The sequence below is a fragment of the Vitis vinifera genome, chromosome 7 (genome assembly GCF_030704535.1).
Source record: "Vitis vinifera cultivar Pinot Noir 40024 chromosome 7, ASM3070453v1".
Classification (NCBI taxonomy): Eukaryota; Viridiplantae; Streptophyta; class Magnoliopsida; order Vitales; family Vitaceae; genus Vitis; species Vitis vinifera.
Genome location: NC_081811.1, coordinates 24,844,711 through 24,905,658, shown reverse-complemented (window position 1 = coordinate 24,905,658; position 60,948 = coordinate 24,844,711). Strand labels below are relative to the sequence as shown.

The following is a 60,948-nucleotide window of genomic DNA, read 5'->3' as shown; positions in this document are numbered from 1 at the left end:
TTCATAGCACCATTAAAAGGGACAATTGTGTTTTCAACTCATTTAGGGTTCATAATTAATATAAGGTCTTCCAATCACTCATAATTGATGATAAGCATATGAGATAGTAATTGATAAAAATACCCACTTGACTCATTTTTGTCTTTATTTTACTACTTGCCACTATTTTTTCTTATTTAACCATTTTTTAATTTTTCATTATTTTTTAAACTCTTTTATAAATAAAACATTATTTTTTATTTTTAAATTATAAATAAACAAAAATTATATTAATGATTCAAAGACTATTTTAAAAAATATTTTCTAAAAAAAATATTAATTTAAATAAATAAAAATTATCTTTTACATTTATTTTTATCTTTTACATTTTAGAAGTAAAAAATTTAATGATTAAAATACCATTTAAAATAAATATATTCACTATTTAAAAATTTTTTATACTAAAAAGTATTTTAAAGTTTTTTTTATTATTATAAAATAAAAAGTTTAATTTTTTTTAATATTTTTCCTTCCTTATTTTAATAACTTTTTTAACATGACTTTTAGTAATAAGTTATATGAAATATTACAAATTTGTTTATTAATGATTTTTTTTAATGATTTGAATTAATTGAAAATTTATTAAAATAAGAAAAAGAAAAAAAAAATAAACAGTATGGATGAAGAGTTTTTATTTTAAATACTCCATTAAAATGTTTTCATATGATCTAATTTTAGAAGTGGATTATATCAATACATAGTAGAGATTGAATTTTTCTTATATAAAATGGTTGAAAGGTATATTTACTTATTTTTTATTTTTTTTTATTTTTAAAAAAATTATTTATTCATTTATTACATTAACTGTACAAGGAAAATGTACTAAGTGTACAAAGGCTTATAATGCTACCATTTGTTAAAGATTATAATAGATTATGAGTCATTCCTTTATTTTTCTTATCACTCACGAATTATGCATATATGTCATGCCCTCATGGAAATTCCAATACTTTCTCCAATAATTATATTTGGGGAAAATTTTTTTTTGACATTAAGTCATCCACCATCTTCTCAACCAAATAATTGGAAATATGGTTAAACACTCCTATGTGAACATGGACATATAATTTAGGAGGGATATGAAATTTATGTCATTGTATAAGAGTATTACACTAACTGTACAAGAGAAATGTACTAATTATAAAAAAGTGTATAAGATTATTCTTTGTGAATTATTTTAATAAATTTTAAATCACTTTTTTATTTTCCTTATCATCCAAGGATTGTATGTCTATGTCATGCATTTTATTTAATTCTCACATGGAAATTATAATATTTTCCCTAATAATGATATTTGGAGAAAAAAAATTGATCCTAAGTCATCCATCATTTTCTTAACCAAATCATTGAAAATATGATTAATACACCTACATGAACATATAACTTATGAGAAATATGAAATTTGTGTCATTGTACAAGGGTATTACACTAACCGTACAAAGGAAATGTGCTAAGTGTATAAGGGTGTACAAGGCTCCTAATAGGTTTTGTACAATTTTTAAACAACTTGAATTTGACATTAAGACATTATTGATAGTTTTTTTTTCTTTTTTTACCAAACTATGTCATTAAAACATTCTCTATAAAAATTAACACATAGAAAATAAAATTAAAATTAATCATGTTTGAATTGTTCATTGTAAGTAAACTAAATGAAATATATATTTTTACTATTTTGCCTTTATAAGCATAATTTCATTGTTGTTAATAGAGATTAAAAAAAATTACATTTAAATGGAATTAAAAATAAAAAAAAGTTATTTTTATAACATTTTTATTTTTTTAAATCATTAATTTAAATTATGAAATTAGTTTTAAAATTAAAAATATTTTTTGTAATTATAGTTTTGAAGATTTCACGATTTTTATCTTATTACTTCGAAAAAATTGTTTTAATAAGAAAATATTTATTTTAATGATTTTAAATATTTAAATCTTTATTAAAAAATATTTAGGATTAGTGTGGAGAGCAATTAGGTAATTTTGGAATGGAGAAATTTTGAATATTTTGAAGACTTTAATTCGGCCAAAAAGTTGGTAAATTAGTATTAAAAATATTGTCTTCTTGATTATTATATATATATATATATATATATATATATATATGCATATGAGTGTTTACATTATTTTCGAAATAATAAACACCATGTGTCTAATTTGCAAGTTAGAAAAAAAAAATTAATACTATTTTATGAGGTATTTAAAAAGTATTCATTATATGTTCTATAAATTTGAAAAAATATAATATTTGATGATACCTAATTTACAAGTTAGAACAAACAAATAATACTAATATTTTATGAGGTGTTTAAAAAATTATTTAATATATATGAGAAATAATATAAGTTTGAAATAAAGAATCATATTTAAAATTATAATCATATTTATCAAATTTTTTACTAAGATTATATTTGATTCTTTTAATATATTTATACTCATTTATTTAAAAAATGAAAAACTATTTTTTGTAAACATGTTCTATTACCTTTCAAGTAAAAAATTAGATAAGTTTGAAAGTCAATAAAAAAAATTAAATACCACTTTCAATAATTTTTAGATAAAATTTTATATAATATATTTTATTTGAAATTTTATTTCTAAAGTTTAACTAAAAAATTGTATTGACAATTTTCTTATTGTGAGTCAAAATACTTTGCATTAGTCTATCTAGATAAAAAAAAATTATTAATATAATATTAGAACTTCATATCTTAGTTATTTTTTTCAATAAATTTATCTTTTTAAAAATTTTAAAATAAAAACATTAAAAATTAAAAAGTTAAAAGGATATATATATATATATATATATATATATATATATATATATATATAATAAAGTGAAGTGATAGTCAATTTAAATTTTTTTCAAAATATGGTTAATGTAGAAAATATAAAAAATAATTAAAAATAATAGAAAAATATAAATGAAAGGGTAATATAAATTTAAAATAAAAAATGAAAATTAAACTAAAAGATGAATATAAAAAGATAAAAAATAATTGGATGAAAAATCTCAAAATTTTTATCATGGCTTATAATAAGAGCAACAAGATTCAATATCTTTAAAAATGAAAAACAAAAAAGCAAAAAGATTCAATATCTTTAAAAATGAAAAACAAAAAAACATTATTGCTTTTTATTTGACATAAAATATAAATATAGATTGGAAGAAAAAGAAAAAGAAAGTTAGAAATGAGTAATACTTAATAGGGAATAGAAAAGGGATAAAAAAACAAAAAAAAAAATTGAAATTTACACTCACTTGTACCTATATAAGGGTTAAGGGTATTTTAGGGATTAATAAAAGACAACATCCTTCATATTAATTTTCATATTTTATTTGGATCTTGAGCTTAAATATGTATGATATATGAACCAAATGTTAATTTTTGGGCCTAACGGATCCCAAAACACAATTCTCCCTTTAATCATTGCATTTAATGTTGTTACACTGAAGATTCTTTTAGAACATTTCTTGGTTTTTGTCTTCCACTGTGGGTCCACATGTTGTCTCCTAATTGCTCGAGAGAATAACTGTTCCTAACAAAAGAATATTCTTTGAAACTGTCTTATCATAGTATCAAGAACATGGTTACGTAGCCGTGTTCATGAGGTGAATACGACCTAATGGTCGTGTTCTCAAGAATACGACCTAATGGTCGTGTTCTCAAGAACACGACCTCCATAAGGTTAACTCGTGTTTGTGCCCCAAGATGACTTCCTTATGGTTCCTTAAGGTTAACTCTCACACCATACACAGGTACTTTTTTGTTTGTATATACATATAAAGCAAAAATTAACACACTGGTTTATCGACCTCATGAGGCTATTAATTACAATCTGTCTCCATGTAAGATACGTTTGAAGAAACTCCATTGATGCACAGCATATGATCCATGCACAAAATGACGGGGGATACCTTAACTCCTTATGAGGGAAGAATCCTTTCCATTTTGTGGTGTATATGGAAAAGAAGAAAGAGGCAATGAGGGATACTGTTTTGCTGGAAAGACAATTTGGAAGTGAGTTAATGGTAAATATTTCACCAAAGAGAAGTTTCAAATTAACTATAACTCAACACAGCAACCTGCATTTTGAGATAACAAAACAACAAAGTAGGATGACTGGACTGGAAAGGCTCTGCTTCCGCTTTGAAAACAAGCCACTAAACGTGCATAGCGGCTATATTACGTTGGTAATAAGGCATGGTATGTGTGAGATGTTAGAGACAATATCAAATTAGAATTCATTAAAGGAAAAGTTACTCAAGATGTACCCAAATTCGTATTCCAATAAAATTCTCTTATAATAATAAGATAAAGACTATATGAATCAGAAAAAGATAAGGATTAGAAAAAGCCTAATCAAGGAACATGGATGCGCCCTCCAGAAAATACACCCTCTTAGCCACAAAGTTGATCAGCCTTCTAAGGGATTGTTTGTGTGAGATGTGATCAGAACTTTAAGGAAAATGGGTCTCTACCCTCCCACATCCCTACTTAGTTTTCTTCCACAGACAACTATTGTACATGCGTATTCTAAAGCCAAAAGATTTAACCTGGCACGCCTCTGGTAGAACTTGGTCGTCTTCTTGAAAATAGAACTGCAACTCATATCACCGACAATAGATGAGGTTATAATGTGTAGATGGACATATACAGTTCGGCAAATTGGGATAAAATAAATAGCAAATAACAAACTTCACTACCTGTACTCATCACTGAATCCATATGAGAATACTATGTCTGAATATTCCTCTAACATGGTCACCTGCACATGAGTTCATCGAATTCAAAGCCCTCTCATCATCCGGTTTCTCAAACTCGTGGGCTTCAAAAAATCTACCAAAAATTGAAAACAAAGAAATAAAAATAAAAGACATGAGAGTTCCAAATGCAACCATGTCCCACTCTACAATGATCTCCTCCTTCTGCTCTTGGCTTCTCATGGACCAATCATCGAATGCTTGGTGGATGAAATACAGTGGGAACTCAATACACCTGTTGCATGCCCGATTTCAACTCCTGAAAATCAACAGATCTTCCCCCATAGACCAAGGATTTGAATACTGATATTATGATCGGAAAAACTGAACTGTTACAACATGCATAAATGGGACCGTTGTCCTTCTCAATCGAAACCGTTGTTCCCCTTATGGTTCCCTCAACCTCAGCGCACACAGTTCGTAAATAAGCTTAACCACACGGTTCAGATATGCATTCTCATCCGAAACTGACGGCAACATAGGCCGACCTATATTTTCATCAATGTAATTCTCAAGAACTCGAGTAGATAGATGCCGGGGCAGAGCAATTCGCGATCCGGACTGGGCTCAGAATCTCAAATCCAAACGTTCGATTTCTGGCCGAGGTGGGAGCACCATACGGTAGGTCGGTAGGGCCGAGAGTGTCTATGTTGTCTGACAGTGACTGGGCTACGTGCTGCATGTTAACTGTATTAAGGTTGGAGACTAGAATCATTAGGAGTTACGAAAACCATGCACGTCTTTTTAAATTATAACTTATTAGTGTTTGAAAAGGATTTAAATTGGACAAAGAGACGTGAAATTCTAAGTTTTTATCGTTGGTTAGAGAATTTTAAGTTTTGTAAATTTCAACTTCTTATTAGAATCGAACTTCCCAAGTTTTTACCTCTTATGAATTCCTAATTCTGATAAGAATCAAACTTTGTGGTTATAAAAGGTGTTGAAATTGTTTCAAATCATTCCATTCAAAGGGTTTGAGTGAGTTCTCCATCTTCTCTTTTTGTTTTTCCCTTTCTTTTTTCTTTACGATTTTTGTTAAGTCATGCTAAATTTTTTTTTTTATATATATATTGTATCTCTTCTTCTATATTGTTTATTTTCTTTAACATTATTTATTTTTTTAATTCAAAATAACATTTTTATTTATTTTATCCATTTAATTTTACTCTTCTATAAAAAAAATTAAAAAAAAATCAGTGCATTTAGATACATTTTTTTGTTTTAATATTAGGTTTTAATTTTTCTAACTCGGTTCGACTTTTATTTAAACAGTAATTAAACTTGTAATATCTAATGCAAGCAGGTTATTTATTCACTCTACGGTTGTATTTTGACTATTTATAGCTTATAATAAAATTAATCAAAGCATAATTTTGTAACTGTTTGACTGCACTTAAAGAATCAAGGAGAATCTACATATAGAAGTATTCTTGACATTCAATAGCAATGTCCTTAAAAAGGAAGATTGATTTTCTTATACATAATGTTTTCTTCAATCAATATACGAGTTCACTAGAATGTTTTGTCTTGCAGAGTACATCATTTGAAAATGGAGGTGGCATGGACGAGGCACTGGACTTCTATTTTTGGGCTGTTAATAATTATTCAATTCTTCTTCTGTAATCACTCTTTCGCGGAGGACCCAGAAAGGTTTTTTTTTTTTTTTTTTTCCATCACTTAAAATTTTTATTTTTAATTTTTTATTATATACTCATATTTATAAAAATCTCAATAAAAATTTATTTATTTATTTAAATTGCAGGAGTATTATAGGCGAAAACAACAATGATGAATCGACACATGGGGTACAGCTACAAATAGATGGTGACAAAGTAAGATTTTCGATCCTTAACAATTAAATACAATTTTAGAAAGGAAAAAAGATGGCATCATGTAAAACATATTAAACTAGAATTTTCATACTTTTTATGGAAGCATTTTAATTGATATGCAACTAATTTTTCTATAAATTTAAATCGATTTTTTTTTTTTGGGTATAGCTTCAACAAAAAAAGGAAAATTCTGGCAATATTAACGAAAATATATGTTTCAGGTGGTGATGGATAATGGCATCATACAACTCACCTTGGCGAAACCAGAGGGCTCTGTGGTGGGAATAAAATACAAAGGAGTTGAAAATTTACTTAGTCACCGTTACAAAGAAAGTAGTAGAGGGTATATATGTTTCCTTATTTTGTTTTAGCATAATCAAATATTTTTATTTTGTTATACAAATTTCTCATAGTTGATTAATCCAATGGGTTTAGGTATTGGGATTGCGTTTGGCAAGAAAATGGACAATGGGTGTAAGTTTATTTCTTTCTCATCTAACCTTAACGTTTACTCTTTCGTTGTTGCATAGATTTTAATTTAGAAAATGTGCAGTTTTTTAGGGAATAGTTTTCGAGTCATAAACCAAAATGAAAGCCAAGTGGAGGTCTCATTCAAAAGACCATGGGATCCTTCCGACGATTCAGGGCCTCGTTTAAGCGTCGACAAGAGGTGCAACTGCAGCCTAACTTTATATTACCCTTTTTGAGACTTAGAAACAAGCTTCTGAGTTTTTGTTATTATACATGGAGGAATGGCTTTGCAGGTTCATAATGTTGCGTGGCTCCTCAGGGTTCTATGCATATGCCATATATGAACGCTTACAAGGATGGCATGGCACATCTCTATGGCAAACCAGACTTGTTTTCAAGCTTCAAGAAGACCTGTAATTGTTATTATACCTTTTCTTTTTTAACTTTCATAGAAAAAGCTTAGCAAGAGCACTTCTTGAGGTTGAAGAAATTTTTTTTAATGTTGATATGGTGTCAATGATTAGGTTTGACTACATGGCCATCTCGGACACCAGACAAAGGGTGATGCCAACGGCTGAAGATCGTGCAAGGGGTAAGCCCCTTGCCTACCCGGAAGCTGTTCTGCTAACGAACCCATCCAATCCTGACCTCAAAGGAGAGGTGGACGACAAATACCAATACGCTTCTGATAGCAAAGACAATAAGGTACATGGGTGGATCAGCCAGAAATCTGGAGTAGGGTTCTGGATTATCACGCCCAGTGATGAATTCCGAATTTCTGGACCTCTCAAGCAAGAGCTCACCTCTCATGCTGGCCCTGTCTCCCTTTCTGTAAGTATAACAACAATTAACAATGGTTTCCTCTCATTAGTCTCTCTGAGACGTTGTTATATGCCTACTGAACTTAGAAAGGAGATGATAACATTCATGTTGAGACTTGAGAACTCCTCAAGACTTGTTTTATGTTGCTATCCTTTATTTTTCTCCTTTTTTGGTTATAGTTTTTATCTTCCTAGCTTCTTAACGCATCAATTTACATCCAGGTGTTTACGAGTTCTCATTACGTTGGGAAGCCTGAAGAAGAAATATTTAAAGACGGGGAAGCATGGAAAAAGGTTTTTGGTCCTATTTTCATTTATCTGAACTCGGTTTCAAACAAAAAAGAGGCCCTTTCACTCTGGAACGACGCCAAACAACAGGTACTACCATTTCATCTATGTACTCTTGCTTCTCTAAGGAGCCTCGCATAAATTAATCCATCAACTGATCATTCTTTGTATATGTTAATTAGATGTTGAAAGAAGTTGACAGCTGGCCATATAGCTTCCCACTCTCACAGGACTTCCCCAAGTCTCATCAACGCGGATCTGTCCAGGGTCGTTTACTAGTCCTGGACAAGTATGTCTCTCACCTCCCTCAACTGGATTTACATTGTACAATTCATACAAAACCAATAAATGTTAATTAATATTCATGTTGTTTCAGATACATCAACCAAGCACCTACACCGGCAAGCCTTGCTTACGTGGGATTGAGTCTACCTGGTGAAGCAGGATCATGGCAAACAGAGACCAAGGTTGTTCTTTGGTACCTGAAACAGTTGTCTTAATAACCCATGGATGAAGTGTGTTGGGGGCACTAATTTACGTAATATTGTTGCATGTGTGTTTTCAGGGTTATCAGTTTTGGACACAAGCTGACAAGGAGGGGACTTTCTCCATTAGAGCTGTCCGAGCCGGAACCTACAATTTGTTCGCCTGGGTTCCTGGTATCATGGGGGATTACAAATATGATGCCATTATTACCATCAAACCAGGTTTTAAACTTCTCAATTCATTGCTTCTGTTACTTATGAGAGAGCAAAGTGTTACAGACCCGCTTGCCGCTCCTTAGAATAGATACAGTGGTCATTCAATTGTTTATACTGCATTTCAACGATTCACAATTTTAAGAAATTAATCGAAAAAATGCAGGAAATAAAATCAAACTGGGGAATATTGTATTTGAGCCTCCAAGACATGGACCTACACTCTGGGAAATCGGCATCCCAGACCGGACGGCTGCTGAATTCTTCGTGCCCGACGTCGACCCAAAATTTATTAACAAACTATATGTCAAACAAGACAAGTAAATACTAAATAGCTCTCACCCAGACAATTGTTACTTGCTTTTAAGTTCTAACAGTGATAATATAAATTGGCAAATTGAACCACTCCCCTAATCTCCTTTTTTTAACTGCAGGTTCCGGCAATACGGATTATGGGACCGGTATGCAGATATATATCCAAACCAGGATCTCGTGTACACTGTGGGTAAAAGCGATTACCGAAAAGATTGGTTCTTTGCTCATGTGAACAGGTGTGTTTTCATCATTCAACCTTGTCTGCTTTATTGTGTTCTTGCTTCTAATATTGTATTGCACTGCAGGCACGTGACCGATGACACATTCCTAGGAACCACATGGCAGATTGTATTTGATCTTCCAGTTGTGGACATGGCCGCCACTTACAAATTTCGATTGGTGTTGGCAGGAGCAAGTCTGGCTCAATTGCAGGTAACAGAAAATTTCTTTTCTTTTCTCTAGTTCGTTGTAGAGTATAAACTCATTCTTGCCAATATAATTTTGAGAATTGTGTTGTTAAAGGTTCGGCTCAACGACCCGAATGCGACACGGCCACTTCTATCAACAGAACTAATAGGGAGGGAGAACCTGATAGCTAGACATGGGATTCATGGGCTACTACGGTCGTATACGGCAGATATACCCGGGTTCCTCTTTGTTGAAGGTTGCAATACAATCTATTTGACTCAGACGCGAGCCTCAAACTCTTTCCAGGGAGTCATGTATGACTACATCCGTTTGGAGGGTCCTCCCCAGTAGGAGATTAATCACCTTTTTTTTTTTTTTTCAGTCCAGTTTCCCCATCGTGGCTTGGAACGGTTGCTTTGTATAATGTGGATTGGATAATTTTTTAATAGGTGGATATATCATATGGTGTGTGGTCTATATATCTGGACAGTCCAACTTTCAATATAAGTCATTCAACTGTGGTGCAAACTAATGGGACCACAATGTTTATAAAATAGTCTTAATTAGATAAAAGTGCAAAATAATACACAAATTTTAATAAATCCGTTAATATTCACTAACTAATTGGTACGATACCAAAAAGTTATATCCTTCTCTTCTCTGTTTTTGTTTTCTACATCACTTGATTTGACTTTTTTAAAGCCTTATAAAAGCTTAAAAAGAAATTGTGATTTTCAAGGATGGGCATGTACTTGGAGACACTATTTTTTCTTTTTCATTTTTTACGATCTTTCCCTTCTTGGTTTTTCATACTTTCACTTTATTTTTCATCATTTGCATTCATCTATGGAATGTTTCCAAAATATGAAAAGTAAGGTATAGAAGATGAATTGAAAATTGGTAAGTGAGATTGAAGAAGAAGAATTATTTTGGAATAGACCAAAAATGGTGAATGTACCAAAGAATTATGTGCATTAGGTGAGTGGGAAAAGAGGATGGTGTAGAGAAACTTTAATATAGTGTATTTAATGATGGCATTGGCGTATATAGTCAATATCTATATATAATATAAATTTAAATTAGTTAATTTTTTTTTATGTTTCTATAAAACGTATGTTGTTTACATGAAACATGTTAGTTTTTAAATTTGGTTTGGTTAAAAAGAGAGTGTTAGACATTCGATCTTACTCATATTCAATTATATTTGAATCCAAGGTTGTGATCTAAGTGGGTCGTTGGAATTGTGTGGGATGTACGAAGTAGTCCATTTCATCAACTTTTTATCCACTAGAAAATCCAATCAATGGTGCAAATTTTGTTAGCACACCTTAGTCATTAGTCATTGTCTACTTCCTCTTCAACTAAATAAAGAAAACTTAAACCACACGTCCAAATAATAAAATAAATAAATAAATATATAATACAAAAAATCTTTTTGATGCTTTTCTTCATTAATAATTTTACATCAAACTAACAAACCCAAATAATTCAATACTTAAAATTCATACCAGATTTTAGGGAGAATTATACAATTACAATATTTTATACAAATATTGTTTTTTAAGAACCGAAACCTTTTCTATTTCATATCAAGTAAATGATACACGATTACTAGATGTCGATGAAGATCTTAGATGAAGACAGACCATGGAATAAAAATACATTTGGTGTTGTGGTTTTTAACGTCAATTCATGATTATATGAAGATAAGTTGACGGAGATAAAAGATAAGGTTGGAGAAATAAAAAAATAAAAATAAAAAGCCTTAAAATTCTCAAATAACTAATATAAAGTTTTGACACAAATATATCAATAGAAGGAAGAATACAATAATAAAGTAAATCATATATAAAAGATATATATGTGATTTTAATATAGTTCGACTAATTATATTTACTTTTATAGATGATAAGAGAGAACATTTTATTAAATGATGAAGAATATTATAAATGACAAAATAGATATAATTATTAAGTTTCAAAACATCTCAATTTTTTTCACTTTTCATATTTACACATTAATGAACTCTCTTATTCTATTTAAGTGTTCTGGTTCTTCCTTGCATGTCTATCTTATAAGCATATTTCTCTCAAATTTATCTCTTTGACAAATTTTTCCTCTTATAATTTAAAATATTTATTAAAATATTTCTAATAATTTTTCTTATTCTATAAAAAAATCTAATTATAATTTTATATATATTTCAAAAATACTTATATTAAGTGTGAAACCAAGGTTTGATTAATCTTGCTTTTTATGATAACAAAATAAGGTTTAGAACTAATGATTATATTTCAAGTGTGATTAGGCAAGACGATTTCCAAAGTAGCAATCATAAAGACAAATCAAGTCAAGGAGAAATCATGAAGAAGAAGACCACTTCAAAGAGAAGTGTTTTTCAATACCCAATTTTCATAAGATCTTTTTGTAAGGTTGTTGGTGCACTAGGATTTTCATACATTACATTCTTTACTTATGCACCAAAATCATTTAAAAGTTATTTTATTTTAAATTTTTTAAAATTGGATGATTTCATGTTTTCAACTAAAACCTTGTGTCAAATATTTTCCAAAACTTGTTTAAAAGGTTTTAAGTTGAAAAAGTTGGGTGTTGAGCTCAAAACGGCTTAACCGATTGAATCGGATGAGGAATCGATCGATTCCCCAACTCAACCGATCGAGGGGTACAAAAAACCTTCTCTCTCTTCCAGAACGGTTGTTCAATCGGTCAAGATGTGAACAGTAACCGATCGACCCCCACCTCAACCAGTCAAGGTGTGAACAGTACCTGATCGAGGTCCAACAGTCACCTTCCAAGCATTAAATGTTAATGACTAGTAAAACCAGTCAACCCCCAGCTCGACCTGTCGAACCCCAGCTCGACCTGTCGAACCCCCAACAGTTAGTTTAACTTTTTTTCCTCTATAAAAAGGCTTCAAATTTTTATTGTTTATAAACTTAACATTCCTAAACTTTTCTTCAATATATTTGAGCATTGGAAGAGTGTTTTTGAGTGCACCATTGTTCTAAAACTTGCATATCGTTAATGTACCATTTTATCTTAATTTTTCTTGTATCATTTGAGCCTAAAGTTTTGTATTAGGATTTTGTGAAATTATTTGTATATCTTTGAGAGGAAGAATCTAAGTGTGAGGTATCACTTAGGGATTCTCAAGTGTGAAGTATCACTTGAGGGGTTGTTCAAGAGTAAGGTATCTCTTAAGAAGTGTAAAGGGTGCTTGGAGCCAAAAGTCCAATAGGATGGATTGAAATCATAATCCAATTGTATTGTTTGAAGGCTTGGTTTGGAAATCTTGAATTAGTGGAACCTTAAGTTTATGATTGAAGCTAGATGAGAATGGATGTAGGTCGGGCTGCGCCGAACCACTATAAAATCTTGTGTTTGCATTCTCTCTTCCCTACCTTTTTACTTTATATGCAATTATCTTTATATTGTTTTTTTTATATACTTTCATCTAATTGCCTCTTGCATTCACATATTTTAAATTTACAAAAAGAGACTATCACCCTATTCTCCCCCTAGGGTGATTACCATAGATTGGATTAACATAATTTTTCTAACAATTGGTATCAGAGCTAGGCCTCTTGTTTAAGACTTAATCGTCTAAGGGGTAATGACTAATCCATCAAGCTCATCTCACATTGAAACTTTTTCAACCACCCAAACTCTATTCTTTACGAGAATCGATTATTCCTATTGGAAAGGAAAAATGTCTTGGTTTTTAAAATATATTAATCTTGATCTATGGGATGTCATTGAAGATGGTCCCAACATTCCTTCAAAATTAGAAAATGGAGTGATGGTTCCAAAACCTAAGCAAGAATGGGATGAGCTTGATAAAAAGAAAGTTCAATTAAATGTCAAAGTCATTTTTATCTTACATTGTGCTATTGATAGAAATGAATCTAATCGTGTTTGATAATGTAAGTCGGCTAAAGAAATTTGGAGACTATTAGAAATCACTCATGAGGGAACTAACCAAGTTAAAGAGTCTAGAATCAACATTCTTGTGCATGATTATGAATTATTTTCTATAAAAGATTTTGAATCTATTGTAAAGATGTTTTCTGGGTTCATGGTGATTGTGAATGAACTTGAAGCCTTGGGAAATACCTACACCGAAGTAGAGAAAGTCATAAAGATCTTAAGGTTTCTACCAAAGAAATGGGAAACAAAAGTGATGGTTATTCAAGAAGTAAAAGATCTCACCAAACTCTCACTTGAAGAACTCATTGGATCACTCATGACTTATGAGATAAATTTGAACAATCATTAAAGAGTTGAAGAAACTAATAAAATTATAGCTTTTATGGCTTCAACAAATGATGATGAAGAGGAAGAGAGTGAAAGTGAAGTAATAAAGACTCCATGGAAGAAGAATGCACAAATGAGGATGCCAACATGTGCTTCGTGGCTTTGGAGGAACATGAAGATGAGGTAAATTCCAACTCCAATTATAATGAGTTTCAAGATGTACTTCAATAATTATATTTTGATCTTGAAAAACTTGGGTTAAAAAATGTCTCTCTCAAGAAAAAGATTTATTGTCTTCAAAATGAGCTCAATGAGCTTAAGAAAAAATTTAAAAATATGGAGAAGACAAAAATCTCTTTTGAAAAGGAAAATGAGGAGTTGAAAAAGAAAAATAAATGGTTAATATCATCTCTACAAAAATTCTCAAATGGTAAAAAACAAACTTTTGATATGATTTTGGCAAGTTAAAAGTGCATTTTTGATAAAAAAAAAAAAAAGGGGGGGGGGGGGGGGCTAAACTACAAGCCTTTCAAAAATCAAAAATATTTTAAGAATTATTTTGTAAAGGAAGCCTTTAGTTTTTCACCTTCAACTATTTGCAATTTTTGTGGAAGAGGAGGTCACATTAGTGATATGTGTCCTTTAAGAAAATATCTTCATATTCTTCAAAACTCTAAATTATTTTGGATTCCAAAACGAGAAAAAGCTAACCCTCTAGGACCCAAAAAGATATAGATACTAAAAGTTACTTAATTTGTTTTGTAGGGATTCATAAAAAAATGAGGATATACTTACCTTGGAAAGAATTCATTGATAATATTGGTAATGGTATCTCTTTTAAAGCTTAATTTGCAATATCATTTTATTATTTTGCTAACACTTAGTATATTTTTTGTTAATAATATAACTTTTGATATCACATTGATAAAATTGGTATATTTTTAAACCAAGGTTTGGATTAAAAAGAAAATTTTTTTATACCTAGTAAAATTGAATGATCATATGTTTGTATGCTCTAATAGTGTTATTCAATGCATGTTGTATATCTTGTCAATTGTTAAATTGCTCTTTATGCTATTTATGTTTGATTATATCATTTTAAACGCCCTTAATATACTCCTTGAAGTTTCTAAACTTGAATATTTTTTAAATTCAAATGAGCATATATTAAGGGGTAGCTTTTTAGCAACCTTGGTTGTCATTATAAAAAAGGAGGAAATTATGAAACCAAAGTTTGATTAATCTCGGTTTTGATGATAACAAAACAAGATTTATAACTAATGATTATATTTCAAGTGTGATTATGCAAGATTATTTCCAAAGTGGTAATCATAAAGATAAATCAAACCAAGGAGAAATCATGAAGAAGAAAACCACCTCAAAGAGAAGTGTTTTTCAAGACCCAAGCTTCATAAGATCTCTTTGTAAGGTTGTTGGTGCACTAGGATTTTTATACATTACATTCTTTACTTATGAACCAAAATCATTTAAGAGTTATTTTGTTTTAAATTTTTAAAAATTGGATGATTTCATGTTTTCAACTAAAACCTTGTGTCAAATGTGTTTACAAAATTTGTTTAAAAGATTTTAAGTTGAAAAAGTTGGGTGTTGAGCCCAAAACGGCTCAACCGGTTGAACCGAATGAGGAATGGGTCGACCCCCCAGTTCAACCGGTCGAGGGGTGTAAAAAATATTTTTTCTCTTCTAGAACGGTTGTTCAACCGGTCAAGATGTGAATAGTAACTAGTCGAGGTCCAATGGTCACCTATCAAATATTAAATGTTAACAGCTAGTCAACCAGTCGATCCCTAACTTGATTGGTCAAACCCCCAACGACTAGTTTGACTTTTTTCGTCTATAAAAAAACTCAAAATCTTCATTGTTTATAAGTTTAACCTTCCCAAACATTTCTTAAATATATTTGAGCATTTGAAGAGTGTTTTTTAGTGCACAATTGTTCTAAAACTTGCATATCTTTAGTGCATCATTCAATCCTAGTTTTTCTTATATCATTTGAGTCTAAAGTTTTGTACTAGGATTTTGTAAAACTATTTGTATATCTTTGAGAGGAAGAATCTAAATGTGAGGTATCACTTAGGGATTTTCAAGTGTAGAGTATCACTTGAGGGGTTGTTTAAGAATAGGATATCTCTTAAAAAGTGTAAAGGGTGCTTGGAGCCAAAAGTCCAAGAAGGTAGATTAGAACCATAATTTAATTGTATTGATTGAAGACTTAGTTTGGAAACCTTGAATTAGTGGAACCTCAAGCTTGGGATTGAAGGTAGAGGAGAGTGGATGTAGGTTGGGTTGAACCGAACCACTATAAAATCTTGTATTTGCATTCTTTTTTTCCTACTTTTTTACTTTATATGCAATTGTCTTTATATTTTTTTATTATATACTTACATATAATTGTCTTTTATATTTACATATTTTAAATTTATAAAAAGAGACTATCGCCCTATTCAACCCCCTTTTAGGGTAATTATCATAAGTTGGATTAGCCTAATTTTTCTAACATTAATTAAGAATTTAAGAAAATTCCAACATAGTGAAGGTTGAACCAAGACCTAAACAATGAACCATGAAGAACGATCCTAAAATTTGAATAGTATACATTATTCATAATAGAGACCTTTATCCATTTAAAAACTATGTGTGATCTTTAATAATTGCTTCTACCATTAATTATTTCAAATAAAGCTTATAAAAAGGATGAGCCGTCGTGTTGCCGGCTAATCACATCTTATGGCCGCCTTGTGCTTTTAATAATTAAAATTTACATAAAAATAGACGACAAGTGATATAAAGTAGTAAAAAAATGATGTACACCCATTATGAATTCAAAATTTCAATAGTAAGATTAAAATTTGTTACAAAACAACAGAAAAATTATCGGTCCATTCGATACTCACAAGACCTCAAGATGTCATTTTCAATATAAAGTTTATAATCAAGTCAAAACAGACCCACCCACTTCTCCATTTTTTATGTTTTTCAACATCCAAGGAGCTAGGGTAGCCGGTATGAACATGATGTTTTTGGGTTTTCACCACTTTGGTCATTGTATCTTAATTTAATTTAATATTCTCTTACATTAATTATTAAAGAATGCATTATAAAAATCTATTTTCCTTAAAATAAACATAAAAAATAATCCTATGATAGTTTAGTTTAGATCACATTATTGTTTTCAACCCATTTGCTAGGTTCATAGTACTGGACGATCAACTAATCCATACAAAAAAAAAAAAATGTCAAGTCTTTAATCTTAATGCGGAATCTTCGCTTGCCTGCATTCTACATTATTGTTCATGACAAGACATCATGATCTAAAGATAAAGTATTTGAAATCTTTCCCGGTCGAATAATGCTTATATTTTTTTTCATATCCTCTAATTTTTGGGGCCCGGGGACCTCGTTCTTATCTTTATTAAATATCTAATGCTTGGATCATCAAAGATGTCAGCCAAGCTGTATGGTGTACAGTGTACTGCTTTGCCAGGTATTTATAGAGACCAATAAGCCTTCAGAGAAGTTCGTACTCGCACTCACCATAAGTCATAAGCCCATCTGAGAGTCGCTGCAAAATGGCAAAATCCCCAGAAGAGGAACACCCGGTGAAAGCTTTTGGATGGGCGGCTAGAGATCACTCTGGGCATCTGTCTCCCTTTAACTTCTCTAGAAGGTATATGTTTTTAAGGCGTTAAAATCTTGCTCTTATCCTTTCTGAATCAGATTATTTTCCTGAAATTGTTTGGTTCGTGGTTACTGAAATATGGGGACTGAACTGAACTTCGTTCACTAAAGACAGGTTTGCGGTCAAATCGCCCTTCAGGGCTGTTTAGACCGCCTGCTTTGGCAGCTTTTGAAACCCAAACCCCGTTCTTTTGGCCAAAAATATAATCTGTTTAGACCTATTTTGAAATCATGCCACAGAGAGTTGATAGACCTCTCCGGCTAACTTATTTTGACATAAATACCCTTTAATGTTTCGATTATTTAGTATTTTTTTATCAAAACGTATATTTATTTTGGGTTGAAAAAACGGAGGGTTAGCTGTACGGATATTTTAATATTTAATATAAATTTTGGAAATATTTAAAAATTGTGGTTGTTGAAAATTGAAATGACGGACTTGACCTTAACAACGAAGATATTTATAGGTTTTATTATTTTTATATTTGTATTTTAATATTATTTTTTTCTTTTATATATTCATCTCATTATTTATATGTTTACGTAATGTCTTGAATTTTTTTTGTATATTTTAAAGGAAGGTGGCAAATTTTACCTTTTGGGTTAGTTTTTTTTTTAATGATAATAAAGAACATGTGTGTGGTGGATGGTGTTGCAGGGCAACAGGAGAGGAGGACGTGAGGTTTAAAGTGTTGTATTGTGGTATATGTCACTCTGATCTTCACAGCATCAAGAATGAATGGGGCAACGCCGCCTACCCTATGGTGCCTGGGTATGCATTTTTATTTTTCTTTGTTTTTTCCTAGGGAAATATAAAATGAACAAACCAAACATGACCTTAGTTCTCGGGATAGTGAGTGAGTTTGAAGTTCGGCTCACGTGTTGTCATTTTTGTTGTAGCCTTGTGTTGATGATATTAATTTTGTGATTATAAAAGACAGTCACATCCACACAACTTGTACCAAGAATTATTATGTTTATTTAACTGTGAAATGTACCATATATCTTGAATATTGCAGGCATGAAATTGTAGGAGTTGTAACAGAAGTTGGAAGCAAGGTAGAAAAATTCAAAGTTGGAGATAAAGTGGGTGTGGGATGCCTGGTTGGGGCATGCCACTCCTGTGAGAGCTGTTCTGACGACCTTGAGAATTATTGTTCCAAACTGATACTTACTTACAACATGCCATACCATGATGGAACTAGAACTTATGGAGGCTATTCTGATACGATGGTGGCTCCTGAGCGTTATGTAGTTCGAATCCCTGATAACATGCCCCTTGCTGCAGGAGCACCACTCCTCTGTGCCGGGATCACAGTCTATAGTCCCCTAAAATATTTTGGATTCACCCAACCTGGTATGCACATAGGTATAGTTGGCCTAGGTGGGCTTGGTCATGTCGCCGCCAAATTCGCCAAGGCCTTTGGAGTTAAAGTCACATTAATCAGTACCTCTCCTAGCAAGAAGAAAGAAGCTATTGAACATCTTGGAGCTGACTCATTTTTGGTTAGTCGCGACCCAGAACAGATGCAGGTAACATATGCTATTCGCTTCCCAAATTTTGAATTGGCTGTGCTTTTAAAATCGGTTATTAAGTGTGTTCCATTTTGAGATTTAAATGGAAAAGCATGGTGTAGGCTGCAATGGGCACAATGGATGGCATTCTTGACACGGTCTCAGCTACTCATCCCCTCCTACCATTGCTTGGTCTTTTAAAGAATAATGGAAAGCTTATTCTGCTTGGAGTACCAGAGAAGCCACTTGAGCTGCCAGCATTTTCTTTGATTATGGGTGAGTAGTTACTACAACATTTAACCATAGTACCAAAAAATGGTCAAGCTTTTGATTAGAATTTCTGTTCGATTTTTGAGGCTGACAAGAAATGTGAATCACAGGAAGGAAGACTGTGGCTGGCAGTGGCATTGGAGGAATGAAGGAGACACAAGAGATGCTTGATTTTGCTGCAAAACACAACGTGACTGCAGATATTGAGGTTGTTCCAATGGATTATGTGAACACTGCAATGGAGCGTCTTGCTAAAGCTGATGTTAGATATCGATTTGTCATTGATATTGGAAACTCCTTGTCTGCCACCAAGCCTTAAGTCTATTAAAGATGAGTGTAAGGAGCTTGGAGATTTAGGCGTTTGAGTGCAAACAGTCTGATTTCATCTAGAGTTATGTATTGAATAAATGACTCCTTGGTACCCTCAATGGATGGGCCAAAGCTCCTATTTCTTTGTGCATTGAAAGTTGTTTGGCGGCTTATTTAGCAATTACCTCAAGATTAAGGAGGATGCAAAACCTATATGGATTTACTACAAGTGTGAGAAAAGTATTTTCCTTTTTCTTATTGGTGGAAACTTTTATTTCAAGATCAATTTCATTCCCACAGCCTCCTTCACCCTTCACTTACGATTGCTAAACATTTAGAAAATATGATAAAAAGGAAAGAGAAATAGAATGTTTACTTCATTCCATGGAATTGAATCAGTGGGAGTGATTCCCATTCCCTTTATGACACTTGTTTACTTTGGGAATCAAAACTTAGAATATGAGTTCATAAGAAGGTAAGAAACCCATTCTCCAAATGGGGAGAATGGATTCATGGAGTGAATTTGAGGAATTCCACGTGATGCTCATATTTATTATATAATTAAATATTTAAATTATAATTACATTTAAATATAGATATTTGAGTATTTAGATATTTAAAGTAATCAAATTATTTAATATATTTAAAATTTTTTAAAATCATTAAAAATATCTAAGAATTTAATAAATTTAAATGTTATTAAATTCATTAAAATGATCTAACAAAGAAAAATAAATTATTAAAAACAATCTCCAAATTTATATAAAAAAATAAAAATAAAAATAAAAATAAAAATCATATGAATATCACATGAAAAGGAGTTACTTAAAAAAGAATAACAATAAAAATAGATTTTTTATTATATAATCATACTTACATTTTATTTCGATTTCTTATTATTAGTAAATAGCTCAAAATGAACAAGTTTTATTCTCACTCCCTTTTTTTAATAATTACATAAATGTTTCAATAAATTTCTCAATTCTATTTATATTACTTTTCATTATGCTTCATTAATCTTATTTTGATTTTTTATTTTATTTTTGAAAACAAATTGAAAAAAGTAATAAAATAATAATAATAAATTATTTATATATTAATATGATTTTTTTATTTAATTTCAAATACAATTTTAATGTTTAATAGTACGGAGTATTAGATGGTTTGTTTTTTTAATATTTTATTTTTATTAAATATTTAAAATAAAAAAATCAATATATTATTTTTTATTTAAAAAAATTAAATATTTTAATTTTTTATTCAATAAAAAAACTATAATAAATCATAGTAAAAATAAACAAGCAAATTGCTTTGCAAAAAGCTTTAAAAAAAAGAAAAAAAAGAAAAAAAAAGAAAATTATCTTTTGAGAGTGGGTAGCAGACGAGAAATCAGTTCACATCCCGAGGCCCCAACCATGTCTCCCACTCAGTCTCAATGTTTGCAATCTCAATGGCAGGTACTGTACTATGGCATTTTTTTTCATTCTATTCAAAATTAATTTTATTTTATGCCCTTTTATGTGCAAATTTTATTTTCTTATTACTATGAAATAGAATTGCAAATTTACTGAAATATTTTATTTGATAAATTTGATGATGTGACATCTATTTTTATTAGAATTATTAAATTATTCTTAATTTAATTATACTAGAATGTAGAGATATCATCAAATTGTGTATTAAGTGTAAAAAAAAAAAATAGTTATTTAAAGTTTTTATAAAATAAATAAGAAAAAATAGATTTTAATTAAAGAATATGTATTAAAATGTAAGTTGTTAAAACTCCCATAATTACAATTGGAGTGAAAAAGAAAAATAGAAAAAAAAAGTTTTATGTTATCTGACTTCACATATTGTTAATGGACAATCTAGGATTCTTGCACAAAAAGAAATTACGGGTAAGTCTCAAAGGATCCCTTTTGAAGATTATGGAATTCAGTGTTTTGAACCCCTTTACAAAGTCGACCTATCATTATAGGAGATTTTGTTCATATACACTATCATTCGACGGGATAAGTTTCTACTCTCAACCTAGACTCATTATAGTTGATGATTGATTTGCTTGACTCTAGCAAGGGTTGGGTAAAGGGCAACATTACCATTTCAAGCTTTTGGGATGGTTAAAAGGATGCGCCTTATGGGTAGGTCCATCTAAATCAATCTTTAACTTCAATATTTCTTTAGTTTCTTTCTTGATCCCATTTATTCACTTTTGTAGATAAGAAGAAGCAAGGTCACTAGATCGAGTAGGTAGAGAAAGTTGTGTGGGAGCCTTTGAATTGTTTGTATGTGATCAACACCACCTAGAGGAAGTATACTTCACTACTTTCAAAGCCAAATCTAAGGGAGATACTAGCCCATGTAGATCCTTTCGTTCCTTAGATCCTTCCTCAAATCTCTTTGGAATACCTAGTTCTCAAAGAACATTTCTTCCTTGAGGACCCAGATTACTACAAAGTTGCATGATTGGCAAACATTATTTTTACTTTTTTATCCAGTTCCGTAGACGATGCCAATTATTGTTACGTGACTTAGTGTATCACTAATGGATGGTCCAAGACTTTTGTATGAAAGGAAACTGTAGGTTCTTCTAACATAAACAAAAAGCCGACAAAGGAATTAGAGAATTGAAAGGATAGTGAAGTTAACTTCATTGTCAAGTCTAAGCTGGTATTTGTTTTTTATTTTTTATTTCTTAAATCTAAATAAAACTTAATTCTAAATACAACTTAATAATATTAAATATTAAGTTATTTATTTATTTTTTTGCTATTTTATTTTTATTAAATATTATATATATATATATATATATATATATATATATATATATATATATATATATATATATGTTGAGATTATGTTTTAAAAAGTCATTTTGATTATTCACCAAAAGGCTAAATATTTTTATTTTTTTTATTTAAAAAGTTTTAAAAATAAGTAATAAATAAAAAATTAGAAATAAATTATTTAAAGTCTTAAAATAAATCATATTTAACATTAAGTTAAATAATAATCACCACCTAACTTGGATGCTTCTTCAGAAAGAAACAAAAAGGCGACAAAGAATTGAAGAGTTGGAGGGATGGTCAGGTTGGCCCTGCTGCCGATAATAATAATAATAATAATCACCACCTAACTTGGATACTTCTTCGCAAAGAAACAAAAAGGCGACAAAGAATTGGAGTGCCGAGTCTAACTTGGAACTTGGGTGTTAATTCTTCCGGAATAATAAAAAAAGGCGGCTAAGGAATTGGAGTGTAAAAGGATGGTCTAAGTTGGTCTTCCTTAAATTATAGACGTCTTAGGCTTAATTACCTCACCTGATATGTCATCCCATGCCAACCCCAACAACTACAAACATGTTGCTTCAAACCCAACACCCATCACCGTATCTCTTATATTTTCATTCTCAACTACACTCATTTTCTATCCCAACAAAGTAGCCAAAGAAAATGGAAAAATCTCAGGAGGCCCTTGGATTGGCAACCACAAACACATTCGCTGTCTCCTCTCAATTCCTATTCTCCAGAAGGTCTGCTATCTCCTCTATCATAGATTTCTAGTTCTTAGCTGATCATCACCCATACTTCAATTTTCTGTACCCTTTTTGTGGCTTCCTTCCTGTATTTTTTTCAAGTAGCTAGTGTAGGGACCTCCCTTGGGCAAACACATGGCAGACTGCCTTGACCTCGCAAGGCACCCTTATATTGGACATGCAGCATCCCTTCGCCTCTATCCAGACATGTTCCATCAGCTAGGAACATCCAGTCCGGATCCAATAGTTAATGGCCAGTTGCCTCGTGCTCTTCTAAGATTACATGACGCGTTCCAAACAAGATCTCTAACCGTATTCTGCAGACAATCATTCTTCCTCCCACTAAAAGCATGCTCGATGGGACATCCCCATGTCTTTTCAGGGGACATGCTACGTTTTGCACTGTGCCGCCTGTAGAGTAAAGTGACAAGTGAGGCGCTAGATCGCCCCACCAGCAATCTCTATCAGCCGCCTAAAGAATAATTGTTAGGAATTTGAGGCTAATCCAAACTATGTAATCACCCTAGAGGGGGGGTAAATAGGGTGATGATCTTTTTTTCACAAATTTAAACTATGCAAAAATAAGAGACAATTATATGCAAGTATATAATAAACAAAATAATGACAATTGCATATAATTTAAAAGAGTTAGAGAAGAGAGAGTGCAAACACGAGAGTTTATAGTGGTTCGACACTTTTTTGCCTATGTCCACTCTCCTCAACCTCCTAACCGAGTGAGGGTTCCACTATTTTGAAGCTTCAACCAAGCTTCCAATCTCTTTACAATTGAATTATGGTTCTAATTCACCCTTTTGGACTTTTGGCTCCAAGCACCCTTTACACTTCTTCAAGAGATATCCCTCTCTTGAACAACCTTTCAAGTAATACCCATCATTTGAGAAAATTCCTCACAAAGATATACAGATAATGATCTCACAAAAATCCTAGTAATAGAACTTTAGGCTCAAAGATACAAGAAAAACTAGGATTGAATGGTACACTAAAGATATGCAAGTTATGAAACAATGGTGCACTCAAAAACACTTTTCCAAGGCTCAAATATAATCAAGAATGATTTGGGAAGGTTAAACTTATGAAACAATGAAGATTGGAGCCTTTTAATAAAAGAAAAAAAGTCAAACTAGCCGTTGGGGGTTCGTCTAGTGGAGCTAGGGGTCGACCGATTGACTAACCGTTAGCATTTAATGCTTGGAAAGTGACCGTTGGGCCTCAATCGGACCTCAACCGGTTAAGGTTCAACCTTGATCGGGAAGAGAAGGCCACTGGGAAAGAGAGAAACTTTTTGGCCTCCCTCAACCGATCATCGACCGGTTGAACCGGTTGACCGAAATTTTCTCTATTGTACCAAAATACGTAGCCTTTTTACGTAGTAACTCTGGTCAAGACAAACTAGAGAAAGAGTCACTACGGCTTTTGTAGTATTCCGGGTATGGTTCTCAAAGACTGGCTTATGAAAATTGTCAATACTAGAATAAATGAATTGTTTTTGTTTAAATCCTTAAGTGAAAAACAATATGTGAATAACGTGAAACTAAGTAAAAGAAATTAAATTAATAAGAAAAAATGAATATTGATTTTAAATTCAATTGATTCAAGTTTGGGGTTTTCCACAATCCAACATAGGGTATAGAAATTAGAGAAAACAAGGGTATTTTAAGTAATATGATCTTAGGGTTTTAGGATCCTTGGCCGCTCGCGATCAAGTTGAGTTCTATAACTCAAGATTGCATCCGAAACCTAATTTTTCCTTTTTAAAACAGATTCCTAAAACCATCAAATGAATGAGATTGATTATCAATTTAAGATTTGGCTTTTTAACCCTTCCTACTCCTTATAGCTTTGTTTAAGGGCAAATAACGGTAGGTAAGACAAGGATAACTAATGATCAAGAATTACCAAGAATCACTAGTATCAAGTAATAACCTACTGTATCATTCCCTAAACGAACTCACAAGGATAAGATAAAAAAAATGATAAATTGTCACCCAATCAATAATTAATCTCATTGTTATAATAATTTACCCATTGTCCCTATAGGTTTCCTAACCCTTAGGTTTTCATGCTTCAAGCCCCAAGTTGGCTTTTAGCCTCTCATGGGAGTGATGTCACATTCACAATCCATAATAGAGTAAAAATCCATAATTTGAATCAAAAGAAACTAAAAACAATATATTCAATAAAGAAGAAAAAGAAAACAAACCAAAGTTCTCGTCTTCTTCCACCTTCAATGTTAAACTCTCCAGAAAAAAATCTCAGATCCTAAAACCTAGAATTGAGAGAGTTTATATAATATCCTCAATTACCTAACATGTGGCACACTCTCATTGGCCACTTATTACAAAATAATTTCCTAAAAATGATTAAAAAATAATAAAATGGTGATTTCTAGTCGTGTGGGGTCCACCTAGGGCGGATGGAGTGCTTTAGATGCAATTCCCGAGGTAGAGGAGGTGGAACATCAAAGTGGTAGTGGGTGAATTCGAAATTGGTGTCATTTCGAAGTGGATTTCAAATTCATAAGTTGAATTTCGAAATCATTTTGAAATGACCCTCCAACTTAGTGCAGTTGTCTTCAAATGGTCATAACTTCTTCATTTCAGCTCCGATTTGCAAACCGTTTGAAGCGTTGGACTCCTGACTTCCCGAGCTTCGAAACGATATATATTGTGTATATAATGGACTCCATAAAGTGCTCCAAATTTGTCCTCAAAGTCAGAGTATATAATGCCATCAGATTTTTGAGTTCTAAATTTCCATGCAGCTAAATCTTGCTTCATGCCTCATTTCCCATGCTTTCTTGCCTTCTTTCTTATTTTATAATGGTCATTTCTCATCTTCCAAACTCATGATATCCTCGTCTTGCCTTTCCTTATGTTCAATGAGTCTTGACTCACTTATTTCCTCATTTAGCCCTTTCTTGATCTTTCAAAATCTAAAGTCATTCAATTTGCACCATTTTCTTCCCTTGAACCTGAGATAAGTGTCCAAAGTACAAATTAAACTCATGGCTAGGGCCTTAGCATTGATATAGGTCAAGCTGGGTGATTTGAATGTCCTTTTGTGCACAAATCATATAGAATATGTGCCATCAGAGCACATATTTTGGCTCTAATCACCGGTTGAGCCATTTTTTGGCTCAACACCCAATCTTTTTCAACTTAAAACCTTTTAACACAAGTTTGAAAATCATTTAACACAAGGTTTTAATTGAAAACATGAAATCATCCAATTCTTAAGATATTTAAAACAATATTACTCTTGGATGATTTTGGTGCATAAATAAAGAATGAAATGCATGAAAGTCTTAGTGCACCAACAACCTTACAAAGAGATCTTATGAAGGTTTGGTCTTGAAAAACTCTTCTTTTTGAGGTAGTCTTCTTCTTCATAATTTCTCCTTGGCTTGATTTGTCTTTGTGATTGCCACTTTGGAAATAGTCTTGCCTAATCACACTTGAAATATGGTCATTAGTTCTAAACCTTGTTTTGTTATTATCAAAATCAAGATTAACCAAACCTTGGTTTCATAATAATGATTGCGCTGCCACCCTCTGAACAGTCATCATGACTGTGAAAGTCAAAGGACCTCCCCAGCTTAGATGTGACAAGGTTCTAGATACTATAAAAGCCTTCCCATAACTCAATGGAGGGGGAGAGGAGGTAAGATAGCCACTTCTGGAATTCCTAAAAGGAGATATTCTATATAATTGTCAATCTAACTAGGCTTCGGAGGGTGTGTCCGGACAACCTGTCCGAACATCTTTTGTAGGAGAGTAGAAGGAAACATCACTCTTAGTTGATTGGGCGTCGATATTAGAGAGATACAACACTTCCAGCGTCGCGACATCAACAACTAGGACGCAATTCTCAAGGTTTTTGAATTCTTCAAAACTCATAGGATCAATGTCCCAGTTTGAATAAAAGAAATTACAGGGGTGCCCGTGAATTTATCAGAGAAGTAATTTAGAAACTGCACTATTTTCAAAAAGCAAACAATTGTATGATTGAGAAAGACACTCACTTGAGCTCAATTCTTTGTGTGTCTGGATCACTCAGCAAAATGGCCACATCCCCTGAAGACGAACATCCAATGAAGGCCTTTGGGCAGCTAGAGACAACTCTGGGCACCTCTCTCCCTTCAACTTCTCCAGAAGGTGATTAATTTCCTTAATTTTTGGTTTTTTTGTTTTTTCCTTGAATTGATAATAAGGGTGATGGTAGCGATGACACCGATGATCTGATCTTTTTTGTGGTTGGAATTATGCTATAGGTCAACAGGGGAGGAGGACGTGAGATTTAAAGTGCTGTACTCTGGTTTATGTCACTCTGATCTTCACCACTTACCCTCTTGTGCCCGGGTATGAAATGTATTGTTTTTTTTTTTTTTTTGAATATCTAATCACGCTTAAGGACAATTTTAATTGTCATGTAGATCCGTTACATGCTGACCAATTTTAATGGTCATTTGGAATGGTTTGCGTTTGAAGAACAAAAGAATGTAACCAAACCACAAAATTCCAAATGTAATGAAGGAAAAAGTGTGTTTTTATGTGTTCATTTAAAAATATATGTAAAATAGGATTCTCATCTTTTAATATTTTAAACCATATATTAAAATATTATGAAAGGAACCCCCCTTTGCTTTGTCCTTTTCTTTTGCTTGCTCCACCCCGAGAAGTGAATTTGAGCTCTCCTTCAAATAAAAGGGGTGTCCAACGATGGGTTTTTATTTTACAAATGAGTAATGTTGATCATTCTCACCACTTTTGTCACATTCTTCTAACACCTTAAATGTCAAATGAAAGCTTGTCATATTATTTATGACATTAATTAGAGAAAGAACCAAGACCTAACTCATATTAATAGTCGACTCTAAGAAGAGACACTATGTTCAAAAGTTATAGCATTGCAATATGTATATATATCATTCCATCCTGCTTCTGAAGGCACGAGATTGTAGGAGTTGTGACAGAAGTCGGAAGCAAGGTGAACAACTTCAAAGTTGGAGATAAAGTAGGTGTGGGGTGCCTCGTTGGGGCATGCCACTCTTTCCAGAATTGTTCTAATGACCTTGAGAGTTACTGTCCCAAACTGATAGGCACACATGGTTCCCAGTACCATGATGGAACCATATGTTATGGTGGTTACTCTGACACCATGGTGGCCAATGAGCACTATGTGCTTCATATCCCCGATAACATGCCACTTGACGTGGGAGCACCTCTCCTATGTGCCGGGATCACAGTCTATAGTTCCTTAAGATATTTTGGACTCAGTGAACCAGGAATGCACGTAATAGTTGGTCTGGGTGGGCTTGGTCATTTGGCTGTCAAATTTGCCAAGGCTTTTGGGTGTAAAGTCACAGTAATCAGTACATCCCCGAGAAAGAAGAAAGAAGCCATTGAACATCTTGGTGCTGACACATTTCTAGTTAGCCGTGATGCAGACCAAATGCAGGTAATCTAGCAGTTAGAATTATGTACCCTGGTGTTCACATGCTTCCCAATTATCAAGCTTTATAATCTCATAATTACTTCGATATAATTTATATTGTATACGGGACTATGTAGGCTGCAATGGGCACGATGGATGGTATCATCGACACGGTCTCTGCAATTCATCTTCTTCTTCCATTGATCAACCTTTTAAAGTCTCATGGAAAGCTTGTTATGTTGGGGATACCTGATCAACCACCCGAGCTTCCAATCTTTCCTTTGCTTATGGGTAAATAAGTATTGTTGCATTTCTACTAAGAAAATAAATCAATTAACTTTTTTTGCTTTAATTTGGATTATTTTAATAAGAAATGACAATGCAGGAAGGAAGACTGTGGCCGGTAGTGCCGCTGGAGGATTGAAAGAGACACAAGAGATGATTGATTTTGCAGCAAAACACAACATAAGGCCAGAAATTGAGGTTATTTCCATGAATTACGTGAACATTGCAATGGAGCGTCTCGCAAAGGGTGATGTCAAATACAGATTTGTCATTGACATTGAAAACACCTTGGCTGCTACCAAGTCTTAGCACACTATCATCACAAACTTGTTTTTGTACCATTTTAGTTGATTTTGAAAGAAAAATATTTTCAAATTGATAAATTGTGGTTTTTTCTTTCATTCTTTCATTTGTTCATATACAGAGTATAAATAGAGGGTAATCACCATTCTAAGAATGACAAAGAATGATATAAGGAAAAAACAACTAATATCCTAATATCTCAACTTTCCTAGTATCTCAATATTTCTAATATCTCAACTTTCCTAATATCTAAGCATTCATAATATCTCAATACTAAATGATATAAGAAAATATTGGTATAAGGAAAGCATTCCTAATATCTCAACAAAATAAATAGAAGAGGAAATTACAAAAATAAAAGTTTGAAATCATAATGACAAAGTGAATAATAGTGTCAATATTTACCCTAGCATGCAATTGGTTCTAATGAAATTGTGTTGATGGTTATTGGTAGGAATAAAATAAAGTAGGAATAAGGTGCAAATAGCATAAATAGAGAATGTGAAAACTTCGACAATAAGATGAAAAACTTTAATGTTGTGTCATTGTTAACATGGGATGGAAAGAAAAATTATTAGTTGGGGATAATTATTAGAAAAATTACTTTAAATTTTTTTTTTAAATTTGGGTTAATAAAAAAAAATTTAATACCTCAAAATTTTTAAATAGTTTTTAGAAATATTTTTTAATAGAATTTTTAAAAAATTCTTATATCTAATGTAAATTTACTATTATTTTTTAATTAAAAAAGAAAAAGAAAATAGGAAGTATTTTCACAATAACTATTTTTAGTTAAATCCTTCGTAAGAAATTTTTTTAGTTCATTTCTAAAGTTGCTCATTATCATGTTTTAACATAATTAATTATAAATTCATATTTTTAAAAGACATTTGTAATATAATTACATGTATTTATATAATAATTCTATCATAATTTTATTTCTTTAATAAAAACTTAAATTACATATAAGAGTTTTATGTATTTTTGACTCTTTTCTATCCATATCATTTACTATTGTCCATATAGAAACTTCAATATTAATACACTAATGTAAAAAGTAAAAACATAAATATTAAATTAATTATATAATGGATTTGAGTGAATCTAAGTGGGCTTGGACGTATCTAAATGAGTTTACGTGAACTTAAGTGAGTTTGGATGTGCCTAAATGGGCTTGAGTGAATTTAAATGGGTCTAGGTGAACTTAAATGGGTCAAGTATGCCTAAATGGGCCTAAGTAAACCAAAGTGAATCTGATGTGCCTAAATGAACTAATATGCTTAAATGGGTCTAAGTGAACTTAAATAGACTTAGGTGTGCTTAAATAACCTAGGGTGATGAGAAAAATATTTAAGGTGGTGTTTGTTTTTTTTTGTTGAATAAAAAAAGTCAATATTTTTTTTTTCTATTTAGCTAAAAGTGATGTATTGATATCAATCAACATAACTAAATTAAACTTATTGATAACAAGTTTATTTTAATTATGTTGGTTGATATCAACATGCTAGTTTTAGCTGAATAATAAAAACTAAATATTTTGACTTTTTTTATATAAGCAAAAAAACAAACACCACCTCAGTAACCTATAGTGATTCGAAAGGTGCCTATATATAAGGTTTAATGTACCGTGAATCAAATTTACATCCATTATATGAGATATTTTCATACATACATCAACAAACTCTCCAATAATTATTATTATTACAACAAATTAATAATAATAATAATAATAATAATGAGAATGATAATAATATATAAAATATAAAATCATGGTAGGTGTATCCGATGCTTAGATTCCAACAAATGGCTAGGCATCCATTATGAAACTAATTAATTTATATATTGTAATGCGGACAAATGCAAAATTAGTGAAATTGAATAAATTAATGATACAAATATATGTGTACTCAATAATATATTATAACTATTATTATCTAACAAGATGGTAAAAAATCTTCCTTTCTCCTAAGCATTAAAGGGTACCAAAATCTATCATCAATAGATATTTTTCCATTCTATATGGGAAAAAATAGATATATTCATATAGCATTCACTCTTTTAAAGGAAAAAACATGCGACAGAATCACAATGAGGCGCATGGGGCAGAGGTTGTTGTAGACACCATTGATTCAGGTGGTTGAAAATGGAAGTTGTAACATACACAGGATAAGGCTTGGCTTTTCACCATCTGTACTGAAAGTTGGGCAAAATGTTAACCATTCCCCATTGATTTTTCTTATCTTTATCTCTTTCCCTGCGTCTCTTTGACTATCGACTGCATCAGACCTTACTACCATATATAAATTGCTCCACCACCCCCATCATACAAAACCAGTCCCTTTTTTCTACTGCTCTCTATAGCTAGCTGTATGCATATTTCTCATCCAGAGAAGAAAGAAATGGCAAAATCAGCAGAGCAAGGGCACCCAAACCAGGCCTTTGGATGGGCAGCCACTGACACATCTGGTGTCCTCTCTCCCTTCAAATTCTCGAGAAGGTTTTTCCATCTTCTACCTTGTTTTCTTTTCTAGGAGTATTCTTGTATAGAAGATATTAGCTAGCACTTTCCATTCATGGTGGGGCTTGTGTAGAAACTGATGTTTTACAGGGCAACAGGAGAAAAAGACGTAAGATTCAAGGTGTTGTACTGTGGAATACGTCACTCAGACCTACACATGATCAAGAATGAATGGGGCAAGTCCAGATACCCTATAGTTCCCGGGTATGCTCCACAGTCCACACCCATTTCTCTCTACTGTTTATTTATTTATTATTATTATTTTTTTCTCTGATCTGTATAAACAATACCAAATATATATATATATATATATATATGGGATTGTTAATCTATATTTCATGTAAACTGACTGATAAAAAGTAGTTTGTGAATTTTTTGGTGAGGAAAAGAGATGATAATGTCTTACTTGATATTCTTCTTTAAAATGAGGAGAGAGAAAAAAAAACGAAAAAGAAGAAAAAACCATGTCAAAAATATGTGTTGTACGTATTCTTTGAATTTGGTTTGTGTCTGCGTCAAGTCTCTTGATTTGCTTTGCTGTACTGGAGTTTACTTTCAGATCCAAAGTATGAATCTTGTGTTTCATATTCCTCTTTCAGCCTAAAACAATGAATCTTGTGTTTCCACGTTTACATGACCTTTGAGTCCCCAAATTCTTTGATAAGACCTTTCAAAATGCAGATTTGGATTTGAGTGAAATCCCAATTCCCACGTAGCCTTTAAAAAATCCATACACAACCTAATTAATCAGCCATTCCAATTACCACACATCTAAGATCCAACTGAATTGGGTAATGCAGGCATGAAGTTGTGGGCATAGTGACAGAGGTGGGGAGCAAAGTGGAAAAGTTAAAAGTAGGAGATAAAGTTGGGGTAGGGTGCTTCGTTGGAGCTTGCCACTCTTGTGATGATTGTGCTAACGATCTCGAGAATTACTGCCCCAAAAAGATATATACTTACGGTGACACTTACTACGATGGAACCGCCACACAAGGAGGATACTCAGATGTCATGGTTGCTGAGGAGCGCTATGTGATTCATTTTCCTGACAACCTTCCTCTTGATGGTGGTGCTCCTCTCTTATGTGCTGGGATCACAGTGTACAGTCCCTTGAAATATTTCGAACTTACCAAACCTGGGATGCACATAGGAGTTGTTGGCCTAGGGGGACTGGGACATGTAGCGGTGAAGTTTGCTAAGGCTTTTGGAGTTAAGGTAACAGTGATCAGTACTTCCCCTGGCAAGAAGGAAGAAGCCTTGGAACGCCTTGGTGCTGATTCCTTTGTAGTCAGCCGCGACCCGGATCAGATGCGGGTAACCAACTTTGAGTATGCTGTGTCTGTTGATTCTATAATGGTGTAGTGAATTCGTTGATGTTACGTATTTCATTCTCTGTAGGCTGCCATGGGCACAATGGATGGAATCATCGACACAGTCTTTGCTGCTCACCCTCTTCTTCCATTGATTGGGCTGTTGAAATCTCACGGGAAACTCATTCTGGTTGCTGCACCGATCGATCGGCCCATTGAGCTACCAGTCTATGCTTTGATGTCAGGTAAGCACATTAACCCCCAAACTCCTAACTTGTTCTATGATCAGGAGTGGGAATATAAATAATCCAAAATTTTTAGGCTGATATCACTTAGCCTTGCTATATGAATGATCCATCCGATGTTTTCCTATGAACCAACCAAACATAGGAGAAAAAATCATACCCGTAAGGCTACCTTTGCTTATGAAAGGTCGCGGAAAAGAAGATAGAGGAAAAAAACTAGAGAGAAAATTAAATTATCAAAAAATACAATTTTCTTAAACTTTCCTAGTTTTTATCTCAAAAAAAAAGAGTGAATAATTTTTTGAGAAATATTTTCACTCCATTTCTTAATATTTTTTCTCATCTTTTTCATTACATCCAAATATATTAAAAAAAAAAAATCATATTTTTTAGTTTTTTTTTTTTAATACTTTCCAATCACCAAACATTAAAAACTTTAGATAAAATCATCACTTACTTGAAACCTTTTTTATCTTTTAAAAAACCTTTTTTTTATCTTTCTAGAAATCTTTTTATCTTTTACAATTCATAATCATATTTTATTTTTTTGAAGTTTTTTAAATTTTATGTATTAATTTTTTACCACATCCATTATTTTTAGATTTATAAGTCATGCATATACAAGTATTGGACAACAGAAACATAATACTTTTTATAAATTAATAAATATTTATTTATCTATAAATTAATAACCTTATTAAGATAATAATTTCTTTTGGTTTCAAAAGTATTATTTTATTGTGAAATAAAAATAAAAATAACAAAGTCAAGCTCAAATTCTCTTATTTAATTTATTATAAAAAAAAATTAAAAATCATATAAAATGGAATTATTTGAATATATATAGAGAGAGAGATAAAATCAAACTTGAATTAAGAAACAATTAGATTAATTCCAACCCAACTCCAGATCTAATTCAAAGTACTTAATCCAAATCTAAATCTCATATTTCTAAATTGGGATTCATTGTGTTAGACTGATTAATTCAGTTGATCAGGTTGTATGATTCAAAATCGATCCTTATTATTTTAAAAAAGAAAATTAATAATTATGCCAAAATTTAAATAGTAAATAAGACAAAATTTCAAAGTCATAACAAAAAAATATAAATAAATTTATATATTTTCTAAAGAAAGGTATATGATATAATTATACTTTGGTTTTTTTCCAAAAAAATTAAAAGAAAATAAATTTTATTTAGAACAATATATATTATAAATATTATAAAAATATTAAATGAGATTCAAGTTAGTTTTAAATTGTTTGAATGTTGTCTTTATGTATTCAACATAAATTAAGTTTAAATTGAAATAATTTAATTTAAATTCAATATAAGTATTAAAAATCATTTTTATGGATTCAAGTTAAGTCACTCAGCCCAGTCAAGTTGTACCCCTTTTTTTTTTTTTTTTCTTTTACAATTTATTCTTTTTTTTTATTTAGCTGATTATTGTGCTCAAAAAGAAAAAGTTCCATGACATATCATTTATTGGAGGGTGCAGGTTATATTAAAGTAGATAGTGAAAAACAAAAAATGTGACAAAAATATGATGAAGAGTAATGGGATTTTTTTATAAAAGTAGCGTAATTTAAAAAAATAATTTTAAATTTATTGTAGTTTTTATCAAGTAGGAGAAATAACGTTATTTCCTTTTAAAATCGTCTTTTTGAAAAATGATTTATATATAAAAAAAAATTGTGTTTTGAATATACGATTTTCTAAAATTTATTTTTTTATTTTTAAATTACACATTAAAATCGTTTCTTGAAGAGACGATTTCCTCAAAAAAAAAAAAAACAATTTGTTTGGGAGAAATTGTCTCTTCAAGAGACCATTTTCTCTCAAAAAAAAAAAAACAAAAATCCAATTTTCTATTCCTTATAAATTTTTTAATTAATGATATATTTTTTAATAATATAATTATATATATATATATATATATATATATATATATATATATATAAATTATAATTATTGAGATATTTATCAACAATAATATTTATAAAAATATAAATTATGTTTAATATTTAGATATTGATTTTTTATTATTATTTCTTTGTTGATGGTTTATATGAATAAGGTTATTGGTTTTTTGCATTCATGATAATAATTGATTTGTTTTTTTTTATCATGGTTGATGTTTTATTAATTGTTGGGATATTTGTTGATTTTTTAGTATTTACATGAACAATATTATTGGTTTTCTTATAATGATGTTAATAGGTGACTTTAATTCTTTAATATTAAAAATATTTGATAATTAAGGATTGACTTGGTGTTTATATTTATGATATTGTGTATTTGACTTTCAAGGCTTTTATTTAGATATATAATTTTTGAAAAAATGATTTCTTAATTTTTATTTATTCTTTTTTATTTGATTGATTTTCTTGAAACCTATAACATTAAAAATTGAAAATAGATAAAAAAAAATTATATAACAAAATATTTCATCAAAAATTTTTTTAATAAAAAATAGTTAATCATTTCTAATTTTAAGTGCATTAAATTATTTTTTTAAAAAATATTTTATTATTTTTTCAAATTACTTTAGTTGTTTATCATTTGTAATTACTAAATAAAATATTTTAATATATAAATGATTATTATTTCTTTTTAAATTGATTAATACTTAAAAAATTATATCTTTTCATGCTGAAAATTTATTGAAAATTAATTTATTGAATAATAAATTAATTAATTTTTCTATATTGAGTTTTGTTGATTTAATAATTTTTTATTATGTGGAGAATTTTCTATTTATTGAATACAAGCTTGTTGACAACAGAGGGATGATTCAAAGTGATGAATATAAAGGATTAGATTTTTGAAAGAGGAAATTACAAAAGTAAGAGAGACGATTTTTTGGAACACTCTTGAGTTCTTGAGCTCTCAATTTTTTCTCACTCTCGCAAGTTCTGCCTTGTGAGGAAGTTGGCTTCTCTATTTATAGATGATGAAATCAGACTTGAGTCGCTCTCGAGTCTTCATTCTTGAAATTCTTTTGAAATACGTCACGTGTAGAGACAGCTAGAGCCTTAGTGAATGAAGTTTGCAAAAGAAGGTAAGAAAATTTTCTTATGTCAGATGGCTTTGGAAGAGAATATTTATCCTCTTTCTTTTTCCTTGCTCCACGTTGTCTTCAAAGCTAAAGTGGGAGACAAAACCCACTATTCATCACTATTCATGACTTTTGATTTGAGATTTTTTTTTTTTTTTTTCATTCTTCACAATTCCTTCTTTACATACTTTTCATTATTATTATTATTATTATTATTACTAGATAAATACAAAAAAATAATTGTACAAATATACAATTATACAAAAAAATCTTAAAATCTTTTATCTAGATTGACCCATAATTATAATTAATGACTAATCTAGGTGCACATTTTTCTATTTCAGCAACATTTTGAACATATACCCTATTCCTAATAAGCAAGATTTACTCAAAAGACTTCCTAGTTCTGTAATTTATTCAAAATTTGATATGAAATCAAGGTATATTTTCAATAAACAATATTTTCATATTCAAATATTTGTGTTTTTATGTTTAAATTTCTGCAATAAATTAGACAGAATTAGACAATAAATATTTTGTTTTTATAATTGGAGTTCATTAAACAGAATTAATTTGTTGTGTTCATGAACTGTTGTATGTCCTAGGTGCAAATGACTTGATGTATTTCCTTTTTAGTTAATGGATATATAAAAAGGAAAAATATGGTGTTTCCTAATATTGTAGTTTTGACACCTTCATCATTTACTTGAAAATGGAAAAGTAATATAATAAAAGGAATTCCTAAAATTAAGGGTTCAGTCATATTTTGTACTAATATAAATTGAGTTCTAAAACAATAATTATTTTGACATATGTGAACATTTTGAAGTTTAAGCTCTATCTCTAATTTTCCTTTATTTGCAGCATAGAGTTCTTGTCCTGTTTTTTCATAATATTTAACATGAATTAATCCTTCTTGAATACAATTCATTTTAGCTCCTAAGTCTATTAATGCTACTATTTCCAATTCAAAATCTTCGACTATAAGTTTTACATTTATATACCATCTTTGAAAGTTTATTTTTGATATTGTATTTATAAATGATTCTATAGGTGTTTGTTTATTAGGTATTATTATTTCTGGATCTTGATTATCAGATGTTTCAGCAAAATCTAATTTATATTGTATTACATTTCTAATTTGTTCATTTTCTTGTTTTATTTGTTCATTTTCTTGTTTTAATTGATCTATTTGCTTTTTTATTTTTTGTATTTCTTATTTCAAGTCTTCAATAGTTATAGGCCTTTAAATCTTTTTGAATCTATTAAAAATTTCATCCATTGAGTATTGAGTAGGTTTAATGTCTTGAGTTTTATTTGAATTTTCCATGAGAATTAAATTTTTAAAATTTTGTAAATGGTTTCTTTGTGTTTCTTCATCTTGAATTTTGTCTACAACATAAAAAAATATTTGTTTATCTACTTTTGAAGATATTACATTTATTTTTTTAATTAATTTTATTTTTTCTTTATTTTCTACTTTTGGTGTTTCATTAATTTCTCTTGGTTTTTCTGTCTTTGTTGTTGATGATGTTTCCTCCACCTCTCTCGGGGTAAAAGAAAACAAAATTTGATTAAATTTTGTTTCACTTGACTCTTCTTGATTTGAGTTTTGTTGATTTAATAATTTTTTATTATATGGAGAATTTTCTCTTGCTTTTCTTGAGGTTAATGTTGCAACTCTTTTAAGGGGTTTCCTAAATTTGAAAAACCAAAGGAAAAAAGGAATAGTGATCCTAACTTGTTGCATATATTTTTCATATTGTTTTCTTAAAGCATTTCTAACTTGAGGAGGAAGTTGTTGAAAATAATTTCTTTTTGCAGTATTTTCTGGAGAAAAATAATTTGATTTAATTAATTCTACTTCAAGAACAAAAGGATTTATTTTAATATTTCTTTTTCTAATGATATTTATGTTTAAAGGAGGTTTATCATTGATAGACAAGCACCCGCACCAGCAGCTGATTCTTCTCCTCTCTAACAGATGCTGTTATGATTAGTTAGAAGATGGTTAGGCGGTTCAATAGATGGTTAGATGGTTAGATTAGTTACATTGTAATATATATATAGCCATTGGTCTATTGAAAAATATGAAAGAATAGAAATAGATTCTTCATTCTTGCTAATCTGTGCTTGAGCATTTTCATGGTATCAGAGTCATAGGCTCCTGAATTTTCTTTTTCTGATTTCTCTCCCCGGTAAGACAACAAGAAATCTCCAACAACTCTTTCTACTGCAACTTTCTTCTGATATACATAATCTGCAGATTACCTTTTGCTTTTCTTACTCACCTCAAGAAAGCTTCAAGAACATACTGTACCTAGTTTACGATGGCTTCATCAACACAAACCACGCCGGAGATTGTCTCTTCTCAGGTAACATCTACCCTGAACATGAGCATGCTGAACCATCCTCTTCCTATCAAACTAGATAGAGATAACTATATCCTTTGGCATGCACAAATGGAAAATGTGATATATATGCCAATGGATTTGAGGACCATATTGAAGGTCTGAAACCATGTCCTCCAAAAATAATATCCATCGGAGAAGTGAACCCAGATTTTCTAGTTTGGAGGAGATATGATCGTATGATCCTGAGTTGGATCTACTCCTCTCTCACCCCAGATGTTATGGGCCAAATTGTTGGGCTACGAACATCCCATGAAGCATGGACAACCCTCCAACAAAGCTTCTCTGCTTCCACCAAAGCAAGAACAATGCAGCTGAGACTTGCTTTTCAAACAACCAAAAAAGGCCCTCTTACCATGATGGAATACATCCAAAAACTCAAACACGTCTCTGATATTCTAGCAGCTATTGGAGAACAAGTGCCAAAAAATGATCAAATCCTTCAATTACTAAGTGAACTAGGGGCTGAATACAACCCCATTGTGGCTTCTCTCACAGCTAGAGATGATGACCTTTAACTTCATGCGGTACATAGCATCCTTCTGACTTATGAACAAAGGCTGCATCTTCAAACCACAGCTGCTGAAGAAGACCTCCTCATTGCTAATATTGCAACTCATAACAGACCATGAAGGTCACAGTCCAACAAACCCTCTCAAGGGAAACCACCTCAGTCATTCATGCCAACCCCACGACCTAACACTCTTCCAGATTCACGACAGCAACATCTTCAAGGATATCGCCCTAACCGATTCAACAATAATCGATCCCGGACAAATAACCGACCACAGTGTCAGTTATGTGGCAAGTTTGGGCACATGGTCCTCTCTTGTTATCACAGATTTGATGTGAATTATCAAGGGCCACATGCACCAGCCTCATCAACCTCTCAAACTGGTCCCACTCCTCCTGCTCAAGCCATAATGGCAGCACCTTCCCCAATATCAACAGACTCCTGGTTTTTGGATTCAAGCGCCACCCACCATCTCTCCCACACAGCTGTTAATATCCACAATGGTATTCCATACAATGGTACTGACTCTGTGATGGTTGGCAATGGTAAGTCCCTACCCATAACCCAAGTTGGTCATTCTTTTCTCCACACTTCTGCTAAACCCTTTGTCTTACACAATGTGCTTCATGTTCCACAACTCACTTCAAATCTCATCAGTGTGTCAAAATTCTGTACTGATAATAATACCATTCTTGAATTTCATCATTCTTCATTTTTTGTCAAGGACAAGGATACCAAAGTGACTCTTCTCCAAGGCCAACTTGAACGTGGACTCTACAAATTTCCTACCTCATCTATCAGCTCACCTACTGCCGGTTCTAAACATCAAGTGTTTCTCACAAAAACTCAGCCCATTACTATGTTGTGGCATCAACGAGTTGGCCACCCTTCTGCTATAATACTTCAGAAAATTTTTCATACATGTAATATTTCATATAACTCAAATAAAACAATTAATGTTTGCAATGTTTGTTGTTGTGCCAAAAGTCACAAAATTCATTTTTCTTTGTCCACTTCCCGGGCCTCCTCTCCTCTTGAACTCATCCATGCAGACTTGTGGGGACCAGCACCTGTTCCTTCCTCCACAGGTGCCCGGTATTTTTTGTTGCTCATGGATGATTACTCTAAGTTTGTATGGTTATATTTACTCCCTACCAAGGACCAGGTTCACTCCACTTTTGTTCAATTTAAAACTCTTGTTGAAAACCAGTTTCAGACCACCATTAAATGCCTTCAAAGAGACCATGGTGGAGAGTTCACTACCCTCACCCGGTTTCTATCTCTTCATGGTATACTCCATAGATTTTCTTACCCTTATACACCTGAACAAAATGGTCGATTCGAACGTAAGATGCGCCATGTTGTAGAAACCGGGCTTACTCTTCTTTACACAGCTGCCCTTTCATCCAAATTTTGGTCCTATGCTTTCACTACAGCAGTTACCCTTATCAATTGCATGCCTTCTCTTTTGCTCAATTACAGCTCCTCATTTTCTGTTCTTTACAAACACCCACTTGATTATTTCCATTTCAAAGTCTTTGGTTGTCTTTGTTATCCACACCTCAGACATCTCAACTCCAACAAATTTCAGCCACAGTCCATACCCTGTATCTTTCTTGGTTATGCAACATTTCACAAAGGTTATTTTTGCCTTAATCCTACAACTGGCAGAGTATATATCTCTAGGCATGTAGTCTTTGCAGAGACTACATTTCCATTTCAGACATTGACTTCTCCTTCCCACCAATCATCTCATTTTCCTGTCACTCTAGCATTTCCTTTTCCTCCATCTCCTGTTCTCTTCCCCTCCACAACCAGTTCACCTCTGACTATCCCATCCGAACCTACCCCCACATCACCTCCAGCCAGCTCTTTGTCTTTACCCCCGCTCATTCAGGTGCCATTTGTGGATGAAGCAGCTGAGATTTCTACTGCTTCCCTCCAGGATTCCACAGCTCCAATTCCTAGCCATCCTATGATTACTAGATCCAAATCTGGTATCTGTAAGAAGAAGACCTATCTTACGTCACTCATAGCTGAGCCACGTACTGTCAAACAAGCTCTTCAAGACCCCAAATGGAAGCTTGCTATGAAACAGGAATATCAAGCTCTATTGAAGAATCAAACTTGGTCTTTGGTGCCACCTCCGTCTAATGCCAAAATTATTGGGTGTAAATGGGTCTTCAAACTCAAACATAAACCTGATGGCAGTATTGACAGGTACAAAGCTCGGCTGGTTGCCCAAGGTTTTCATCAAACCTATGACATTGATTTTTTTGAGACATTCAGTTCAGTTGTGAAGCCTTGCACTATCAGGCTTGTTCTCTCCATTGTTGTCTCTTCCAACTAGCCTATTAAACAACTAGATGTCCATAATGCTTTTTTAAATGGAGATCTTCAAGAACAGGTGTTCATGATGCAACCTCCAGGCTTTGAAGATAGCTCTTGCCCCACTCATGTTTGTCGTCTACAGAAGGCTCTCTATGGCCTTAAACAAGCGCCTCGAGCCTGGTTCCACAAGCTCAACTCCTTTATCTTACAGTTGGGATTCCAATGCTCAAGGGCTGATGCATCTTTATTTTATTTCCACTCTGTATCTGATATTATCATCCTCTTAATCTATGTGGATGATATTCTCATTACTAGTAGCAATCCACCACATGTCCATCATATCATTTCTCAGCTTAGTTCCCATTTTACTCTTCAAGACCTTGGGGATATTAGCTACTTCCTTGGCATTGAATTCACCCGGCTTCCTTATGTTCTTCATCTCAATCAACAATGCTACATACATCAGCTACTTGAGCGTGTTGATCTTCTTAGGGCCAAATCTGCTAGCACACCTGGTGCTTTGGGAAAATTGTTATCAGCAGTAGATGGAGAACCTTTATCTGTTCTTGATGCTACTCACTATCGCAGTCTTATGGGTGCTCTTCAGTACATCACTCTCACAAGACCAAAAATCTCATTTGCAATAAATCGAGCTTGTCAATACATGGCTCATCCTACCACTTCTCATTTGCAAGCTGCTAAACGCATACTTCGCTATCTCAAAGGTACTGCTACTCATGGTCTTTCTATCCATGCCTCACCATCTTGGTCTCTTCAAGGCTATACCGATGCGGATTGGGCTTCATGTCCCAATGATAGAAGAAGCACCAGTGGCTTTTGTCTTTTTTTTTTTGCACCAATCTCATCTCATGGTCCTCCACTAAGCAACGTGTCGTCTCTCGTAGTAGTGCAGAATTGGAGTACCGGGCACTTGCTTTTCTCGCCGCTGAGGTCTCCTGGCTTCAGTTTCTGCTCAAAGAGTTGTGCATTCCTCAACCGGACACTCCTCTGATCTGGTGTGACAATATCAATGCTGCTGCTCTTGCAGCTAACTCTGTCTTCCATGGCCGCTCCAAGCACATAGAGATTGATCTTCACTTTGTCCGTGATAAGGTCCTTCGCAAAGAGCTTTTGATTCAATATGTTCCTTCTACCGACCAGTTGGCAGATGTCTTTACTAAACATGTTCCAAGCTGTCAGTTCTCAGCCGCTCGTACTCGTCTCTCTGTTGTCCCGAGACCTATCAGCTTGTGGGGGGATGATAGACAAGCACCCGCACCAGCAGCTGATTCTTCTCCTCTCTAATAGATGTTGTTATGATTAGTTAGAAGATGGTTAGGTGGTTCAATAGATGGTTAGATGGTTAGATTAGTTACATTGTAATATATATATAGCCATTGGTCTACTGAAAAATATGAAAGAATAGAAACAGATTCTTCATTCTTGCTAATCTGTGCTTGAGCATTTTCAATCATGAGATAAAACATTTGACTCGGACTCTTCTTCAAAAAAAGGAATTTCCGAAACAAAGTTTGACATATTTTTTAGTTGATTTTCTATTTGATTAAATTCTTCATCTAACTTTGAATTATTAAATTTTATATGATGACTATATGATGATGCAAGGTAATGTTGCATGTGATGATGCAGTTGATGAATTTGTAAATCTAATTATCCCATATGAAGAACTTTCTATATTATATGTAGAATTAATTGATGCAAATGCAGAACTATCATAGGACTTAAGAGATCTGGAAGAACTAGCTCTACTTAATTCCCTTATAATATTACTCATTTTATTATGTGGAGAATTTTCTATTTATTGAATACAAGCTTGTTGACAACAAAGGGATGACTCAAAGTGATGAATACAAAGGACTAGATTTTTGAAAGAGGGAATTACAAAAGTAAGAGAGACAATTTTTTGGAACACTCTTGAGTTCTTGAGCTCTCAGTTTTTTCTTACTCTCGCAAGTTCTGTCTTGTGAGGAAGTTGGCTTCTCAATTTATAGATGATGAAGTTGGACTTGAGTCGATCTTGAGTCTTCATTCTTGAAATTTTTTTGAAATCGATCACGTGTAGAGACAGCTGAAGCCTTAGTGAATGAAGTCTGCAGAAGAAGGTAAGAAAATTTTCTCTTTGGAAGAGATTATTTATTCTCTTTCTTTTTCCTTGCTCCGCGTTGTCTTCAAAGCTAAAGTGGGAGACAAAACCCAAAACCCACTATTCATCACTATTCATGACTTTTGGCTTGAGATTTTTTTTCTATATTTGATTCCTTTTATAATTAAATTTTAAATTAAAGATTAATATTTTTAATTTTAAAATTTATATAATAAAATTAATTTAAAAACTAAAATAAAACAAAATTATTTATTTTATAAATAATTATTTAATAAATTAATAACAAATTTGTTTCTTATAAATGTATTTTTCACATAAAATTGATAATAATTTTGTTAATTACAAAGCAAAAGAAACAAAAAAAATATTACATAAATATTATTTATCTTATAAATAAATAAATAAACAATATCTAAGTAAATTAATTTTATTAGTTATAATTAATCGAATTAATTTAAAGAAAAAATTGAAGATTAAGAAGAAAATATTTTTTAAACCAATATCTAAATATTAAACATTATTTATATTTTTATAAATGTTATTGTTGATAAATATCTCAATAATCATAAATTTTTAAATATTAAATTCAGTAAATAAAATTAATTAATTTTATAATATATTTATAATAATTATATTATTAAAAAATATATCAATAAAATGATTTTTTTTTTTTTTTTTTTTTGAGGAAATCTTCTCTTAAAAAGACGATTTCTCTCAAACAAATTTTTTTTAAAGAGAAAATCATCTTTTGAAGGGACCATTTCTCACAACTTCTTTTAAAAAAAAAAAAAAAAAATCGTCAGATACAATTTCTCTCAAATTATTATTTTTTAAAAGAAATTTGAAGAAAATTGTCTTTTAAAGAAGGCGTATTTTAAAAAAAAAAAAATTAAAGAAGTCATCTCCAAATTTTTTTAAAAATAAATTTTAAAAATCATATTTTCAAAAGATGTTTTTTTTTAGTGTATAAATCATCCCTGGTTTTAAAAGACAAAACACTATGATAAATTTAAAATTATTTTTTTCTATAGTTTAAGAATTATTTCTTAAAACTACCATACCCTTCTCAAAAATCCAGGAGTAATGCGTGGTCGAGAAAGGCAGGTCGGCAGGAGGGCTAGCCGAGGTTTCTACCACTCCGATTGCGTGGCTTTTGAGACTTGGTTATGGATCTGAGCAATGTCAAACTTCATCAAGATGACTACGTCATCTTCAAAATTTCATCTTCAAACTTTCGATCCGGTCGTTCTTTTCCTTTCCATCTCTCTCTTACCTCACTGGCTACGTCAGCCCACACAAATAGACCCCCAGCTGCTACTCTATAAACTGCTCAACCCCCAACTGAAACACAACTCAGTATCCATTTTTCCTTTCATATCTCTCTCTTCAGTCTCATTCTCTCCATTATTTCTCTCTGTATCTCTCTCTATATATAGCTAGCTTTATTCATCATCTTCGATCTGATCATCCAGGCAAGAAAGGCAAATGGCAAAATCTGCAGAGCAAGAGCACCCCACCAAGGCCTTTGGATGGGCAGCAACTGACACATCTGGAGTCCTCTCTCCCTTCAAATTCTCCAGAAGGTCTTCGCATCTTCCACCTTGTTTTGTTGTATAGAAAATAAAAGAAAGTGTCATTTCTTCCCTCATTTGATTAGCTCTTTTCACAGGCTTTTAACCTTAAACTTTACTGCATGAACTTCGATTCATAGGTGAAAGAAAAAGGGTGAATCTATTCATATCATAGATGATGATTGGGTTGTGGGGTCTTTTCATTATGATGATGGGGTTGTGTAAAAACTAAAAACCCAAAAGCGATGTTTTTGCAGGGAAACAGGAGAAAAAGACGTAAGGTTCAAGGTGTTGTATTGTGGAATATGTCACTCCGATCTTCACATGGCCAAGAATGACTGGGGCACGTCCACCTACCCTATAGTTCCCGGGTATGAGCATACTGACTTTTCTCTCTTCTTTCTTCTCCACACAATTTTCTTTCTATTTTCTCCTTATTCCTAGTATAGCTTCAGGCATCTATTTTTTGATCCATTCCCGTCGTTTTCTTAAAATGGGCATTAAACGTGTCCATTTTTCTAAAAATCATGATTATTGTTAGAAATCACCTTCCAAGGGTGGTGGTTAATATTTCGATTACCACCTGCTTTTAGGACGGTCCGCTTTCATGCCAAAAAAGTATGAAACTTATGGCTTGCCTTCCCACAGCATGCAATAAATTCAAAAGAGGCACATGTTAGGCAACCAAGCCCCTCACCATTTTGTCTTTTACAGCACAGATTTGGGTTTCAGCAAAATCCCATTGGCATTTAAAAGTCCATACCATGAAACACATCCTAATAGCCATTTAATGAAGCACACATTTAACATCCATGAAAACCGATTTGGTGAATGCAGACATGAGATTGTGGGCATAGTGACAGAGGTGGGAAGCAAGGTCGGAAAGTTCAAAGTAGGAGACAGAGTTGGAGTGGGGTGCATGGTTGGAGCTTGTCACTCTTGTGATAGCTGTGACAATGATCTCGAGAATTACTGCCCCAAAATGGTATTCACCTACAGTGCCCCTTACCATGATGGAACCACCACATATGGAGGCTACTCAGATGTCATGGTTGCTGAGGAGCGCTATGTGGTTCGTATCCCAGACAACCTTCCTCTTGATGCTGGTGCTCCTCTCCTATGTGCTGGGATCACAGTGTACAGCCCCTTGCAACATTTTGGACTCACCAAACCTGGAATGCACATCGGTGTGGTTGGCCTAGGTGGACTGGGACATGTAGCTGTAAAGTTTGCCAAGGGTTTTGGGGTTAAGGTGACTGTGATCAGTACTTCCCCTAGCAAGAAGAAGGAAGCCATAGAACACCTTGGTGCCGACTACTTTCTAGTCAGCCGCGAACCAGATCAGATGCAGGTAGGTAAACTTGAGTATATCCTGTGCCTGTGTTACAGATTGTCTAACTTGGTTAATTCTATTGTTTGTAATAGATTCGTTGATATTATGTACTTGAATTTCTGCAGGCTGCCATGGGCACAATGGATGGCATCATTGATACAGTCTCTGCTGTTCACCCTCTTCTTCCATTGATCGGTTTGTTGAAATCTCAAGGGAAGCTCGTTATGGTTGGTGCACCAAATAGGCCACTTGAGCTACCAGTCTTTCCTTTGATTATGGGTAAGTAATTTATGAGTCCTTGAGTAATAACTTATTCTGGTGGAAGCAAAAATCGAATCAAAGATAGCTTCTAGTACTTGTCTAAAAATAATCCATTTTTCAAAATCTATTTGTATCCACAGTTTTGGATGAACAATCAATCTAAGAAAATTAAAAAACTAATGAAACTCAAATAAGTATAGCTAACAGGAATTTGAATGACAGGGAGGAAGGTAGTAGCTGGAAGCTGTATAGGAGGGATGAAGGAGACACAGGAAATGATTGATTTTGCGGGGAAACACAACATAACTGCAGATGTTGAGGTTATTCCAATGGACTATGTGAACACTGCCATGGAGCGACTGGAGAAAGCCGATGTTAGGTACCGCTTCGTAATTGACATTGGTAACACCTTGAAATCAGCCTAAGATAAGATAAGCTAGCTGGCACAATAATTGATTGTCCTCGAGCAATTGACTTGCGGCCAAATGAAGATTGAAACTGAGTGGTTTTAGTTCGTTTAATTCAACCATATATGTACTTTTCTGTATGGTGTTTGAAGCATGGCTTCATATTGTACTCTATATAACCTTATCTTTAATAATATTATTTCATACGTACGCCTTCCTCAGAGTTTTTTCATATACGTCCAAGTTGTGATTTATTTATGATAAAACAGACTAGGATGGTGTTTGTTTTTTTTATTAAATAAAAAAAACCAAAATATTTTATTTTTTTCATTCAATTAAAAGTAATTCATTAAGATCAATCAATATAAATAGACTAAACTTATTAATAACAAGTTCACTTTAATTATGTTGGTTAATATCAATAAGGTACTTTTAACTTAATAAAAAAAATAAAATATTTTGATCTTTTCTATTCAGCTAGAAAATAAACACCACCTAAGTATAATATTGATAAAACAATAACCAAATACAAATTAGATAGAGGAAGTAAGGTTTACTAGTGAGCCATATAACTAAAAATAACTAAATTGATAATTTTTAGGTACAATTTAATAATAACAATTAAATGAGTTTTATAATTGTAATAATTTTATTAGTAAGGTTTACTAATAATTTTAATATAAAATTTAATAATTTAAAATAAATAGGAAAATTTATTAAAAGAGTTTTATAATTTTTAGGTACAATTTTTGTTAATAATTTTAATAACTTCATTAATTTCATTAATATGTTTTAGCAAATTATTCTAAAAAATGTTACAATTAAATAGAAAATTTCAAGGGGGGTTTTTCTTTTCACAATAACTAAAAGAAATGACAAATTAAGTTGATATTATGCCATGAGTACGAGATCCTTAAAAATATAATGTAATTATTAAATAAATAACATATTGTGGAACTCATCTAATAATCATATCATATTTAATAATCAAGTGAAATTAGATTTTATTTGAATCAATATAATTAACTTCTTAAAATGATTTATTTATGACTTAAATTAATCTCTTTCTTTAAAATCAAATTTTAAATTAATAAAATGTGAATTAAATAAGTTATAACTATAATCAAGCTAATTAATACAATTATTAAATATATCAATTTTGATCAAATTCTTATTAGGCATATTAATATTAAAAACATTATATTTATGAAATAAGTTATGTAGATGGATACAAATTTCACCATAACCCGATTATACTTAACCAAAACCAGAAAACAACATTTCAAGTTTGAATTATGTTAAGCTATCTCGCATCAAATTTTATTATATCTAACTTGAAGAGAGGACCCGACTAGTCCCACCTAAATCATGGTCTTCAGCACCAAAAGGCACCCTAAAGCCCCATTTGTTGGGATTGGGTCGGGCGGGTCGGTTGAAATTGCATAGCTGCAGCTGATATTAGTAGTCAGAAAAACTATTTTCCTTTTTCTTATTGGTGGAAACTTTTATTTCAAGATTAATTTCATTCCCGGCCACGACCTCCTTCACCCTTCACGTATGATTGCTAAACTTTTAGAAAATATGATAAAAAGGAAAGAGAAAGAGAATGTTTACTTCATTCCATGGAATTGAATCAGTGGGAGTGATTCCCATTCCCTTTACACACTTGTTTACTTAACTTTGGGAATCAAAACTTAGAATGAGGTCATAAGAAGTTAAGAAACCCATTCTGCAAATTGGGAGAATGATGGATTCATGGAGTGAATTTGAGGAATTCCACGTGATGCTCATATTTATTATATAATTAAATGTTTAAATTATAATTATATTTAAATATAGATATTTGAGTATTTAGATATTTAAAGTAATCAAATTATTTAATATATTTAAAAAAAATTAAATCATTAAAAATATCTAAGAATTTGATAAATTTAAATGTTTCTAAATTCATCAAAGTGATCTAACAAAAATAAATAAATTATTAAAAACAATCTCCAAATTTATATAAAAAATAAAAATAAAAATCATATTAATATCACATGAAAAGGATTTACTTAAAAAAGAATAACAATAAAAATAGATTTTTTATTATATAATCATACTTATATTTTATTTCATTTCTTATTATTAGTAAATAGTTCAAAATTAATAATTTTTATTCTCACTCCCTTTTTTAATAATTACATAAATGTTTCAATAAATTGCTCAATTCTATTTATATTTCTTTTCATTATGCTTCATTAATCTTATTTTGATTTTTTTATTTTTGAAAATAAATTGAAAAAAGTAATAATATAATAATAAATTATTTATATATTAATGTGATTTTTTTATTTAATTTCAAATAGAATTTTAATGTTTAATAGTACAAAGTATTAGATGGTTTGTTTTTTTTAATATATTATTTTTTATTTCAAAAAAATTAAATATTTTAATTTTTTATCCAATAAAAAATTATAATAAATCATTAAAAAATAAAATAAAAATAAAAATAAACAAGCAAATTGCTTTGCAAAAAGCTTTAAAAAAAAAAAAGGAAATTTATCTTTTGAGAGTAGGTAACGAGAAATCAGTTCACATCCCGAGGCCCCAACCATGTCTCCTACTCAGTTTCAGTGTTTGCAATCTCAATGGCAAGTACTGTACCATGGCATCTTTTTTCATCGTTAAAACAAATTTAATAAATTTTTTCATTCTATTCAAAATTAATTTTATTTTATGCATTTTTATGCCCTTTTATGTGCAAATTTTATTTTCTTATTATTATGAAATAGAATTGCAAATTATTTGAAATATTTTATTTGATAAAGTTGATGATGTGACATTTATTTTTATTAGAATTATTAAATCATTATTAATTTAATTATACTAGAATATAGAGATATCATCAAATGGTGTATTAAGCGTAAAAAAAATAGTTATTTAAAGTTTTTATAAAATAAATAAGATAAATTAGATTTTAATTAAAGAATATATATTAAAATTTAAGTTGTTAAAACCCCCATAATTACAATTGGAGTGAAAAAAGAAAAATGGCAAAAAAAAGTTTATGTTATCGGACTTCACGTATTGTTAATGGACAATTTAGGATTCTTACACAAAAGGAAATTTCGGGTAGGTCTCAAGGGATCCCTTTTGACGATTATGGGATTCAGTGTTTTGAACCCCTTTACAACCTCAATGTGTCATTATAGGAGATTTTGTTCATATACACTATCAATCGATGAGATAAGTTTCTACTCTCAACCCATACTCACTATAATTGATGATTGATTTGCTTGACTCTAGCAAGGGTTGGGTAAAGGGCAACATTACCATTTCAAGCTTTTGGGATGGTTCGAAGGATGCGCCGTATGGGTAGGTCCACCTAAATCAATCTTTAATATCAATATTTCTTTAGTTTCTTTCTTGATCCCATGTATTCACTTTTGTAGATAAGAAGAAGCAAGGTCACCCGATCCAGTAGGTACAGAAAGTTGTATGGGAGCCTTGGAATTGTTTGTATGTGATCGACACCACCTAGAGGAAGTACACTTCGCTACTTTCAAAGCCAAATCTAAGGGAGGTACTAGCCCATGTAGATTCTTTCTTTCCTTAGAGCCTTCCTCAAATCTCTTTGGAATGCCTAGTTCTCAAAGAACATTTCTTCCTCAAGGACCTTGATTACTAGGAAGTTGCATGATTGGCAAATATTATTTTTACTTTTTTATTTAGTTCCATAAATGATGTCAATTATTGTTACTAGACTTAGGTGGTGTTTGTTTTTTTGGCTTTTTGCTGAAAACCATTTAGTTTTAGAATTTAAGTTGTTTGTTTTTTTACTTTTTCATGACTTATTATAAACTTTTTACTAAATAGAAAAAGCCAGAATATGTGGCTTTTTCTAAATAGAAAAAATAACACAATGGTTTTTTTTACTTTTTAATACTTAATAGAAATAAAATACTATAAAAACAAACAACTTAATATTTAATACTATTAAGTATTAAGATTCTATTTAGAATTAAGTAAAAAAACAAACACCACCTTAGTGTATCACTAATGGATGGTCCAAGACTTTTGTATGAAAGGAAACTGTAGGTTCTTCTAACATAAACAAAAAGCCAACAAAGGAATTAGAGGGTTGAAAGGATAGTGAAGTTAACCTCATTGCCAAGTCTAAGCTAGTGTTTGTTTTTTATTTCTTAAATCTAAATAAAACTTAATTCTAAATACAACCTAATAATATTAAATATTAAGTTTTTTTTTTTTTGCTATTTTATTTTTATTAAATATTAATTATTAATATATATATATATATATATATATATATATATATATATATATATATATAGGTTGAGATTATGTTTTGATTGTTTTAAAAAGTTATTTTGAGTATTCACCAAAAAGTCAAATATTTTTACTTTTTTTATTTAAAAAGTTTTAAAAATAAGTAATAAATAAAAAAATTGAAATAAATTATTTAAAGTCTTAAAATAAATCATATTTAACATTAAGTTAAAAAATAATAATAATAATCACCACCTAACTTGGATGCTTCTTCAGAAAGAAACAAAAAGGCGGCAAAGGAATTGCAGAGTTGGAGGGATGGTCAGGTTGGCCCTGTTGTCGAGTCTAACTTGGGTGCTAAATTGTTAATTCTTCCGGAAGAATTAAAAAAGGCAGCTAAGGAATTGGAGTGTTGAAGGATGGTCTAAGTTGGTTTTCCTTAAATTATAAATGTCTTAGGCTTAATTACCTTACCTGATATGTCATCCCATAAGGGTCCCCAAAAAACCCGCAGCCTGCGGCTCGGCCTAGCTGGCTAAAGCCCGGCCCGAGCCCATTTCTGGATGGGCCGGGCCATGGGCTCCAATTTAGGCCCGGCCCGGCCCGGCGGGTTGGCCTACCCGTAGGCCTGCCACTTAAATATATATATATATATATAAATATTCAAGAAATAGAAAATGCTACATTAATAAAAATATTCATTGCTAACTATTTTATTCATTGAATGTATACGTTACATTTGAAAATGTGATAAAAGTTTACGTCACTACAAAATAAATACATCCCAACTAGGTTGGCACCTACTTATTTGTCAATCATTTGTACTTTTCAACCACAAAAATAAAAATAAAAATATGACATACATTTAGTAAAATATTTTAATCGTTATCTCTTGGCGGTGATGGCGAACTATAGTAAATCCATGAAGATCTTGATGATTTTAGTTTTTCCATATTGACAAGCATATTTTCTTCTTGAATAGAATCAAATATCCTTTTATCTGCTATTACCCAGTCTTTCACACATATATTTGCTTCAATAGAATCCGGCACTAAGCTGCATCGTTTATCACTAACTACTCTTCCACCTGCACTAAAAGCAGCTTCTGATGCAATTGTACTCACAGGAACTGTTAGTACATCACGAGCAATGATAGAAAGCACAGGATATTTGTGTTGTTGTGATTTCCACCATATTAAAATATCAAAATCTTCATCATCTTCAAATGAAATTAAATCAATATTAAGATATCTATCTAAATCAGTTGTGTTGTTTGGAGAACTATTTGTTGTCTTCTTTCGACTTTTTAACATTTCTAGAGCTCCTTTATAAAAAGATGAAGAACTTGTAGATGTAGGTGGTAATTTAATAGAACTAATATCATCACCATATTTTTCTTTATAATAGTTATATAAATTATATAATAATGAATTTATTTCATTTTTAATTTCTTCAATTTTTATTTGGTCATTAAAATAAATAATTGTTAACCATTCATCCAAAGCTTCAAATTTCAATCTAGGGTCCACAATTAAACCAAGATAAAAAATTAAAGGTATTTCTCCCCAATATTTTCTAAATTTTTCTATCATTGCAAATATTGCATCATTAAATATATCCAAATTTAAATATTTTTGAAATACAATAAAAATATTAGTTATTTGCATGACAAGTCAGTTTGAAGATGGATAATATACACCACAAAATTTTTTTGTTGAAGTATCAAATACTTCAAAAAGATCTCTTAAAAGATCTGCAATATGTCAATCATAATCATTTAATACATCAATATCTGCTTCACAATCATTGTTAATTAATTGTATTTCATATAGTTCTACTACTTTTCTATATTTTGTAATAGTTTATAAAAGTTTATAAGTGGAATTCCATCTAGTGGACATATCCAAATTTATATTTCTTTTTTTCATATTTAACATTTTGCAACAATCAAAAAATAATTCATGTTTTGCTTGAGAACTATTAAGACCCGCAGCAATGCCTCTAATTTTTTATAATGTATCATCAACATGTTTTAATCCATCTTTTACAATTAAATTTAAAATATGTGCACAATAACGCACATGAAATATTTTACATTGATCTTCTTTTATTTGTCAATATCGTTTTAATCTAGATACTGCTGCATCATTATTAGAAGTATTATCTAATGTTATTGTAAATATTTTATCACGAATGCCAAAATCTATAATTTCATCATTTATTAAAGATGCTATATTTTTACCATTATGTGGAGCATTTATTATTTTAAATGAAATAATTCTTTTATTTAATTTCCATTCATTATCAATATAATGAGCAGTTATACATAAAAAACCACTATGAGTTAAAGATGTCTGAATATCATATGTTAAACAAATTCTTCCTTCAAAATTTGCAAAAAAAAATTTTAAATTTTCTTTTTGTGTTTCAAAATTTTTTATAAGAATTCTTTTAACTGTATTTCCAGAGCAACCTTGAAACTGAGAATTAACAGCTCGTTGCATTATTCCCGTAAAATCATTAGCTTCCATGAAATTGAAAGGTTGTTCTGTTCTTATTATATAACCAATCATTTCTTCACGACAATAATATTCATCATAAGAAAATGTTTTTAAATTTTCACTTTCATTTTTACCTAATTGCATATAATTTCTAATATTTACATTATTTTTAGTTTTACAATTTTCATGATGCCTTTTTAAATGACTTGTACCTGCATTTGAGCCACCACTAAGAAGTTTGTTACAAATTTTACATTTTGCTTTTATTTCTTTTTTATTATTTTCTAAATTTATTTCTATTCTATCAAAAAAATTCCATATATTTGAAGTAATTTTTTTGCTATCACATGCATTAGATGAAGAACAAGAACCACTTGCCATAATTATAATTATTGATAAAATATTATGCTAAAAATAATAAATGTAAAATTAAAATGTAACAAATAAATAAAAGTAAAGGTGAAGTATGTTAATAAATTGGAGAACCGAAGCAAAAATTCCTTCAAATTTGAACTCTTTGAACCACCAATGTTTGTTTTTCACCACCAATAATATTGAATAATTTGAGACAAAATGCAATAATCGGAAATATTGTGGAATGGGAGAGAACTTAAGAGCTGAGAGAATAGAAAAAAATTGAGGGTATTTAATATTTATAGGGATTTAAATATTAGGATTTAATTTTTTTTTTTTTTAATCAAGACCGTTCAACGGTCATAATATTGAATTGAGTGGCAGGCATGTTCAACGGTCATGTGACCGTTGAACAGCCAGCTCACTTTTATTTTTTTTCAAAAATCATACAATATTTCTAATATATATATAACTAATGCAAAATAGTTACACAAAAGAGGGCTAGCTCAATTGGTGGCTAGCTCCCTTATGGATCCATAAGGGAAGGGGTTATTGAAAACTATTTTAATTTTTACCCAAGCCCGCCCAGCTTGAGGGCCCACAGGCTGGGCCACGAGCCTTAGATATACCAAGGGTCCGGCCCGACCCGGCCCATTGACAGTCAACGAGCTCAGTGGCCCGCCCCGGGCTGGGCCATGGGCCTTACTCCTCAGGGCTGGGCCGCCCGGCCCGGCCCATTGGAGACCCTTATCCCATGCCAACCCCAAGTACTACCAAACATGTTGCTTCAAACCCGACACCCATCACCGTATCTTGATCTGTATATCTTCATCCTCAACTACACTCCTTTTCTATCCCAACAAAGTAGCCAAAGAAAATGGAAAAATCTCAGGAGGCCCTTGGATTGGAAACCATAAACACATCCGTTGTCTCCTCTCCATTCCTATTCTCCAAAAGGTCTGCTATCTCTTCTATCATAGATTTCTAGTTCTTAGTTGATTATCACCTATACTTCAATTTTCTTTACCCTTTTTATGGCTTTTGTCTTGTATTTTTTTCACTTAGCTAGGACGCAATTCTCAAGGTTTTTGTATTCTTCAAAACTCATAGGATCAATGTGTTGCCAAAACAGTTTTAAAGATTACCAAATATTTTATCATCCCAACACCAGAAATCTTATGTTAAATCAAAAAGAAAATATGCCGATTATTTTAGAGAACGTAGACAAAACCAAATCCATTGTTGATTTTAAGGAAATGTGGTGCTTTTAAGGCAATAAAGGAAGAAACCACCTTTCTATTTTCTCTCTTGTGATGGGAGGCAAGAGAGGGAACGTTTTGTATTTTTCAGAAAAGAAAAACAAAAAAGACACCACACTTCAGTTTCCTCTTATGCCTTAAGAATCATACCCATTGGGCTGTTGGGCCACATGTGTCTTAAGCCCATCATGTAAGACACATGTGACTTGGGCTCTACACACAAGATGACCCATGATAATAAATGTAATATATAGATGGCTTAATCATAAACAATTATTAATATATGAGAGTTCATAATTATTTTAACACAATGTTCAAGTTTAAATAAAAGAAATTACAGGGGTGCCCGCGAATTTATCAGAGAAGTAATTTAGAAACTGCACTATTTTCAATAGCAAACAATTGTATGATTGAGAAAGGCATTCACTTGAGCTCAATTCTCTGTGTGTCTTGGCCACATCCCCTGAAGACGAACATCCAGTGAAGGCCTTTGGGTGGGCAGCTAGAGACTACTCTGGGCACCTCTCTCCCTTCAACTTCTCCAGAAGGTGATAAATTTCCTTAATTTTTGGTTTTTTTTTTTTTTTCCTTGGATTGATAATAAGGCAGCGATGACACTGATGATCTGATCTTTTTTGTGGTTGGAATTATGTTATAGGTCAACAGGGGAGGAGGACGTGAGATTTAAGTGTTGTACTGTGGTGTATGTCACTCTGATCTTCACCAAATCAAGAACGAATGGCGCTTCACCACTCACCCTCTTACGCCCGGTATGAAATGGTTATTTGTTTTTTCTTTTTTTAATATCTAATCACGCTTAAGGACAATTTTAATTGTCCTTTTCTTTTGCTTGCTCCAAGGAATGAGTTACTTTTTCAACAGTTTTTTGTTTTCTATGCCTTTCCACGGTTCCACCTATCACCCGTGTGCAACCCCGAGAAGTGAATTTGAGCTCTCCTTCAAATAAAAGGGGTGTCCAACGATGGGTTTTTATTTTACAAATGAGTAATGTTGATCATTCTCACCACTTTTGTCACATTCTTCTAACACCTTACATGTCAAATGAACTTTTATGTACGTGGTAGTTTGCTGCTTGTTTTATTATTTTAGACATTAATTAGAGAAAGAACCAAGACCTAACTCATATTAATAGTTGACTCTAAGAAGAGACACTATGTTCAAAAGTTATAGCATTGCAATATGTATATATATCATTCCATCCTCCTTCTGCAGGCACGAGACTGTAGGAGTTGTGACAGAAGTCGGAAGCAAGGTGAACAACTTCAAAGTTGGAGATAAAGTAGGTGTGGGGTGCCTCGTTGGGGCTTGCCACTCTTGGTGCTGACACATTTCTAGTTAGCCGTGATGTAGACCAAATGCAGGTAATCTAGCAGTTAGAATATGTACCCTGGTGTTCACATGCTTCCCAATTATCAAGCTTTATAATCTCGTAATTACTTCGATATAATTTATATTGTATACGGGACTATGTAGGCTGCAATGGGCACGATGGATGGTATCATCGACACGGTCTCTGCAATTCATCATCTTCTTCCATTGATCAACCTTTTGAAGTCTCATGGAAAGCTTGTTATGTTGGGGATACCTGATCAACCACCCGAGCTTCCAATCTTTCCTTTGCTTATGGGTAAATAAATATTGTTGCATTTCTACTAAGAAAACAAATTAATTAACTTTTTTTGCTTTAATTTGGATTATTTTAATAAGAAATGACAATGCAGGAAGGAAGACTGTGGCTGGTAGTGCCGCTGGAGGATTGAAAGAGACACAAGAGATGATTCATTTTGCAGCAAAACACAACATAAGGCCAGAAATTGAGGTTATTTCCATGAATTACGTGAACACTGCAATGGAGCGTCTTGCAAAGGGTGACGTCAAATACAGATTTGCCATTGACATTGAAAACACCTGGCTGCTACCAAGCCTTAAGACTATTAGCACACTATCATCACAAACTTGTTTTTGTACCATTTTAGTTGATTTTGAAAGAAAACTAAAACTAAAACTAAATAAATAAAAGAGGGAATTACAAAAATAAAAGTTTGAAATAATAATGACAAAGTGAATAATATATTTACCCTAGCATGCAATTGGTTCTAATGAAATGTTGTGTCATTGTTAACATAGGATGGAAAGAAAAGTTATTAGTTGGGGATAATTATTAGAAAAATTACTTAAATTTTTTTTATAATAATTCTATCATAACTTTATTTCTTTAATAAAAACTTAAATTACATATAAGATTTTGATGTATTTTTTACTCTTATCTATCCATATCATTTACTATTGTCCATACAGAAACTTCAATATTAATACATTAATGTAAAAAGTAAAAACATAAATATTAAATTAACTACATAATGGATTTGAGTGAATCTAAGTGGAATCTAAATGAGTTTAAGTGAACCTAAGTGGGCTTGGATGTGTCTAAATGGGTTTAGGTGAACCTAAATAGGTCACATATGCCTAAATGAACATGCTTAAATGAGTCTAAGTGAACCTAAATAGACTTAGGTGTGCTTAAATGACCTAGGGTGATGAGAAAAATATTTAAAGTGGTATTTGTTTTTTTGTTGAATAAAAAAAGTCAAAATATTTTATTTTTTCTATTTAGCTAAAAGTGATATATTGATATCAATCAACATAACTAAATTAAACTTATTGATAACAAGTTCATTTTAATTATGTTGGTTGATATCAACATGTTAGTTTTAGCTGAATAATAAAAGCTAAATATTTTGACTTTTTTTATTCAAGTAAAAAATAAACACCACGTAAGTGACTTATAGTGATTCGAAAGGTGCCTGTATATAATGTTTAATGTACCGTGAACCAAATTTACATCCATTATATGAGACATTTTCTTACATATATCAACAAACTCTCCAATAATTATTATTATTACAACCAATTAATAATAATAATAATAATAATAATAATGATAATGATAATAATATATAAACTATAAAATCATGGTAGGTGTATCCGATGCTTAGATTCCAACAAATGGCTAGGCATCCATTATGAAACTAATTAATTTATATATTGTAATGTGGACAATTGCAAAATTAGTGAAATTGAATAAATTAATGATACAAATATATGTGTACTCAATAATATATTATACCTATTATTATCTAACAAGATGGTAAAAAATCTTCCTTTCTCCTAAGCATTAAAGGGTACCAAAATCTATCATCAATAGATATTGATATTTTTCCATTCTATATGGGAAAAAATAGATATATTCATATAGCATTCACTCTTTTAAAGGAAAAAACATGTGACAGAATCACAATGAGGCGCATGGGGCAGAGGTGGTTGTAGACACCATTGATTCAGGTGGTTGAAAATGGAAGTTGTAAGTTTGTAACATACACAGGATAAAGCTTGGCTTTTCACCATCTGTACTGAAAGTTGGGCAAAATGTTAACCATTTTCCGTTCACAGACTTCTTTCCATAAATGGCCCGACAGCCAAGCAACTTTAACGTTCATTCCCCATTGATTTTTCTTATCTTTATCTCTTTCCCTGTGTCTCTTTGACTCATCGACTGCATCAGACCTGACTACCATATATAAATTGCTTCACCACCCCCATCATACAAAACCAGTCCCTTTTTTCTACTGCTCTCTATAGCTAGCTGTATGCATATTTCTCATCCAGAGAAGAAAGAAATGGCAAAATCAGCAGAGCAAGGGCACCCAAACCAGGCTTTTGGATGGGCAGCCACTGACACATCTGGTGTCCTCTCTCCCTTCAAATTCTCGAGAAGGTTTTTCCATCTTCTACCTTGTTTTCTTTTCTAGGAGTATTCTTGTATAGAAGATATTATCTAGCACTTTCCATTCATGGTGGGGCTTGTGTAAAAACTGATGTTTTACAGGGCAACAGGAGAAAAAGACGTAAGATTCAAAGTGTTGTACTGTGGAATATGTCACTCAGACCTACACATGATCAAGAATGAATGGGGCAAGTCCAGATACCCTATAGTTCCCGGGTATGCTCCACAGTCCACACCCATTTCTCTCTACTGTTTATTTATTTATTTATTATTATTTTTTTTTTCTCTGATCTGTATAAACAATACCAAAATATATATATATATATATATATGGGATTGTTAATCTATATTTCATGTAAACTGACTGATAAAAAGTAGTTTGTGAATTTTTTGGTGAGGAAAAGAGATGATAATGTCTTACTTGATATTCTTCTTTAAAATGAGGAGAGAAAAAAAAAACGAAAAAGAAGAAAAAACCATGTCAAAAATATGTGCTGTACGTATTCTTTGAATTTGGTTTGTGTCTGCTTCAAGTCTCTTGATTTGCTTTGCTGTACTGGAGTTTACTTTCAGATCCAAAGTATGAATCTTGTGTTTCATATTCCTCTTTCAGCCTAAAACAATGAATCTTGTGTTTCCACGTTTACATGACCTTTGAGTCCCCAAATTCTTTGATAAGACCTTTCAAAATGCAGATTTGGATTTGAGTGAAATCCCAATGCCCACGTAGCCTTTAAAAAATCCATATACAACCTAATTAATCAGCCATTCCAATTGGGTAATGCAGGCATGAAGTTGTGGGCATAGCGACAGAGGTAGGGAGCAAAGTGGAAAAGTTAAAAGTAGGAGATAAAGTTGGGGTAGGATGCTTCGTTGGAGCTTGCCACTCTTGTGATGATTGTGCTAATGATCTCGAGAATTACTGCCCCAAAAAGATATATACTTACGGTGACACTTACTACGATGGAACCGCCACACAAGGAGGATACTCAGATGTCATGGTTGCTGAGGAGCGCTATGTGATTCATTTTCCTGACAACCTTCCTCTTGATGGCGGTGCTCCTCTCTTATGTGCTGGGATCACAGTGTACAGTCCCTTGAAATATTTTGAACTTACCAAACCTGGGATGCACATAGGAGTTGTTGGCCTAGGGGGACTGGGACATGTAGCGGTGAAGTTTGCTAAGGCTTTTGGAGTTAAGGTAACAGTGATCAGTACTTCCCCTGGCAAGAAGGAAGAAGCCTTGGAACGCCTTGGTGCTGATTCCTTTGTAGTCAGCCGCGACCCGGATCAGATGCGGGTAACCAACTTTGAGTATGCTGTGTCTGTTGATTCTATAATGGTGTAGTGTATTCGTTGATGTTACGTATTTCATTCTCTGTAGGCTGC

General features: G+C 31.9%; 6 protein-coding genes and 1 pseudogene across 6 annotated transcripts in view; all 7 read left to right on the top strand.

The window, feature by feature from the left end:
* The first annotated feature begins 6,347 nt into the window (after positions 1 to 6,347).
* On the top strand, positions 6,348 to 7,114 carry LOC132254028 (uncharacterized). Its single transcript, XM_059737732.1, has 4 exons — positions 6,348 to 6,454; positions 6,567 to 6,636; positions 6,858 to 6,979; positions 7,072 to 7,114. The coding sequence occupies exons 1-4, from the start codon at positions 6,354 to 6,356 to the stop codon at positions 7,112 to 7,114; spliced, it is 336 nt and encodes a 111-aa protein (XP_059593715.1). The 5' UTR covers positions 6,348 to 6,353.
* Positions 7,115 to 7,196: 82 nt separating this feature from the next.
* LOC100855354 (rhamnogalacturonate lyase B) lies at positions 7,197 to 10,081 on the top strand. The gene is made up of 11 exons (XM_059738589.1): positions 7,197 to 7,306; positions 7,401 to 7,520; positions 7,632 to 7,938; positions 8,151 to 8,306; positions 8,399 to 8,505; positions 8,593 to 8,683; positions 8,782 to 8,923; positions 9,081 to 9,234; positions 9,349 to 9,465; positions 9,535 to 9,661; positions 9,752 to 10,081. The coding sequence occupies exons 2-11, from the start codon at positions 7,408 to 7,410 to the stop codon at positions 9,986 to 9,988; spliced, it is 1,551 nt and encodes a 516-aa protein (XP_059594572.1). The 5' UTR covers positions 7,197 to 7,306; positions 7,401 to 7,407; the 3' UTR covers positions 9,989 to 10,081.
* Positions 10,082 to 13,718: 3,637 nt separating this feature from the next.
* LOC100855108 (uncharacterized) lies at positions 13,719 to 29,288 on the top strand. The gene is given in 13 exon segments (XM_059737731.1): positions 13,719 to 13,841; positions 17,524 to 17,600; positions 18,270 to 18,383; positions 18,631 to 19,144; positions 19,249 to 19,402; positions 19,507 to 19,714; positions 27,318 to 27,358; positions 27,361 to 27,415; positions 27,532 to 27,597; positions 27,599 to 27,619; positions 28,208 to 28,718; positions 28,832 to 28,985; positions 29,080 to 29,288. Coding segments are annotated over 13 exon segments (2,247 nt in total).
* A 2,393-nt stretch (positions 29,289 to 31,681) lies between these two features.
* On the top strand, positions 31,682 to 33,436 carry LOC100260964 (probable mannitol dehydrogenase). Its single transcript, XM_059738588.1, has 4 exons — positions 31,682 to 31,779; positions 31,891 to 32,004; positions 32,601 to 33,114; positions 33,199 to 33,436. Exons 1-4 carry the CDS (start codon positions 31,682 to 31,684, stop codon positions 33,415 to 33,417), a joined length of 945 nt encoding a protein of 314 aa, XP_059594571.1. The 3' UTR covers positions 33,418 to 33,436.
* Positions 33,437 to 44,924: 11,488 nt separating this feature from the next.
* Positions 44,925 to 47,591, top strand: LOC100854583 (probable mannitol dehydrogenase). The gene is made up of 5 exons (XM_003635230.4): positions 44,925 to 45,381; positions 45,627 to 45,740; positions 46,207 to 46,720; positions 46,828 to 46,981; positions 47,186 to 47,591. The coding sequence occupies exons 1-5, from the start codon at positions 45,284 to 45,286 to the stop codon at positions 47,386 to 47,388; spliced, it is 1,083 nt and encodes a 360-aa protein (XP_003635278.1). The 5' UTR covers positions 44,925 to 45,283; the 3' UTR covers positions 47,389 to 47,591.
* Positions 47,592 to 55,371: 7,780 nt separating this feature from the next.
* Positions 55,372 to 58,770, top strand: LOC100854441 (8-hydroxygeraniol dehydrogenase-like; annotated as a pseudogene).
* Positions 58,771 to 59,402: 632 nt separating this feature from the next.
* Positions 59,403 to 60,948, top strand: part of LOC100264687 (probable mannitol dehydrogenase) — a 2,575-nt gene continuing 1,029 nt past the window's right edge. Inside the window, exons 1-4 of the mRNA XM_002271338.5 lie at positions 59,403 to 59,549; positions 59,661 to 59,774; positions 60,346 to 60,859; positions 60,944 to 60,948. The exon at positions 60,944 to 60,948 is cut by the window's right edge and continues 152 nt beyond it. Coding sequence (XP_002271374.3) covers positions 59,422 to 59,549; positions 59,661 to 59,774; positions 60,346 to 60,859; positions 60,944 to 60,948 — 761 coding nt within the window. The 5' untranslated portion in view covers positions 59,403 to 59,421. The remainder of the gene's footprint in view (positions 59,550 to 59,660; positions 59,775 to 60,345; positions 60,860 to 60,943) is intronic.

Bases quoted from the DNA above. Each gene is read 5' to 3' on its own strand.
- LOC132254028 (XM_059737732.1), top strand. From the start codon at position 6,354: ATGGAGGTGGCATGGACGAGGCACTGGACTTCTATTTTTGGGCTGTTA. The intron at 6,637-6,857 runs GTAAGATTTTCG...TATATGTTTCAG, and splicing joins TACAAATAGATGGTGACAAA to GTGGTGATGGATAATGGCAT. The intron at 6,980-7,071 runs GTATATATGTTT...CAATGGGTTTAG, and splicing joins TACAAAGAAAGTAGTAGAGG to GTATTGGGATTGCGTTTGGC.
- LOC100855354 (XM_059738589.1), top strand. From the start codon at position 7,408: ATGTTGCGTGGCTCCTCAGGGTTCTATGCATATGCCATATATGAACGC. The intron at 8,924-9,080 runs GTTTTAAACTTC...GAAAAAATGCAG, and splicing joins CATTATTACCATCAAACCAG to GAAATAAAATCAAACTGGGG. The intron at 9,235-9,348 runs GTAAATACTAAA...TTTTAACTGCAG, and splicing joins CTATATGTCAAACAAGACAA to GTTCCGGCAATACGGATTAT.
- LOC100260964 (XM_059738588.1), top strand. From the start codon at position 31,682: ATGGCAAAATCAGCAGAGCAAGGGCACCCAAACCAGGCCTTTGGATGG. The intron at 31,780-31,890 runs GTTTTTCCATCT...GATGTTTTACAG, and splicing joins CCCTTCAAATTCTCGAGAAG to GGCAACAGGAGAAAAAGACG. The intron at 32,005-32,600 runs GTATGCTCCACA...TGGGTAATGCAG, and splicing joins AGATACCCTATAGTTCCCGG to GCATGAAGTTGTGGGCATAG.
- LOC100854583 (XM_003635230.4), top strand. From the start codon at position 45,284: ATGGCAAAATCTGCAGAGCAAGAGCACCCCACCAAGGCCTTTGGATGG. The intron at 45,382-45,626 runs GTCTTCGCATCT...ATGTTTTTGCAG, and splicing joins CCCTTCAAATTCTCCAGAAG to GGAAACAGGAGAAAAAGACG. The intron at 45,741-46,206 runs GTATGAGCATAC...TGGTGAATGCAG, and splicing joins ACCTACCCTATAGTTCCCGG to ACATGAGATTGTGGGCATAG.